Below are 64,279 nucleotides of genomic sequence, written 5' to 3' on the forward strand. Positions count from 1 at the left end.
TATTTTATTTATATAAATTTATATAAATAAATTTTATTTATATAATTTTATTATAAACCCATAACTTCACTAAAAGAAAAAAAAAATAAGTCAGGATGCCGAGGTGGCTCAAATGGTTGAGCATCTGCTTTTGGCTCAGGTCATGATATCCAGGTCCTGTGATGGAGACCTATGTCAGACTCAGCAGGGAGTCTGTTTCTATCTCTTCCTCTGCCTGCTGCTCCACCTGCTTGTTCTCTCTCTGTCTTTCAACTGAATTGAAATTAATATATATATATATATTTTAATTCATTTATTCATTAATTCATACCAAAAAAAGAAAGAAAAAAGAAAAAGAGAGAAACTGAGATAAGAGAGGAAGAAAAATATAAAAAATTTTCATTAATAAACACAAAATTCCCCAAAACACTTTCTAAAAATAAAATACACAAGCAACAGCAAATAAGCTAAAAATGAGCAGACAAAAATGAGAGAAAAAGAGATGACAACTTTGACAAAAGCCCATCACAAAACATCTCTACTAATCCCACATTAAGAATTTTTAAGGTATCAAGTCACTCCAAAGCAGCAAAATACTATTGAAAATGGCACTTTCACCAAACACAGGGTTAACATGGAAAGTGAAGTATTAACTCTGATACTTGGAACCTAGGAATTTGGAAAACTCACCACAAGAAAGAGAGGATGATTTGCTGGGTGGTAATCTCAAGCAAAATCAAGCTGGCAAAATGGAAAAGTCTTTAGATGTCCCAAGTTGCAGATGTAGGACCTCCCCACCTCCCCACCTCCTCCCAGTGTCAATCATATGTCACAAGGAGACTATAGGAGGCTAAAATGATGGGTACTCTAGGTCACTGAGGATCTCAGAAATATGCAGCACATATTTACTTCCAAAAGAATAGGGCTTCACCTTGAGGAATACATTGTTGAAAGTCAAAAGCCAGTGAATAGGGCAGAATCACTAGAAGGGAAAGTTAGAAATAAGATGTAGGTCTCAGAAAGTACTTTTATGGCAACATATAATGTGTGAAGTACAGAGTACTACTTTGGAAAATAGCTCCAGGTAGAAACATTCATGAATTAGGCTTAGCTCTGAGAATTAAAGTAGTTACACAGTAAGACAGTATTTTAAGACTGTAAAAACCTGCCCATGATCCCTTTACCACAAATTTGAAAGGTTACCTTGATATATTTTCAACCTCCATATATACCCCCTTATGATAATCAAAATGCCTCTCATACCTAAATATGAGGGTGAGGATGAATAAAAAAGTTAATGTAATATTATAGAGTTGACCCTTGAACAATGTGGAGATTAGGGTTGCCCCCTCCTAGTGGAAAATCTGTCTATAACTTTTGATTCTCCCCAAATTTAACTAATAACCTACTGTTGACTGGAAGCCTTACTGATAACAGAAATAGTTGATTAACACATATTTTGTATGTTATATGTATTATATAATGCATTCTTACAATAAAGTAAGCTAGAAAAACAGAAAATGTAATGAATAAAATAATAAAGAAAATACCTTTACAGTGTTGTACTGTATTTAACTAAAGAAATCCAAGGATAAGTGGACACACGTAGTCCAAACCTATGTTGTTCAAGTGTCGACTGTAGTATGAAAGAATAATCTGTGATGGAATAAAAATAAAGTGTTTCAAAGTTAGTTAAAGCAGAAAAAAATGTAAGGCCATAGGACAAGGAACTAAAATCATAATTTAGTATCAGATTAATGTTAAACAATTTTAAAAAATAATTAAAGCTTTATCAAAATAATAAATTATATTAGTACGGGAGACAGTCAATGAAACTAAAAGAAAACCTATGGAAATGGAGGAGATATTTGCAAATGACGTAACAAAGGGGTGGTATCCAAGATCTATAAAGAACTTCTCAAACTCAACACCCAAAAAAACAATAATCCAGTCAAGAAATGGGCAGAAGACATGAAAAGACACTTCTCCAAAGAAGACATCCATATGGCTAACAGACACATGGAAAAAATGCTCTACATCACTTGTCATCGGGGAAATACAAATCAAAACCACAAAGTCAGAATGGCTAAAATTAGCAAGTCAGATGTTGATGAGGTTGAGGAAAAAGGGGAACCCTCCCACACTGTTGATGGGAATGGAATCTGGTACAGCCACTCTGGGAAACAGTATGGAGGTCCTTCAGGAAATTAAAAATAGAGCTACCCTATGACCCAGCAATTGCACTATTGGGTACTTACCCTAAAGATGCAGAGGTAGTGAAAAGAAGGGGCTTCTGCATCCTAATGTTCATAGCAGCAATGTCCACAATAGCCAAACTGTGGAGAGAACTGAGATGTCCTTCAAAAGATGATTGGCTAAAGAAGATGTGGTTCATCTGTACAGTGGAATATTACTCAGCCATCAGAAAAGATGAATACCTACCATTTACATTGCATGGTTGGAACTGGTGGATAGTATGCTAAGTGAAAAAACTCAATCAGAGAAAGACAATTATCTTCTAGTTTCAACATATGGAATATAAGAAATAGTGCAGAGGAAAAGGGAAGAAAAACAGAATGGGAAGAAATCAGAGAAGGAGCCAAAGCATGAGAGACTGTTGTCTCCAGGAAACAAACTGAGGGTTGTGGAACAGGAAGTGGGGGATGGGGTACCTGGATGATGGGCATTAAGGAGGGCATGTGATGTGATGAGCACTGGGTGTCACATGCTAATGCATCATTGAACACTACGCCACAAACTAATGCTGTACTCTGCGTTGACTGGTTGAATTTAAATTAAAAAAAAAAAAGAGCAGTGCTTTGTGGGGTTATTATCTTTTACTTTTGTAAAAGTAAAATGTTTTTTAATTTTATAAATGTTAAATGATTTTGTTTTAATTTTTTATTAAAATATATAATGTGAAAATACACTAGTATATTACAAATGAGAAGTCTAGATATGGAAAGGATTTGAAAACATGAGTAAGAGAACACGGACATTAACTGAAAATTTTAAAAAACATAAATCAAGAATGACTTAGTAAAATACAATAATAAGTGCATTCTTATTATATTTTTATGCTTATTATGCTTTTTTCATGCTTTTTTAAAATTTTCCAAGCCCAACAGGGAACTTCAACGCACAACCCTGTGATCAAATTCATCCTCTACTTACTGAGCCAGTCGGGTTCTCCTAGGTGTTTTCATTTAAATCCCATTAAAACCTTACCAATTGGCCAAGAAGTATTACTTTCTGACATCCAAACACATGATATAGTATCAGTTATTATTATACTTTAAACTTGACTCATTCTGGAAGGTACATGGTATAGGACCACATTATTGTGTTAAATTGCATTTCTTGCCCTAACATCAAATTGTGTTTTACTTTTTCAAGGGCTTAATTACCACCTGTGTGTCTTCAGTGAGGAAATGTTTGTTCAAATATATTGCCCTTTTGCTGTTGTTTTTGTTTTGTTTCAGAGTTTTTCATATATCCTGAATACATAGTTTTTATTGGGTAACTGTTGAGCAAATATTTTGTATAATGTTGTGGTTTATTTATTTTTTCAGCATTGTCTGTCAGAGCAAAAGATTTTAATTGTGAAGAAATACAAGTTATCACCTTTTTCTTCCATGGTTCATGTAGTTTGAGATTTATCTAAAAATCTGTGACTAACTCATGGTCACACAGATGCCCAATTTTCCCTAGAAAATTATAGCAATAAGATTTATATTAAGGTACAAGTTTCACTTGGAGAAAAGTTTTCTATATGGTGCAAATGATGAGTTAATGTTTACTTGTGGCATAAAGTTATTCTACAAATTAAATATCATTAAAAAAGTACTATCCTTCCTCTGTTGCTTTTTCTTAGCAATTTTGTCAAAAACCAATTGAACATTTATGGGCAAATCTACTTCTTTACACTGTTCTGTTCCATTGACATTGATGTCTCTTTCCAGTAACTGATTATTTAGCTTGATGCGTATGAATCTTTCAATTTAATTCTTCTTTTCAAAATTCTTTCCTCTTTTTCTAAAAGATTTTAATTATTTTTGTTTTCTTAAATAATCCTTACACCCAATGTGGGGCTTCAACCCACAATCTTGAGATCGAGTTTCAGATTCTAAGTGAGCCAGCCAGGTATCCTAATGTTTATAGGATTTTGAGAGAAGGAAACAGTTTATATTTCCAGAAGAAGGAAACTGGATTTCAGAGAATTTAAGTCATCAACCTAGTGACATAGAGTTACTTAATATCAGAGCCAAGACTACATCTATTTCATTAGCTTTCTTTTCCACTGCAGAATCATTTTAAACCAGAGGCCAAAGTGGATTTGTGTAATCATATTCATCATGTAGTTCATTATCCAGAACTACTGACTTGCTTACGATGACAAAAAAATCATCTTCATACTTTTCTGTTGAAAAGAATTGTGCATATTCCTCTTGGGACGTCCCTGTGAACTTAGAGAACTCAAGAAGGTATAAGAGTCTAAATGCATTTATATTCATAGTGTACATGAACAGACGGTTCATTTCCACAGGTAAGAGGAAAGGATTTTTGTAACTTACAAAATATCTTAGTAACTGGACATATGAATTTCAAACTAGAATGCATGCTTTCATACTTGTACTTAAGAAAGAAGATTCTAGTTAATTAGTTAATTCAAAATTATGTTAACAATTGATCATTTGGCTTTCAGGGAATACAGCAAGGAAAGTAGAAAGGGCTTCCCACATATTTTGATCATTAGAGGTGTAATTGGAAATTTGCTTTAATGTTCTTGGTGTTAGATTATGGTCAGTTTAGAGATAATTGAATTAAAGTGTTCTATTTAAAACTTAAGGGAAGTATTAAATGGAGAAAAAAATATTAACCAGCTATTGTGCATTATTAACCAGCTATTGTGCATATACAACTTTGAAATCAATATATTTTTTCTGATGGAGGGATAGAAATTTTTAATTTATTTTATTAGTAAGCTAATTGATCTAGAAGCAAATTTATTTTTTTCATGGTTTATTCAAGCTTAATTGGTTTTAAAAAAAGAGAGTATTCCACTCTTAATCTCACAAAACAAACTGGGGGTTGCTGGGGGGAGGTGGGATTGGGAGAGGGGGAGCGGGCTATGGACATTGGGGAGGGGAGGCGAACCATAAGAGACTATGGACTCTGAAAAACAACCTGAGGGTTTTGAAGGGTCAGGGGTGGGAGGTTGGGGCAACCTGAGGGTTTTGAAGGGTCAAGGGTGGGAGGTTGGGGGAACAGGTGGTGGGTAATGGGGAGGGCACGTTTTGCATGGAGCACTGGGTGTTGTGCAAAAAGAATGAATACTGTTATGCTGAAAAAATAAATAAAAAAATAAAATAAAATAAAAAATAAGAAAAAAAAAGAGTATTCCAATGTACAAGGATGCCATCTCATTAATTTTAAATGGTAACATTTCCAGAATTATGGCATCTCTCAATGGGTTTGTAATATGGTCAAGTGGAAATAGTACAGAGTCTGAAATCAAAGAAATATAGGCTTGAATCCTGAATGTCTTAGAAATTATGACCTTGGTCAAGTGTTATGCCCAGATAGGCAATTTTCCATTCTATAAAATGACACTGAATTATTTAGTTTGTAGATTGCTATGTAGATTTTACTAGGAAATGGGCACAAAATTCCTAACTTCTAGTAAGCACTTAATGATACATGGTAGCTGCAATCATAGTCTTCCTCTTACTGACCTGAGCGCAATACTGTTTCCATGAGTGTTTGGTACTTTATATTTTTTGAACATGAGTGCTGGGGAACTGATTTTATTTCAGTCTTCCAGACTGATCATGTTTTGTTGAGAATTTAGGATCTATGTTTTCGTCTTCCTGACCTCTATCAAAGTGAAATAGCAAGATATAAACACAACTAGTTCTAATTTTCCTAAATACTGCTTAATGGAAATGCCTGTTTGAAAAGCAGTTTGTGGCGATTCACAGACCTGTACCCCTGGGGATAAAAATGCATTATATGTTTATAAAAAAAAATTGGAAGGGGAGGCGAACCATAAGAGACTATGGACTCTGAAAAACAACCTGAGGGTTTTGAAGGGTCGGGGGTGGGAGGTTGGGGGAACAGGTGATGGGTAATAGGGAGGGCATGTATTGCATGGAGCACTGGGTGTTGTGTAAAAACAATGAATACTGTTACGCTGAAAAAAAAATTAAAAATAAAATAAAATAAAATAAAATAAAATAAAATAAATTAAAAAAAAAGAAAAGCAGTTTGGATGCAGTAGCTATACTCATACATTTTCTCTATCGTGACCCCACTTTCCTATAGTAAAATAGCTAAATGCTCTAATGGACATGATTTGGAATAAAACATACCTTCATTCATAGAACACTTTCTTATTCTACAGGCAAGAGCAGAGACAGAAGGATTACTAGAATATCATAGTGAGAAGTGTATCAGAAGAATTTGAGTAAACAGATTATTATTTTAATGGCATGCCCACAAGCAGAATGTAGTGACAGACATGGATTTTAAAGTTTCTCATGGCACAGAGTATTGGGATTCACTGGGTTTAATCTCAATAGAACAGTATTTTAATATAGATTTAGTGTCATGTAACAAATAAATGTATAGGGGCACCTGGGTGGCTCAGAGGGTTAAAGCCTCTGCCTTCGGCTCAGGTCATGATCCCCGGGTCCCAGAATCGAGCCCCGCATCCGGCTCTCTCCTTGGTGAGGAGCCTACTTCCTCCTCTCTCTCTCTCTGCCTGCCTCTCTGCCTACTTGTGATCTCTCCCTGTCGAATAAATAAATAAAATATTAAAAAAAAAAACAAATAAATGTATAACTTAAAGAAGTACTTTGATTCTGCTTGGGACCCATTAACTTCAAAATGCTTTTACTTTTTAAAAAATGATTTTATAATCTTTATTCATTGTATTCAAACTAAATACAGTTTGGAGACCATATTTCATGTGTATGCATTTTCACATATAATTAACACTTCAAGTTAATACAAAAGATTTTAATGCATCAGATAAATAGGCACATTGCAACCATACCATTGCTGATGTAGTTGAACAAGGTATGCCTAAAAACTGGGGTCAATCTTAGTTATTCTTTGGAGTTACAAGGAGAAGTAACAAGGAATGGAGCGGAGGCAGGGTGACAAGCAGACTCCATGATGAGCTCGGAGCCTGACAAGAGGCTCAGGGTCCTGAGATCATGACTTGAGCCAAAATAAAGAGTCAGACACTTGACTGACTGAGCTTCCCAGGCACCCCTGCAATTTGAGGTTGTAGAGTCCAAATATAATGTTCTTAATCTTCTACAGTTTTTTTTTTCAGTGTAACAGTATTCATTTGTTTTTGCACAACACCCAGTGCTCCATGCAAAACGTGCCCTCCCCATTACCCACCACCTGTTCCCCCAACCTCCCACCCCTGACCCTTCAAAACCCTCAGGTTGTTTTCCAGAGTTCATAGTCTCTTATGGTTCGCCTCCCCTTCCAAAATTTTTTTTTTTAATAAACATATAATGTATTTTTATCCCCAGGGGTACAGGTCTGTGAATCGCCAGGTTTACACACTTCACAGCACTCACGATAGCACATACCCTCCCCAATGTCCATAGCCCCCTCCCCCTCTCCCAATCCCCCCTCCCCCCAGCAAGCCCCAGTTTGTTTTGTGAGATTAAGAGTCATTTACTTCTACAGTTTTCTTATCTTAGGCACATTAGTTACAGAAAGTTTAAAATTGTCATGTCACTAACCCTTCTCCAGGATATATCAGCCAACATGTGTTTTGTGGTGGATACCTTTGGCATACTGCCTATTGGTATATATTTCAAAATTTGCTTGCATGTTTTGTTTTTACTGCACTCATTCTTATCTGCTTAATTCCTGTTTTGTATCTGAGTCTCTTTAGTAAATATTTTTGTATGTATTCCATGGATTTGAAAGAAAGAGAGAGAGAGGAGAAGAAAAGTTTGGGAAAGAAAGAAAGAGAATAGAAGTTTTTTTAAAGAACAATCTATTTTTGATTATTCCCCAAAATGCATTAATCATATTTATACTATCCATGGATATCTTTATAAACTACTTTACTACTATAGCAATTCAAACTCAACTCTCCATTATTTTAAGGTATATGTGTGTGTTCTCATCAGAGTCATGCAAGCTATCTGGGTTTATAAAAAGATCAGATTTTAAAATAATTGTATTTTGTATTTGTTAACTAACACGTTTCCTAAGAATCAAATGAGCATTTTTAGGTTTTGTAGACTCATATTTATGAAACCACTCTATGCATTTGAAATCTCTTTCTTAAGAATCTCTGGAACCTTTCTAGGTAGATAAAGACATATGGTTTTCTTTTCTTCCTAACAGTAGCCTTATTTATTTATTACCTACTGATGTGTGAGTGTCTCAATATAACAAAACTGTAGCTTATTTCACTTCACGAATATAAATCATTAGTGAGTAAATTCAGCCTGGCCTTATGTAATGTGGATTTTTTTAAACTCTTTTTAAACACGTGTTGGTTATAAAAAGCCAAAGGAAAGACAAAAGTCAACATGCTGAAATCTGTCCCTTAAATATGATTGATCCAGTAATTAATTGTGTTTCAATAACAGATTTCAGTCCAGATACAGGTGCCTCTTTAACATTTTTAAATTTCCTTTATTCACACTCCACTTAATGAGAAACAGTATGATGACATCAAGAAAACAAAAAACAGAAATTATTTTGAGGCAAATAAGGTGATTTTACTCCCAGCAAAACATTCAGAAACAGTTTTATTATCTACAATTAGGTGATGTTAATTTCACAGTTTTCTGAGAAACTGTGAAATCTCTATTAAGTAACTCCATAAACAGCTATGATTTTTTTTTAATATCCAGGATTTCTATTTGTTAGAAAGATATCTCAAAAAAAAAAAAATAAAACCAAACAAACAAATTCAAGGATTTTGTAGGAATAACCCCATGAATTGAAAAACAGCTTACATTGTCATTAAGATAAAGTTTGAAAAAAAAATTAGTATGATAGGATGCAGAGGCCAAAATGAACAACTTAATGATATGTATTTTGAAGAAAAAGAAAAAAATCTGACGAAAAAGGCATTTTGTTTTTTATGTTTGCAAATAAGGTGCATCTCTCTCCAGAATATTCTCTGCTATTCTGTTCACCACTTCCGTAGATGGAAACTAATGGAACAGGATAAATGCTAGGAAAAAAATGATGTAAATGTTTTTGGTGGAAAAGGTAACCTTGTATGATAAGTTGAAATGTCTAACATCCCATTTCCTAGTCTTCTGGAAATACGATAAAGTTAAATAATTTCGACAGTATTTCTCATTTATTTTTTAAAGATTTATTTATTTTAGAGAGAGAGAGAGAGTGTGTGTGTGGGTGCGTGCACACACCTGTACAAGGCAGGGGAATGGCAGAAAGAGAACCTTCGATCTGACTTTTCCTTGAGCACAGAACCCCATGCAGGGTTCCTTCCCACTACCCATGAGATCAGGACCTGAGCCAAAGCCAAGAGTTGGTTTTTCAACCTACAGAACCATCTAGTTGCCCCTAGAATTTCTCATTAAAATCCAACACAAACTTGTCACAGAAGTGCACTTACTCCCATTTGAACAGTTGCAAATATTAAAGAAAGGACTATCATGTGCATTGTAGCCAATCCAGAACTAGTATTCAGATGTGTACTTTCCACCATAATATTTTAAGACTCAATATTCATGTTTCATCATCATTGTGAATTTTAAGATTATGTGATATGCAAAAAGACAATTAAGAATTGAACAGAAAATGATATAGACAATAAACTATTTAAATTTTTTCACCTGATAAATGTAATCAATGACTGAATAAAATCCTTTCTTCCTTTTATTTCACAGCAAAATACAGTGACTTGGGACCAACATCTTTATTGCTGCCTACTTTTCTCAGGGACAAGGAAATCATTATACCCTGCTAAGAAACAAATATGGGGATATAATTAGGTAAACTATTTTCATATTGCCTTTAGCACTTATAAATAAAAAAGGGAAATGCCAGGGTTTCCATCAGATTTAGATTTATATAGGATTCAGATGAAAAATGTGACTGAGGTCACGATGTTTATATTGATGGGCTTCACAGATGATTTTGAGGTGCAGGTCTTCCTGTTTTTTCTATTTCTAGCAATCTATCTTTTCACTCTGATAGGAAATTTGGGACTGATTATATTGGTCATTGGGGATTCTCGGCTCCACAATCCCATGTACTATTTTCTGAGCGTGTTATCCTTCCTGGATGCCTGCTATTCCTCAGTTGTCACCCCAAAAATGCTGGTCAATTTCTTAGCAGAGAATAAAACCATTTCCTACCTTGAATGTGCAGCCCAGATGCTTCTCTTTGTTACTTTTGGGACCACAGAATGCTTTCTCTTGGCTGCCATGGCTTATGATCGCTACGTGGCAATCTACAACCCTCTCCTCTATTCTGTGAGCATGTCGCCCAGAGTCTACGTGCCACTCATCGTTGCTTCCTACGTTGGTGGCATTTTGCATGCTTCTGTACACACGGTGGCCACATTCAGCCTCTCCTTCTGTGCATCCAATGAAATTAGACATGTCTTTTGTGACATCCCTCCACTACTTGCCATTTCTTGTTCTGACACCCACACCAACCAGCTGCTGCTCTTCTATTTTGTGGGCGCTATTGAGATAGTCACTATCCTGATTGTTCTGATCTCCTATGGTTTCATTCTGTTGGCCATTCTGAGGATGCATTCTGCTGAGGGGAGGCGGAAAGTCTTTTCTACCTGTGGTTCTCACCTAACTGGTGTGACAATTTATTATGGAACCATCCTTTTCATATATATGAGACCGAGTTCCAGCTATGCTTTGGACCACGACATGATAGTGTCAATATTTTACACAATTGTAATTCCCATGCTGAATCCCATCATCTACAGTTTAAGGAACAAAGAGGTAAAAGAGGCAATGAAGACATTATTTGTGAGAAATTGGTTTTTAAGTAAAACACATTATTAGCACTGAGTTAATCTGCAAGGAATGTTGCATATCAATTTATGTCTCTATGTTCAGAAAGTAAGGAAAACGTCTTGGTTTTAGTGACTCATACTGTCTGTATATCCTAGAATATTTCCAAATAAAGCATTTATTAGCCCTCCAACATAGTATTTTACAAATATGATCATTTGTATCATCTATATACTTAAATTTTTTAAAAAAATTTAATTAACATATAATTTATTATTAACCACAGGGATCCAGGTCTGTGACTCACCAGGTTTACACAGGTCCATAACTCTACCACCCTCTCCCTATGCCTCTCCCCCCAGCAACCCTCAGTTTGTTTTGTGAGATTAATAGTCTTTTATAGTTTGTCTCCCTCCCAATCCCATCTTGTTTCATTTATTCTTTTCCTACCTACCAAGCCCCCCACGTTGCCTCTCAACTTTCTCATATCAGGGAAATCATATGATAGTTTTCTTTCTCTGATTGACTTACTTCGTTAAGCATGATACCCTCTAGTTCCATCCATGTTGCAAATGGCAAGATTTCATTTCTTTTGATGGTTGTATAGTATTCCATCACATATATATACCACATCTTCTTTATCCATTCATCTTTCGATGGACATCTAGGTTCTTTCCATCTGTAGAAAGAACAAATAGCCATTTGGCTATTGTGGACATTGCTGGTATAAACATTTGGGTGCACGCAGCACTTCGGATCACTACATTTGTATCTTAGGGTAAATGCCCAGTAGTGCAATATCTGGGTTCATCTATATACTTTTACTGTGTTCAAATTGATTCATATTAAATATTTGTGGATGCAAGTGTATTGCTGTTGTCAGTCATTGTGGAATTTTCTTCACTCACTACTACTGTAGCTTATGTACTCAGGGTTCTACGGATTGGTGCATCATCACACTGTTTATAGAAAGTCATTCACACTCATTATGAGGTTACTTCTCCATCCTGAGTTCCCTCAGCAAGACCTCCTTAAAATTGTTTCCTTTGCTCTCCATGTACTTTCAGAGTAAGATCATCAAGGCTAATGGCCATGACTTTTTCACTATTTGGCCCAACACTATGTATTTTTATTCCATTATCAAAATCTTTCCTTATTACTGTTCAATCACAGAAATGATAAGATCCATTTATGAAACTCCAAAAGTTTTACTGGTAAGTGTTAGAATAGAGCATTTATTGATGTACTGAGGCTCAGGAAAAACAAATAAATGTAGAACTTAGAGAAAAGTAACAACTGGTTAACTATATAAATATATGTACATAAAATATATATGCACACTATATATACACACCATATTACCCTATATATAATACACATGTGCATTATATATACATATATACATATATATGTGTATATATATAAATACATGTGTGTGTGTGTGTGTTTGTGTGTATATATATATATATATATATATATATATATATATAGCTTGTGTGGGTGTCAGAACAAGAAATCCAAGTGGTTGAGAAATCTTGCAAAGGACGTGCCTAATTTCATTGGATGCACAGAAGGACAGACTGAACGTGGCCACTGTGTGTACGGGAGCATGCAAAATGCCTCCAACGTAGGAAGCAATGATGAGTGGCACATAGACTCTGGGCGATATGCTCACGGAATAGAGGAGAGGGTTGTAGATTGCCACGTAGTGCTCATAAGCCATTGCAGCCAAGAGAAAGCATTCTGTGGTCCCAAAAGTGACAGTAAGAAACATCCGTGTGGCACAACCAAGGAATGAAATTACTTTATTCTTTGACACAAAATCTACTAGCATATTTGGGGTAATTACTGAGGAATAGCAGGCATCCACAGATGATAACACTCTCAGAAAATAGCACATGGGATTCTGAAGCCAAGGATCCCAATGACCAATACAACCAGTCCTAAATTTCCCACCAGGGTAAGCAGGTAGATTGTTGGAAACGGAAGAATAAGGCGATCTGTAGTGCAGGTTTGTCTGTAAAGCCCTTCAGTACAAATGTGGTAACTTCAGTGACGTTTTTCTTGTTGATACTTCAGTGAACAGACTTGAAGATGTTCAGAAAATAATAATCTATTAACTAGAAAAAGATAAAAAAAAATGTGACTCAATATTTTAACTCAATGGAACATGCAGTGTATCCTTATATTTACTTTTTGGCAATGTAAAATTTCCCAGTTGTGAATCCACAGACAAGGACAAGATATTCAAGATATGCCACTTACTGCAAATTCAAGGGGAAAACACAGGTGTTCACTCACTGACTGAATTCCTTTCATTGCTAAAACTATCAGGTCAACTGATAAATTTGCTACTGCATTTTATTAGCTGTTTTCAAAGTCACTGTATGATTGGCTAAAAAAAAAAAAAATTTCTTTTGTCATCTATACAGATGCAACAGCATATCATCATACAGACCCTGGAATAAAATCTCAGCATTCTAGATCTTTTGGTCGTTGTGTAAAATAATCTGCTGCAAACTACTCACCTGTAGAATGGAAATGTTGATATTTATTTTACAATATTGGGGCAAATATTGAAAGACAAAATATGTTAGTAAGATTCAATATTTAAATTATATTAAATATAGGACTCTTAATTAGTTTGGTTCTACAGAATAGCAACCTTCTGAGTGGTAATATTTCCTGAGCTAATCTCTAAACATTTTCTAACTCTGGAACATCTTGAGTGTATCTGACAAAACCAATATTTTTTTCAGGATGATGCGATGTGATTGAATTACACAATTATATGACCACTTATATTTCACTCAGATCTATTTCTCAAATACTTAACATCCCATTGTCCTGTTTTGCTTGGATAGGTAGTCATACTTAACACTTCTGGATATCTATATTCCATATGATTTTTGCCTCCTTCAAAAACTGGGATGAGAAGGGAAAGAATTTTTCTGAAAATCTGTATGTTTTTTAAGTATTGTTCTTGCCTAGTTATTGTTTAATACCTAGTGAAAGAACAACTACATATTTATTATCTAAGTGTTACAAGTAAGCTGTTCATTTGAAAAAACAGTAAATAAAATATAACACCAGAAGTAAACAATGCTTACACAAAGATATAAAATATTCAAGAGCAAAAAGTAAGAAAAATATGTAAAAAGGAATAGTAGAAATCTTTCCTGGATAATCCAATTGTTAAAAATTTAGGAGTCAAATTTATATCCGAATCTAGAGTTTCAATTATTAGCCAATTATATTCACAAGTTAGAGGATAAGTTTTTTTTTTTTTAATTTAAATTCAGTTAGCCAACATACAGTATATCATTAGTTTCTGATGTAGAGTTCAGTAGTTCATCAGTTGTGTAGAACACCCTGGGCTCATAACACCACTTGCCCTCCTTAATGTGCATCATTCTGTTACCCCATCTCCCTACCCACCTCCCCTCCTGCAACCTTCAGTTTGTTTCCTACATTTGCCTAACTCTTTAGTTCCTTCCTTCCTTCCTTCCTTTCAGTTTTTTTAACATACCCATTCATATGAAATTTAAGTCAGTCTTGAGATCATATGCTCTACTGAAAATAAAAAATGTGTACTCTCTTTAAATCCATAATTTATGTCAAACTATTATTTCAATATATTGACATCAATCCCATCAATAAGAGAAAGTTCCATTTGGATTAGAAATAGTGATGGAAGCAGAGGAGGTACAACATCCTTCTGAAAAAGACAAATCAGGAATACCTAAAAAAATTGTCAGTGTCAGCACAAAACCTTTTCATAGAATTACTGGAAAGATTAAAGACAAAGAAAACAAAAAAATACTCAAAAAAACAAGAATACAGATTGTAGATGAAATCTTATGTATTAAAAATAAAAATACTGATAAAACAAGTTAGAACCCACAAGCTGCATGCTCTAACTGAATATTTTTGAGGGGCTCTAATATAAGATTCTTTTAAATGTGTACTTTCATTAAAATGTCAATAACTTGATTGGGAAAGCCATATATTTTTTATTCTTATTTTAAAAAGCCATAGAGAACAGCATGACGTGAGTATTAACTGAACAGACGTTGAGACAAGTGTTTATTTAGACAAGGGTTAAAAGAGTCTATGAGGTAAAAGCTACAAACAAAAGAAATGAAATAGAAACTTTGAAGAGTTTCAGCCCCAATAAATTTCTTGACATCAGTTCAATGATACGCCCTGTTCAAAACAACACAGGATTTAGAATCTGAAAATGTGTGTTCATCAGCCAGACTCATGATTAAAAGATATGTGTGATGTTAGGTTTTCTCTCTAAACTCTACTCCTCTTCAAAACAGTTGAGTGATGAAGCAGATAAAATAATGTAATAATATACAGCTGGGCAGGCTAATTAAACATATAAAACAATAAATACATAAAGCAAATATAAGATGGCCATATAATTGCATGCTTGTAATCAGATGGACTTATTTTAAAACATTAGCAAATATCGTGTCATGAAATTAATATTTTAAACCATCACTGAGAAATAAACATTTATAGAACCCTGAGCAAGCTATTTCATTCTTCAGCTACATATGGTATAGGCTTTTAGTTATTTTTAATACACATGAAAATATCATTCTCTCAGGATTAAATCCAATAACTCTCATTTTAATATTTTTTTCTTACTCTTTAAGTCTCTGGATTATGCTTTAGAGAGGAAAAAAGTTTTGGAATTGTAGGATCTGCTTATACCAAAACTGCACACACTTCACCACGATTCAATTAGCTACATGACTGTGGGCTTAAGTTTACTTGGGTAGATAAGACAGGGAAAGATCTTACTGTTAAGAACGTTAGCTAGATTTCTCTTGAAACAGGGATTTCCACTAGATGTTCAAATAAAATTCACACTGGATATATGTAAGTCAATATTAGAATATCTTGAAAGGACTCAGAGTTATCTAGAGAAAATGACTATGATTCTTGAAGAATTTAATACAATTTCAACTGTCAAAACTAAGGTAAAGTCACCTTTAATGATAAGACTGTAATAAGAGGGCAGAAAATTCCAAATTTATTTGGCTCAACATTGAAACACTGTTTGCAGAAGAGAGAAAAGTATCAGCTGGGTATTGAGCACATGTAGCAGGAATAGACTTTGGAGGTTGTTACATTATTTCAGGCTTATGGCAATTCTCACCATCAATAATTCTCAAAGCCTTGATCCATTCCCAGCTGCCACACAGCTTACATGCACTTTCATCATTCCCCACTCTCTCTGGTTACACCATCGCGACATTCTGTAACCGACCTCCTCACGTGCCACCTCCAGTAGAAGAAAATATGATTCTTGATAAATATTTAGATAATGTCTAAACATCAAGACTAGAGAAACATTATGAAATAGCAATAATTCGAGGTGGTTTTGACCTCACAAAGTTAGCAAAATAAAAAAGATAATTGATTGTCTTTCTCATTATAGCAAAATATAAGCCCTCAGGTAGTGACTAGGTCAAATGTTTTCTTGCCCTCCAGTGACACATTTTCTGACTCTTCTTACTTTAAACTGCTCTGTCTTCTGTGAGGAAAATGAAAACAGACTCAATTTGGAGCACTCTTGTTTAACTCTACAAACATAAATTCATTAGTTTCTATTTTCTTTGTTGTATTTACTCACCCATGTAATATACAACAACCTAAAGGGTTTAGTACTAGAGATTTCATAAGATGTTGGACAGAGATACTTTAGATCACACCTCTGAAAACATTCTGCAACTGACCTGAAATTTTCTCTTACCTGTGCAAAGCAAACTCAAGGTTACATGCACCATAAATATGATTAACTTGGATTGCTTGTATACACTAACTCAACTGTTGTTGAAACCACACGAGATGTCTGAAGTGGACTATGCCCCAATTATCTTCTCTTTCAAAATAGATACATGGTGATTTACTCACTAATAAAGAAGAAAATGAGTCTGGAATAATTAACTTCATATTATTATGTAGTGAATTGAGTACATAGAATTGAATACATATAATTCTTTGGTGTCTAATTTACAATAATGCTTTAGTTTTGTGTTATTGGATGATTAGTAAAATTCAATATTTTTTTCATGTTGGCCTGTTGGCCATTTGTATGTCTTTTTTGGAGAATGTCTGTTTAAGTGATGTGCAAATATTTTCTTCCATTATGTAAACTGTCCTTTCCCTCTTTGATTGTTTTCTTTGTTGTGCTGAAGATTTTTAATTTGATGTATTCCCACGTAACTGATTTTGTTTTTGTTGCCTGAGTTTATGGTGTCATATCCATGAAATCGTTACCACGCCCGATGTCAAGAAATATCAGCCTTCCATTTTCATTAAGGAGTTTGACTTTTGTGCATTGTGTAAGACAAGTGTTGGATTTTATTCTTTTGGATGTGGTTATCCTGTTTTCCCAACACAATTTGTGGAACTGACTGTTTCTCGTTGTGAAGTATCAATGCTTCTGTTGAAGATCAATTGAGTATATATGTGGGGTTTATTTCTGGATTGTTCATTCTGCTGCATTGCTTTCTATGTCTGTTTTTATAGCAATAAGATACAGATCAGTTACTTTAGCTTTGTAATGTATTTTGAAATAATTCAAGGGTGATCACTCCGGCTTTGTTCCTCTTGCTCAATATTTCTTTGCATTTTTGAGGTCCTTTTTTGGTACCTCATAAGTTTTACAAAATTTTTTCTACTTCTGTTGGTATTTTGGTATTTTGATAAGGACTGCACTGAATCTTTGGATTTCATCAGATAGTATGGATATTTTATAAAAAGCAAATCAAGACTACAAGTGGTTATAACCTCTGACCTGTTAGGGTGGTTATGATTTAAAAAAAAAAAAAAAAAGGATGTGAAGTAAGGGAACCTTGTGCACTGTTTATAGGAATGGAAATTGGTATGATCATCATGGAAACCAGTATAGAGATTCCTCAAAAAATTAAAAATAAAACTACCATTTGATCTAGCAATCATTTAATCACTTTGTGGTACTTATCCAAAGGAACTGAAATCAGGATCAGAGAGGAACACTCTCATGTTCACTGCAACATTAATCACAATACCCAAGGTATGGAAACAACCTTAAAATATCTATTGATGGAAAGATGAAAAAAGAAAATGTGGTATAAACATACAACAGAATATAATTCAAACTTCATAGTGACGGAAATCCTGTCATTTGTAAGCATATGAATGAACCTGAAAGTCAGACACAGAGGGACCAAGTATGATTTCACTTCTGTGATTTATTTAAAATAGAGAAACTCATAGAATCAGGGAGTATAATGGTGGTTTCTAGAGGTTGAAGGATGGGAGAAATGGAGCGCTCATGGTCAAAGGATACAATGTTTTAACTACTCAAGTTAAGTAAGTGCTGGCATATAATTAGCAGCATTGTGTTAGATACTTAAAATCTGCCAAGAGGGTAAAGGTTATGCTGTTTTTACTATAAAATGAGAGCAGCAAAGGGGCCTGAGGCAATTTGGAGATGTGAGGATATGTTTATGACTTTGATCTTGGTGGTGTTTTCACAGAAGTATACTTATCCCCAAGCTCTTCAAGTAGTGAACATTAAATACATACATATAATATATTACATGTCAGTTATACCTCAATAAAGTACTACGCATATACATGTAGTAATCACACTCATATATATGTGTGTTTTAATACTACCTGAGAACTCTTGAGACATGAGACATAATTTTTATAATATCTCTGATACTGAGTTAGTATTTAATCTTCTCTGAGGCTCGGTTTCCTCATCTTGGCAATGCAACTTATTTATATTGAAAGAAATCAGTAAGTATGGTAAACTATAAAGTGTAAAATTATACTACATTTTTTGCAAGATGTAGCACATGGACTTGGTGGAATCCAAATTCATTCCATTCATCATAATTCTACTCTGTTCATATCATTAAGTGCTGTGTATAAAGAGAAAAAGATGAATTTTGGACTTATTGAAATGGTATTTATTTAAGAGATAAGAAAAATACAAAATGCCATAAGCGTGCAGAATAGGAGGCATAGACATTTAAAGCTCAGTACGACTCCAGAAGTCATACAATATTATGATTCCGGAATACTAATCTATGGCATATTTGGATGGCATGGTAATATATGTATATCTATCTCTACACACACACACACACACACACACACACACACACATTTCCTGGAACCTAACTACAGAATTTAACATTGATAGACAAAGGAGACTTATCAAAAATTTTATTTTTCTTCAATTCTCAGGATGCTCCTGATGAGCAGTTTTATTGGAAACAAAAAGATCTAGTGAATATTTTCTCACTTATAGATGAACTCTGGGGTAGTAAAATGATCATCTGTTCATCTGTTTAAGAATACTTCTGAGGGCTTAGTAAGTTGGGGAGAAGCAAAAAAAAAATGATGTTGGGGATGTCTAAACAGAAAAGCAAAACAAAACTAAGAAGGTAAAGTGGGATGGTGCAGGATGGATTGGGAATGTTTTAGAGTTTGTGTAGTATGTCCCCATGTTGATGTTGGAAATGAATTTGGATGAAGTGATAAACATGACATTAAGAGTTCCATTTAGTGACTTTCCTGTAACAACAGACAGGCAGCATAAGTTATCAGACATCTGACTAAATCCTCTACTGTGGAAGAGAACAAAAGAAATAAATAACAAACAGAATTGGAAACTTTGGGTTTCTAGCTCCATTGGTGAGAAGACTGGAAGATGCCACTCTGTCTCATCGACAAGTAAAAGAGCTGGACACACACACACACACACACACAAACACTCAGAAACTCTTGTCAGATCCTTAAAGAGAAGGAAGCACAGGGCAAGCAGCAGCCTCCGAGATTGAAATATACAGGCAAAGACAGGGAGTCAAAGCTTATTGAGCGGAAAGCACCATGGGGATGAGCACCTAGAGAAGAACACCTGAACCATAACTGAAAAATTGTTGAAGGCGGAGTGTGATCAATTCTGGGAGTTAAAAATTTCTGGGGTATCCAGACAAGGTCTCCCCACTCCAATATTGTGAGATTTACCTTCAGGACGAGGTTCCCACAATAAATATTGAAGAAAATATTCTTTTGCTTCCGGAAGGAGAAGAGAGAAGGAACTGTTTTCAAATAATGCCAAAGCCTGCCCTCAGGAGAAATTAGTAACCTAGTGCGTAGCCTGCTGGGGTATTATCAGAACCTATGTAACAAGAAGGGAAAGAAATACCCAACTCCAGCTTACTCTAGCCATCCAGACCCACCTAAAGGGGAAGAACAAGACCAAGGAACAATTGTGAAGTTGACAGTCTGTTGCCACACCCTACAAACAGACTGAGACCCAATCTTGAGACTATAGAGCATGTCCTCAACTCCCATACCTCACCACATCATTACTGACGGTCCAATTACAACAGCTCCTTTGACCCAGTACATTATGCCTGACTATCCGGAGAACTAGAATGTTTCATACTAAAAGGCAAAATAAAGCACTTTGAAGGCACAAAGCAGAACCAAGCTTGGCAGGGACATTGGATTAAATATCAGATTAGGACTTTAAAACAGCTATGATTGGGGAGGGGAGGCGAACCATAAGAGACTATGGACTCTGAAAAAAACCTGAGGGTTTTGAAGGGTCAGGGGTGGGAGGTTGGGGCAACCTGAGGGTTTTGAAGGGTCAAGGGTGGGAGGTTGGGGGAACAGGTGGTGGGTAATGGGGAGGGCATGTTTTGCATGGAGCACTGGGTGTTGTGCAAAAAGAATGAATACTGTTACGCTGAAAAAATAAATAAAATGGAAAAAAAAATAAAAAAAATAAAACAGCTATGATTAACATGCTAAATATTCTAATGGATCAAGTAGAATTCATGAAGGCACAGATGAGCAACATAAGTAGAGAAATGGCAATCCTAAGAAAGAATCAAAAAGAAATACTATAAGGGCAAAACACTGTAAGTGAAATGAAGAATTCCTTTAATGGGCCTCCTAGAGGACTAGACATAGCAGAGGAGAGAGCCTCTGAACTTGAGGATATCTCAATAGAAACTTCAAAAATTGAAAAACAAAGAGAACATAGACTGAAAACAAACAAACCAAAAAAAAAAAAAAACCAGATTATTCAAAGGTTGTACAAGAGGAAAGAAGAAATATTTGAAACCATAATAATCAAATATTTCCTCAAATTAATTTCAGGTACAAAACCACAAATTCAGGTCTAGAAGTTCAGAGGACATCAAGGAGATAAATGCCATAAAAATTACGTAGTGACATATCATTTTCAAACTACAGAAAATCAAGGATACAAATAAAAAATAAAAACAAAAAATTTCTGAAAGAAGCTATGGAAAAACACAATTCACCTATGAGGAACACAGATAGAAATCCTATCCAACTTCTCAGAAAACATCCAAACAAGAAGAGAATGTCATGAAATGATAATAGGAACAATGTACTCGATCATATATGCTTGTGCATGCCACTTATATGTAAACATGCTTATGTATGATTACATATAAGGGAAATGTATGACCAGCAGTAACAGAGAAAGGAGGAAGGAATTAAAAAGCTAAACATGTTCTTACCATGTGATTCAGCAATCACATTCCTTGGTATTTAACCCAAAGAGTCAAAAACTTAGGTTCACACAGAAACTTGCACACAGATGCTCATAGCAGCATTATTTGTAATTGTCTGAATTATATCTAGAAGCAGCCAGATGTCTTGCAGTAGGTGAATGGATAAATAAACTGTGGTGCTGCAGACAATGAATGATTGCACAGTGCTAAAAAGAAAGAAAGAAGAAAGAAAGAAAGAAAGAAAGAAAGAAAGAAAGAAAGAAAGAAAGAAAAGCAAGACAGAAAGACTATCAAGCCAGGAAAAGATGGGAAGGAAACAAATGTGTTTTACTAAGTGAAAGAAGCCAATCTGAAATGCTACATGCAATATGATTCCAAAAATATGATATTGCGGAGAAGGCAAAACTCTGCCAACAGTAAAATGATCAGTGATTGCCAGTGGTTTGGAAAGGGAAGATGAAGAGGCATGGCACAGAGGAATTTTGGGGTACTAAAAACACTCTGTATGAGACTCTAATGATGGATTTGTGTTATTATGCATTGTTTTCAAATTCATAGATTATACAACATCAGGATTGAACCTTAAGGTGAATGGCAGACTGCAATGAGTTATGATGTGTCCATGCATCCATGCATGGGAACAAAGGGTATTTGGGAAATCTCCGTATTTATCTAAAGAAATCCAAGCACAAGTGGACCCACATAGTCCAAACCTATGTTGTTCAAGGGTTGACTGTAGTATGAAAGAATAATTTGTGAAGAAATAAAAACAAAGTGTTTCACAGTTAATTAAATCAGGTAATAAAGTAAGGCTATAGAACAGGAAACTAATATAATAATTTAGTTTCTTAGAATAATGTTAAACAATTTTTTTAAATAATTAAAGCTTTATCAAGTAATAAATTATATTAGTGGTGGAGACAGTCAATGAAACTAAAAGGCACACTATGGAAATGGAGAAAATATTTGCAAATGACATAACAGACAAAGGGGTGGTATTCAAGATCTGTAAAGAACTTCCAAACTCAACACCCACAAAACAAATAATCCAGTCAAGAAATGGGCAGAAGGCATGAAAAGACACTTCTGTAAAGAAGACATCCAAATGGCTAACAGACACATGGAAAAAATGCTCTACATCACTTGTCATCGGGGAAATACAAATCAAAACCACAAAGTCAAATGGCTAAAATTAGCAAGTCAGATGTTGATGAGGTTGTGGAAAAAGGGGAACCCTCCCACACTGTTGATGGGGATGGAAGCTGGTACAGTCACTCTGAGAAACAGTATGGAAGTCCTTCAGGAAATTAAAAATAGAGCTACCCTATGACCCAGCAATTGCACTAGTGGGTACTTACCCTAAAGATGCAGAGGTAGTGAAAAGAAGGAGCTTCTGCATCCTAATGTTCATAGCAGCAATGTCCACAATAGCCAAACTGTGGAGAGAACTGAGATGTCCTTCAAAAGATGATTGGGTAAAGAAGATGTGGTTCATCTGTACAGTGGAATATTACTCAGCCATCAGAAAAGATGAATACCTACCATTTACATTGCATGGATGGAACTGGTGGATAGTATGCTAAGTGAAAAAACCCAGTCAGAGAAAGACAATTATCTTCTAGTTTCAACATATGGACTATCAGAAATAGTGCACAGGATCCTAGGGAAAGGGAAGAAAAACGGAATGGGAAGAAATCAGAGAAGGAGCCAAAGCATGAGAGACTGTTGACTCCAGGAAACAAACTGAGGGTTGTGGAACAGGAAGTGGGGGATGGGGTACCTGGGTGACGGGCATTAAGGAGGGCATGTGATGTGATGAGCACTGGGTGTCACATGCTAATGCATCACTGAACACTACGCCACAAACTAATGCTGTACTCTGCGTTGACTGGTTGAATTTAAATTAAAAAAAAAAAAAAGCAGTGCTTTGTGGGGTTATTATTTTTTTTTTACTTTTGTAAAAGTAAAATGTTTTTTAATTTTATAAATGTTAAATGATTTTGTTTTAATATTTTATTAAAAATATATAATGCGAAAATATACGAGTATATTACAAATGAGAAGTCTAGATATGGGAAGGATTTGAAAACATGAGTAAAAGAACACAGAAATTGGGGCGCCTGGGTGGCTCAGTGGGTTAAAGCCTCTGCCCTCAACTCGGGTCATGATCTCAGGGTCTTGGGATCGAGCCCCTAATTGGGCTCTCTGCTCAGAGAGGAGCCTGCTTCTCCCTCTCTCTCTGCCTGCCTCTCTGCCTGCTTGTGATCTCTGTCTGTCAAATAAATAAATAAAATCTTTAAAAAAAAAAAAAAAGGAGAACACAGAAATTAACTGGAAATTTAAAAAATACATAAATCAAGAAAGACTTAGTAAAATACAATAATAAGTGCATTCTTATTATATTTTTATGCTTATTATGCTTTTTTCATGCTTTTTTAAATTTTTCCAAGCCCAACAGGGAACTTCAACGCACAACCCTGTGATCAAATTCATCCTCTACTTACTGAGCCAGTCGGGTTCTCCTAGGTGTTTTCATTTAAATCCCATTAAAACCTTACCAATTGGCCAAGAAGTATTACTTTCTGACATCCAAACACATGATATAGTATCAGGTGTTATTATACTTTAAACTTGACTCATTCTGGAAGGTACATAGTATAGGACCACATTATTGTGTTAAATTGCATTTCTTTCCCTAACATCAAATTGTGTTTTACATTTTCAAGGGCTTAATTACCACCTGTGTGTCTTCAGTGGTGAAATGTTTGTTCAGATATATTGCCCTTTTTCTGTTGTTTTTGTTTTGTTTCAGAGTTTTTCATATATCCTGATTACATACTTTTTATTCGGTGATTGTTGAGCAAATATTTTGTATAAAGTTGTGGTTTATTTATTTTTTCAGCATTGTCTGTCAGAGCAAAAGATTTTAATTGTGATGAAATACAAGTTATCACCTTTTTCTTCCATGGCTCATGTAGTTTGAGATTTATCTAAAAATCTGTGACTAACTCATGGTCACACAGATGCCCAATTTTCCCTAGAAAATTATAGCAATAAGATTTATATTAAGGTACAAGTTTCACTTGGAGAAAAGTTTTCTATATGGTGCAAATGATGACTTAATGTTTACTTGTGGCATAAAGCTATTCTACAAATTAAATATCATTAAAAAAGTACTATCCTTCCTCCACGGCTTTTTCTTAGCAATTTTGACAGAAACCAATTGAACATTTTTGGGCAAATCTATTTCTTTACACTGTTCTGTTCCATTGACATTGATGTCTCTTTCCAGTAACTCTGATTATTTAGCTTGATGTGTATGAATCTTCCAATTTAATTCTTCTTTTTAAAATTCTTTCCTCTTTTCTAAAAGATTTTATTTATTTTTGTTTTCTTAAATAATCCTTAAACCCAATGTGGTGCTCCAACACACAATCTTGATATCGAGTTTCAGATTCTAAGCGAGCCAGCCAGGTATCCTAATGTTTATAGGATTTCGAGAGAAGGAAACAGTTTATATTTCCAGAAGGAGGAAACTGGATTTCAGAGAATTTAAGTCATCAACCTAGTGACATAGAGTTACTTAATACCAGAGCCCAGACTACATCTATTTCATTAGCTTTCTTTTCCACTGTGGAATCATTTTAAACCAGAGGCCAAAGTGGATTTGTGTAATCATATTCATCATGTAGTTCATTATCCAGAACTACTGACTTGCTTACGATGACAAAAAAATCCTCTTCATACTTTTCTGTTGAAAAGAATTGTGCATATTCCTCTTGGGACGTCCCTGTGAACTTAGAGAACTCAAGAAGGTATAAGAGTCTAAATGCATTTATATTCATAGTGTACATGAACAGACAGTTCATTTCCACAGGTAAGAGGAAAGGATTTTTGTAACTTACAAAATATCTTAGTAACTGGACATATGAATTTCAAACTAGAATGCATGCTTTCATACTTGTATTTAAGAAAGAAGATTCTAGTTAATTAGTTAATTCAAAATTATGTTAACAGTTGATCATTTGGCTTTCAGGGAATACAGCAGGGAAAGTAGAAAGGGCTTCCCACATATTTTGATCATTAGAAGTGTAATTGGAAATTTGCTTCAATGTTCTTGGTGAAAGCTGATGGTCAATTTAGAGATAATTGAATTAAAGGGTTCTAATTAAAACTTAAGGGAAGTATCAAATGGAGAAAAATTATTAACCAGCTATTGTGTATATACAACTTTGAAATCAATATTTTTTTTTCTGATGGAGTGATAGAAATTTTAATTTATTTTATTAGCAAGCTAATTGATCTAGAAGCAAATTTATTTTTTTCATGGTTTATTCAAGCTTAATTAATTGAAAAAAAGAATTCCAATGTGCAAGGATGCCATCTCATTGATTCTAAGTGATAACATATCCAGAAACATTGCATATCACAATGGGTTTGTAATATGGAGAAGTAGTAGTACAGAGTCCGAAATCAGAGAAATCTAGGCTTGAATCCTGAATGTCTTAGAAATTATAACCTTGGTCAAGTCATATGCCTAGATATGCAATTTTCTCATTTATAAAATGACAGTTTGTAGTAGTTTGTAGATTGCTATGTAGTTTGTAGATTGCTATGTAGATTGTACTAGAAATGTGCACAAAATTCCTAACTTCTAGTAACCAGTTAATGATACATGGTAGCTGCAATCATAGTCTTTCTCCTTACTGACCTGAGCGTAATACTGTTTCCATGAGTGTTTGGTACTTTATATTTTTGATCACGAGTTCTGGGGAACTGATTTTATTTCAGTCTTCCAGACTGATCATATTTTGTTAAGAATTTAGGATCTATATTTTTGTCTTGCTGACCTCTATCAAAGTGAAATAGCAAGATATAAACACAACTAGTTCTAATTTTCCTAAATACTGCTTAATGGAAATGCCTGTTTGAAAAGCAGTTTGGATGCAGTAGCTACACTCATAGTTTTTCTCTATCGTGACCCCAGTTTCCTATAGTAAAATAGGTAAATGCTCTAATGGACATGATTTGGAATAAAACATACCTTATTCATAGAACACTTTCTTATTCTACAGGCAAGAGCAGAGACATCAAGGATTACTAGAATATCATATTGAGAAGTGTATCAGAAGAATTTGAGTAAACAGATTATTCCTTTAATGGCATGCCCACAAGCAGAATGTAGTGACAGACATGGATTTTAAAGTTTCTCATGGCACAGAATATTGGGATTCACTGGGTTTAATCTCAATAGAACAGTATTTTAATATAGATTTAGTGTCATGTAACAAATAAATGTATAACTTAAAGAAGTACTTTGATTCTGCTTGGGACCCATTAATTGCAAAATGCTTTTACTTTTTAAAAAATGATTTTATAATCTCTATTCATTGTATTCAAACTAAATACAGTTTGGAGGCCATATTTCATGTGTATGCATTTTCACATATAATTAACACTTCAAGTTAATACAAAAGATTTTAATGCATCAGATAGATAAACACATTGCAACCATATCATTGCTGATGTACTTGAACTAGGTATACCTAAAAATTTGGGTCAATCTTAGTTATTCTTCGGAGTTACAAGGAGAAGTAACTTTTCCAAGTTTACATTCTTACCGGGTGCTAGATCTGAGGTTGTCATATGAGGTTTTATTAATTTTTTAAAATTTTGCTCCCATTTTTTAAAAAAGATTTAAAAGGAGTGGAGCAGAGGGAGGGGGACAAGTACACTCCATGATGAGCTCAGAGCCTGACTAGGGGCCCAGGGTCTTGATATCACGACTTGAGCCAAAATAGTCAGACCCTTGACTGACTGAGCCTCCCAGGCACTATTGTAATATGAGGTTTTAGAGTCCAAATATAATGTTCTTAATCTTCTACAGTTGTCTTATCTTAGGCACATTAGTTACGGAAAGGTTAAAATTGTCATGTCACTAACCCTTCTCCAGTATATATCAGCCAACATGTGTTTTGTGGTGGATACCTTTGGCATATTGCTTATTGGTACATATTTCAAAATTTGCTTGCATGTTCTGTTTTTACTGCACTTATTCTTATCTGCTTAATTCCTGTTTTGTATCTGAGTCTCTTTAGTAAATATTGTTGTATGTATTCCACGTATTTGAAAGGAGAGGAGAAGAAAAGTTTGGGAAACAAAGAGAGAATAGGAGGACTTTTTCTTGAGGGGGGGATTTTTTTTTTTTTTGTTTTGTTTTTTGTTGTTTTTACATTTTTATTTATTTATTTACTTATTTGACAGACAGAGAGATTACAAGTAGGCAGAGAGGCAGGCAGAGAGAGAGGGGGAAGCAGGCCCTTGCTGAGCAGACACCCAATGCTGGGCTCAATCCCAGGATCCTGGGATCATGATGGCAGGTGAAGGCAGAGGCTTTAAACCACTGAGCCACCAGGCACCCTAGGAGAAAAAGAGTTTTTTAAAGAGCAATTGGTTATACTCCAAAATGCATTAAGCATATTTATACTATTCATTGATGTCTTTATAAACTACATTACTACTATAGCAATTCAAACTTAACTATCCATTATTTTAAGGTATATGTGTGTATTCTCATCAGAGTTATGCAAGCTATCTGGGTTTATAAAAAAATCAGATTTTAAAATAATTGCATTTTGCATTTGTTAAATAACAAGTTTCCTAGGAATCAAATGAGCATTTTTAGGTTTTGTACACTCACATTTATGAAACTACTCTATATATTAGAATCCCATAGGAATCTCTGGAACATTTCTGGGAATATAAAGACATACGGTTTTCTTTTCTTCCTAACAGTAGCCTTATTTATTTATTATCTACTGATGTGTGGGTGTCTCAGTATAACAAAACTGTAGCTTATTTCACTTTGTGAATATAAATCATTTGTGAGTAAATTCAGCTTGGTCTTATGTACTGTCGATTTTTTTAAACTCTTTTTTAAACACTTCTTAGTTATAAAATGCCAAAGAAAAAACAAAAGTCACATGCTGAAATCTGCTCCTTAAATATGATTGATCCAGTTATTAATTGTGTTTAGTAACTGAGATTTCAGTTCAGGTACAGGTGCCTCTTTAACACTTCTAAAATTTCCTTTATTCACACTCCACTTAATGAGAAACAGTATGATGACATCAAGAAAACAAAAAACAGAAATTATTTTGAGACAAATATAGTGATATTACTCTCAGCAAAAACTTCAGAAACAATTTTATTATCTACTATGAGGTGATGTTAATTTCACAGTTTTTTGAGAAACTGTGAAATTTCTATCAAGAAACTCTATAAGCAGCTATAATGTTTTTTTTTAATATGCAGGATTTCTATTTGAGAGAATTATATCTCAAAAAATAATGCAAGGATTTTGTAGGAGCAATCACATAAATTGAAAAATACCTCACATTGTCATTAAGATAAAATTTGAAAAAAAAAGTATGATAGGATGTATAGGCCAAAATGAACAACTTAATGATATCTATTTAGAAGAAAAAGAAAAAAATCTGAAGAAAAACGCATTTTGTTTTTTATGTTTGCAAACAAGGTGCATCTCTCCCCAGAATATTCTCTGCTATTCTGTTCACCACTTCTGTAGATGGAAACTAATGGAACAGGATAAATGCTAGGAAAAAAATAATGTAAAAGGTTTTGGTGGAAAAGGTAGCCTTGTATGATAAGATAAGATATCTCACTTATCCCATTTACTAGTCTTCTGGAAACACATTAAAATTAAATAATTTCCATAGTATTTCTCATTTATTTTTTAAAGATTTATTGATTTTAGAGAGAGAGAGAGTGTGTGTGTGTTTGCGCGTGCACATGTGCAAGGCAGGGGAAGGGCAGAAAGAGAACCTTTGAGCAGACTTTCCATTGAGCACAGAACCCCTTGCAGGGATCCATCCCACTACCCATAAGATCATGACCTGAGCCAAAATCAAGAGTTGGTTGTTCAACCTACAGAGCCACCTTGTCGCCCCTAGAATTTCTCATTAAAATCCAACACAAACTTGTCACAGAAGTGTGCTTACTCCCGTTTGAACAGTTGCAAAATATTAAAGAAAGTACATTCATGTGCATTGTAGCCAATCCAGAACTAGTATTCAGATATGTGCTTTCCACCATAATATTTTAAGACTCAAATATTCATGTTTATTCATCATTGTGAATTTTAAGATTATGTGATATGCAAAAAGACAATAAAGAATTGAACAGAAAATGATATAGACAATAAACTATTTAAATCAACAGGATATTTTTCAACCTGATAAATGTAATCAATGACTGAATAAAATCCTTTCTTCCTTTTATTTAACAGCAAAATGCAATGACTTGAGACCAACATCTTTATTGCTGCCTACTTTTCTCAGTGCCAAGGAAATCATTATACCCTGCTAAGAAACAAACATGGGGATGTAATTAGGTAAACTATTTTCATATTGCCTTTAGCACTTATAAATAAAAAGGGAAATGCCAGGGTTTCCATTAGATTTAGATTCACACAGAATTCAGATGAAAAATGTGACTGAGGTCACGATGTTCATATTGATGGGCTTCACAGATGATTTTGAGATGCAGGTCTTCCTGTTTTTTCTATTTCTAGCAATCTATCTTTTCACTCTGATAGGAAATTTGGGACTGGTTATATTGGTCATTGGGGCTTCTCGGCTCCACAATCCCATGTACTATTTTCTGAGTGTGTTATCCTTCCTGGATGCCTGCTATTCCTCAGTTGTCACCCCCAAAATGTTGGTCAATTTCCTAGCAGAGAATAAAACCATTTCCTACCTTGGATGTGCAGCCCAGATGCTTCTCTTTGTTACTTTTGGGACCACAGAATGCTTTCTCTTGGCCGCCATGGCTTATGATCGCTACGTGGCAATCTACAACCCTCTCCTCTATTCCGTGAGCATGTCGCCCAGAGTCTACATGCCACTCATCATTGCTTCCTACATTGGTGGCATTTTGCATGCTTCTGTACACACGGTGGCCACATTCAGCCTCTCCTTCTGTGCATCCAATGAAATTAGGCATGTGTTTTGTGACATTCCTCCACTACTTGCCATTTCTTGTTCTGACACCCACACCAACCAGCTGCTGCTCTTCTACTTTGTGGGCGCTATTGAGATAGTCACTATCATGATTGTTCTGGTCTCCTATGGTTTCATTCTGTTGGCCATTCTGAGGATGCATTCTGCTGAGGGGAGGCGGAAAGTCTTTTCTACATGTGGTTCTCACCTAACTGGAGTGACAATTTATCATGGAACCATCCTTTTCATATATATGAGACCGAGTTCCAGCTATGCTTTGGACCATGACATGATAGTGTCAATATTTTACACAATTGTGATTCCCATGCTGAATCCCATCATCTACAGTTTAAGGAACAAAGATGTAAAAGAGGCGATGGAGAAATTGTTTGTGAGAAATTGGTTCCTAAGTAAAACACATTATTAGCACTGAGTTAATCTGCAAGGAATGTTGCATATCAATGTCTCTATGTTCAGAAAGTAAGGAAAACGTCTTGGTTTTAGTAACTCATACTGTCTGTATATCCTAGAATATTTCCAAATAAAGCATTTATTAGCCCTCCAACATAGTATTTTACAAATATGATCATTTGTATCATCTATCAACTTTTTAAAAATTTTTTAAATTTTTTATTAACATATAATTTATTATTAACAGCAGGAGTACAGGTCTGTGAATTGCCAGGTTTACACACTTCATAGCACATACCTTCCCCAATGTCCGTAATCTCACCATCCTCTCCCTAAGCCTCTCCCCCCCAGCAATCCTTAGTTTGTTTTGTGAGATTGAGAGTCTCTTACAGTTTTTCTCCCTCCCGATCCCATGTTGTTTCATTTATTCTTTTCCTATCCACCAACCCCCCCACGTTGCTTCTCAACTTCTTCATATCAGGGAGATCATATGATAATTGTCTTTCTCTGATTGACTTATTTCGTTAAGCATGATACCCTCTAGTTCCATCCATGTTGCAAATGGCAAGATTTCATTTCTTTTGATGGCTGTATAGTATTCCATCACATATATATACCACATCTTCTTTATCCATTCATTTGTTGATGGACTTCTAGGTTCTTTCCATTTGTGGAAAGAACAAATACCTATTTGGCTATTGTGGACATTGCTGGTATAAACACCAGGGTGCACGTGGCCCTTCGGGTCACTACATTTGTATCTTAGGGTAAATGCCCAGTAGTGCATTATCTGGGTTCATTATATACTTTTACTGTGTTCAAATTGATTCATATTAAATATTTGTGGATGCAAGTGTATAGCTGTTGTCAGTCATTGTGGAATTTTCTTCACTCACTACTACTGTAGCTTATGTATTCAGGGTTCTACGGATTGCTGCCTCATCACACTGTTTACAGAAAGTCATTCACACTCATGATGAAGTTACCTCTCCACCCTGAGTTCCCTCAGCAAGACCTCCTTAAAAATGTTTCCTTTGCTCTCCATGTACTTTCAGAGTAAGATCCATCAAGGCTAATGACCATGATTTTTTCACTATTTGGCCCAACACTATATATTTTTATTTCATTATCAAAATCTTTCCTTATTACTGTTGAATCACAGAAATGATAATATCCATTTATGAAACTCCAAAAGTTTTACTGCTAAGTATTAGGTAGAGCATTCATTGATGTACTTAAGCTCAGGAAAAACAAATAAAAGTTGAACTTAGAGAAAAGCAGTAACTGGATAATAACATAAATATGCATAAAATATATATGTACACTTTATATACACACCATATTACCCTATATATAATACACATATGCATCATACACACAGACACAGACACACATACACACACATATATGTAGTTTGTGTGGGTATCAGAGCAAGAAATCTAAGTAATGGAGGGATCTTGCAAAGGACATGCCTAATTTCATTGGATGCGCAGAAGGACAGACTGAACGTGGCCACAGTATGAATGATATCTATAGAATGAGTCCTCCTATCTACTTGATTATGAAAATCCTTCTCTGCTGAGGCCAACCTTTGGTGGGCATTGACAAGAGACTCAAATATCCTCGCTGTTTTACACAGAGTGAGAGGTCTAGCCACATATCTCTTGACCAGCCTTCTTGACACCAATTTTTCCCTTATGTATCTTCCAGGTCCCTAACTGTCCAACCAAATGACTGGCCATAGAACATCAATCAAAATGTAGTTTCACATCTGGTTGTTTCTCGTTACAAGCAGAATAAACATCTGGATGTACAGCTCAAGGTTCTTCCCACTGGGAAGATATCTTTTCACTACAGTCGTTCTGGGATGTCACAAAAAGAGGCTATCTTGGTGCAGCTGTCTACTTCTAGGTGGTGTTTGCATGTCATGCAGAACCATTTGTAAGCCAGGCCTAAGTCTTCTCTACCTCTGTCAAATAATCATGGGGAACTCCATGGAAGCCATAGATTCAGGCTATAAGAGAGAAGAATTGTGGAGCCTTCATGTTTAGGCTACTTCTCCACATAACTTACTTGGACCTTCAAGGCCTGCTCAGGCACAACTTCATATATAATCATTTCATGATGGAGGGCTGCTGTGTATGTCTGAATTTATGACTTTTGGGGTCAGAAAACACCCAGATTTGAATGCAGAAACTCAGCTTTTGTGGTAATTTGGTGGCTATGGTAAAGTGTTCAATCTCTACTAAGACCTAGTGGCAGGTTAAAAGCTGTTTTACAAAATAAAAGTAGTTTTCTATGGAGGCTGGGAGGGCTTTGCCCCACAATACTAAGGGTCTACATTGTGATTTCCTCATAAGGGGTGACCAAAAGCTCCAAACAGCATCCTTGTCTGCCACTGCCACTCCAAGCACCAGTGGACCTGCTGGATCATATGCTCGACCCGGAAGAGAAGGTTCACAGAAGATTGAACCGATGGCAGAGCCTTCCTCTGATCATGAACCCTTCAAAACTATCAACTTTTGAGGTCAGTTAGGACATGGCTGGAGTAACACAAATAAATGAAGAATATACTGCCTTCAAAGAAGAGGCCCACTAGTGTGACTTTTTTTTTTTTTAAGATTTTATTTATTTGACAGGCAGAGATCACAAGTAGGCAGAGAGACAGGCAGAGAGAGAGGAGGAAGCAGGCTCCCCGCTGAGCAGAGAGCCCGATGTAGGGCTCGATCCCAGGATTCTGGGATCATGACCTGAGCCAAAGGCAGAGGCTTTAACCCACTGAGCCATCCAGGTGCCCCATAGTGTGACATTTTTCGTTGTGAAAGTGACCAGATGCAACAAATTTCCCTTGACCTTAACATGCCTTATACCACTGAAATGCAGAAAGCCCCTGAATTTTCATCAAATTAATTTTCCACTCATGTCACACGAATGTCTACACACACACACACAATAAGTCTAGAGTAGTTGCTACTTCTTGCTCATTAGGTCTACTTAATGGAATGCCATCAAAATCGTGGATCCAGGTGATATCTTGTGGAAGGAAAAAGCGCACAAAGATCTATGAATCAAATTATGACATAGGCTCTAGAACTGTTGCACTCTGAGGTAGGACAGTGAAGTTTGTTGGTTTCACTAGCTCAGAGAAAACTATTTTTTGGGTAAGCCTTATGAAAATATATTAAAGAAACAACAGTTGACAGATCACTAGCTGCACACCAAGTACCAGGGTATGTGTTAATTTGCTCAGGCAATGAAGCCCCATCTGGTCCAAGAGCAACAATGGGAATAGTCAGGTAGTTAAGCTTATGGTAATTCTCTGTCATTCTCAAAGACCCATCAGTTTTCTGCACAGGCTAAATAGGAGATTTAAGTGGGTATGTAATAGAATCATCCCTCCTGCATCCTTCAAGTGTTTGATGGTGAAACTAATCTCTCATTACCCTTCAAAATGCCGTATTGATTCTGGCTTACTATTTTTCTTGGGAGAGGCAGATATGACTGCTCTTACTTGGGATTTTTCCATCATGATAACACTTACTCCACAGGTCAGGGAACCAATGTGGAGATTCTGCCAAGGACTGAGTTGTTCTGCTCCAAGTAGACATTCTGGAACTGGAGGAATAATTCAGGATGGTGCAGGGACATGCAGCATTCACTGTGAGATGGGCCAGAAGTAAAACTCCATTGGCCACCTGACCTCTCCAAGCCCCCACCCTGTTGGGCCACAAACACACAAACACACAGCAATGTCTTGGGTCTTCATCAGTTCAGAACTAGTGCCCAGCAGTTCTCAAAGATCTGTTTATTTCCTTTTCACAAGTGCATAGTTACCCTGGTAAAAGTCCCCAAGCCTCTGGGGAAGACTCGGAGGAAGATTAATAGTTTAAATTCTTGGTAGTTTACCTTGGTCCTTCTTTAGAGGTACTGGCCTCCCTTAATTAAGGGGTTCTAGAACACTAAGCTGCCTCAGTTCACAGATTGACTGAGGGACAATGACTCTGATTTTATGATTCAAGTTAGATTTTGTGACAAGTTAGAGTAGTCACTTAACCTAGAACTTTTCTGCTTATAAGGATCAAGTCAGAATGCAGCATTTCTCATCTATTTCACTTCTGGAAATACCACGATCAACTTGCCACTGCCATTCCTTTAAATCAGTAAGGTTACTCTGCCGCTTTGAGTCTACCATCCTACGGGGCAACCTAGGGTGAGGTGAACGCCTCCACTGGGGCTCTGCCACTCCAGAGTGAATGTTACCTATGCAAATAGAAATGTAGCAACACATATCCCAAACAGGAAACTTCTCATACAGGAGATGCAAAGAAGCCAGCTAACTTTAGGAAATTTAATACACCTGTATTAAATATTTTCAGTTAAAAAAACATTACTTAGGACATAAAGGCTTAAACTAAACAATCAATAAGATTGTTTTTGTAGGTGAGTATGTTTAAAGATTTGACTTTGATTTTTTTTTTTTTTTTTTTTTTTTTTTAGTCTCTGTCTTTACAAACAGCATTTATGAGAACTTCCATTTATTAATGAAAAGTAAGATCTGAATAAAGAATTTTTTTTAAATTGCATTCTATTTGGAAATGACTAACAGATTTTTAAAAACTCTCAAACTATTCCATTAAATTATTTTTAGATGTTACTAAGCTACTCCTAAGTTAAAAAAATGGGAAAAAAACAGAAATATTGATGATGAAAATATGAAATACTAAAATATGTGTGATTCCACTCACACACTATTCATTGGAAAATTGTACCCAAATGAGACAGCTATGAAAGAATAGCAAAGTAGACTAATAAAAAGAGGAAATATTTTATTTCTTTTTTTTTCCACATTTTTATTTAAATTCTAGCTAGTTAACATATATGTAAAACTAGTTTCAGGAGTAGAATTTAGTGATGTATAACTTACATATAACACCCAGTGCTCATTACAAGTGCCCTCCTTAATACCCATCCCCCATCTAGCTCATCCCCCTCCCCACCTCCCACCCTTACACCTTGAGTTGGGTTCTTTATAGTTAGTTAGTTATAGTTCTGGTTTACTTTCTTCCCTCTTTCTCTCTCTTCTTTCCTTCCCCTATACTCTTCTGCTTTGTTTCTTAAATTACACATGGGAATGAAATCATATGGTATTTGTTTTTCTCTAACTGACTTAATTCATTTGCTACTATACTCTAGCTCCATTCATATTGTTACAAATGGCAAGATTTCATTGTTTTTTATGGCTGAATAATATTTCAGAGTGTGTGTGTGTGTGTGTCTGCGTGTGTGTTTGTGCCACGTGTTCTTTATCCATTGATCAGTGGATGGAGATTTGGGTTCTTTCGATAGTTTGGCTACTACAGATAATGCTGCTACGTACATGAGGGTACATGTGCCCTTTGAATCTACATTTTTGTATTCTTAGGCTGAATATCTAGTAGTACAATTGTTGGGTCATAGGGTAGTTCTATTTTTTTTTTTTTTTTTTTTACTTTTTGAGGAACCTATTTTAAAGGAAAAATAAACTAGAAAATTTAAAACAGTAACTAATATTTAAATAGAACATTCTATCTTGTTTCCCATGCATCTTTTAATTGAGTTAAAAAATGCTTTTGACCATTTCTTATGTAAAATATTTATTCACTTAGGGAATATTTATTAACAATTTATTTCAGACAATATTTCAAATATATGTCTCTGGAAAATAGATAAGATGATAAATAAAATATAAATTAAGTGTATATTATATGAAATAATGACAAGTGCAATGGTTATATTCAAGAAAGAATATGAGGATAGTCAATGGAAATAAATTGTAATTATCATAATGTAGTCAATGAAATCCTCACTAAGAAAAGGCATTTTTAAAAAAGAGTCGTGAATGGCAGCCAGGTAAACCGTCCAAATAGAAGGAAAGAAATGAAGAAAAATTGGGGGTGGTGGAGTATATAATATTTTAGGATTATCTGTATTTGTATAGTTAAGGTATTTTTTAAACCCAACAGTCCCATTTTAGGGAAATATCCTTACTTTGTGTTCTATGTTTTAAGGAGATCATCCTACTGGAACCAAAGGGATTTAACATTTAAAAATATAACACATAAAAATAATAATAATGATGGGGCACCTGGGTGGCTCAGTCAGTTAAGCATCTGACTTCCATTTAGTTCATGATCCCAGGGTCCTGAGACTGAGCTCCACGCTTCTCCTTCGCCTTCCTACTTGTGATCTCTCTTGCTATCTCTGTTTCTCTCTTTCAAATAAATAAATAAAATCTTTAAAATAAAATCTTTAAAAAATGGTGATAATGAAAGGAAGGAAGGAGGGATGGAAAACCAAAACCATTTACAATTAATAAACTTGGAAGGACATATGTCCTTGCAATGACAATGAGGTATGTTGGAAGCAGGACTGAACAATGGTATAATCAGGATGCTTCTCTATATCTTGGTTCTTGGGTCTGGGCACTGAGGAGTGGTGGCATCTCTAATTGCATCTCAAGGTGGTAATAGTCAAAAGAAAGCAGAGCGAAAGCTGAGTCTGTAACGGGTTAGCAGAAAAACTCCCCAAAATGGGCTGAGGTTTAGCTTAGCTTCTGCCAGCTGGCTGTATCTTACTGTCTGAATTCTGTCTATCATTCTTGAGTTTAAGTATAAACTTGATAGATGTTAATGCTCAGTATCTGTATTTTGGGAGGAAGGAAAAATGGATTCAATGTCCATGTTCTCAATGAAATAAGAAAAAGGGGAGAGATGCACCCTCACAAGCAGGGTGGTAATGACACCAGAGATTTAAATATATTATGTGTGGCCCCTGCTGCCACTGCACAGATTTAAGGATAGAGCAGAATGCTTTTATCAGGAGATAGATGTCAGAGACTCCAGGAAGTGGATTGAGATTATGTGAGGTGGAGTTTTGCTATCAGTTGGGTGGTATTTGCTCAAGCTAGTCAGATATAATGATAAAATTATTAAGAGCTGCAACTATGGAAGATAATCAATTTTGACGCATAATGAGGGTGAAAGTTAATACTATACATTTTAAAGTAAAGATCACGTGCTTATGTGACTCTGCATGTATAAATATACTTACATATGATAAATATGGGTGTATATGTAAATATATTCATATATAGATATATATAGTATGTCTATCTATCTATCTACAAGTGTCCACATTATACGGATATTCAGAACACAGAGGCACAGAGAGGAATGGCCACTTGGATATAGAAAGAAAAGACAGGAACTGAAAAAAAAAAAAAAAAAAAAGACTTCCCCCTGCAAGTGAAGGGGAGAGGCCTTGGAAGAAATTCACCCTGTCTTCACCTTCAGAATTAAAGATTCTATAACAATGAGAAATAAATTTCTATTGTTGAGCCACCACTCTGTGGCACTTTGTTATGGCAGTCTGAGCAAAATAATAAATAACTATCATTTTAATATTAAGAAAATAAATATTATTCTTAACTTTTCTTAATTTTGTGGTCAATGTGAACAATATACTTTATTTACATAACCAAATTTTACCAAACATTTTTTTCATTGCCTTTTTTACATCTTTGTTCCTTAAACTATAGATGATGGGATTCAGCATGGGAATCACAATTGTGTAAAATATTGACACTATCATGTCATGGTCCAGAGCGTAGCTGGAACTTGGTCTCACATACATGAAGAGGATGGTTCCATGGTATACTGAAACTGCAGTTAGGTGAGAACCACATGTAGAAAAGACTTTCCGCCTCCCCTCAGCAGAATGCATCCTCAGAATGGCCAACAGAATGAAACCATAGGAGATCAGAACAATCAGGATAGTGACTATCTCAATAGCGCCCACAAAGTAGAAGAGCAGCAGCTGGTTGGTGTGGGTGTCAGAACAAGAAATGGCAAGTAGTGGAGGAATGTCACAAAACACATGCCTAATTTCATTGGAGGCACAGAAGGAGAGGCTGAACGTGGCCACCGTGTGTACAGAAGCATGCAAAATGCCTCCAACGTAGGAAGCAACGATGAGTGGCACATAGACTCTGGGCGACATGCTCACGGAATAGAGGAGAGGGTTGTAGATTGCCACGTAGCGATCATAAGCCATGGCGGCCAAGAGGAAGCATTCTGTGGTCCCAAAAGTAACAAAGAGAAGCATCTGGGCTGCACATCCAAGGTAGGAAATGGCTTTATTCTCTGCTAGGAAATTGACCAACATTTTTGGGGTGACAACTGAGGAATAGCAGGCATCCAAGAATGATAACACACTCAGAAAATAGTACATGGGATTGTGGAGCTGAGAATCCCCAATGACCAATATAACCAGTCCCAAATTTCCTATCAGAGTGAAAAGATAGATTGCTAGAAATAGAAAAAACAGGAAGACCTGCATCTCAATATCATCTGTGAAGCCCATCAATATGAACATGGTGACTTCAGTTCCGTTTTTCATCTGAATTTTGTGTGAATCTAAATCTCTTGGAAACCCTGGCATTTTGATGATTGTAGGTTTTAAAGGTAGATTTTTTTGTTTCTTTGTTTTAGTTTTAGTTTTTGTTTTTTTTAATAGAATACACCCTATGTATCCTTGTGTTTGTTTCTTAGAAAGAAATGTTGAAATCCTTGGCAGTGAAGGAATATGTAGTGATCAGCTTGGAAGTTGTGTTCAAATGAATGCATTACCCTGTTTAAATAAATTAAAGAAATAAATAAATTAAAGAAATTACGTTATTAATTTTTTGCTTAAATTCGTCATGTTAAAGGTCATGCCAATAAGTGATTTGATTTCCAGTGAGTTTCTGTTAAAATTCTCCCTCCTGGTTTCACATTGTATCATCTCAAAATCCTCAAAGATGAATGATTATAGGAATTAAAAAATCTGAAAGTAGTATAATAAAAATTACATATCTGTGTACTAGCCCTAGATTTTGTACAATGCATGTGAGATTCCTTTTGTGTGTATGGGAGCAACCATATCTATATCACAAAATTGGGATGCATTTAAATCAGAAAAATAAGGTGAAACTATTTAATTTTTAAATATTCCCAAATGAGTACAATATGGGATGCCAGACTTAATTTCAGCTTGTCATAGGGGGTGGTCCTTTCTGACCATCCTAATACCCTCTGGTATCAGGCACCTTAAAAATACATCCATGTCATTGTATTGTACTTCGGGCATGTCAGTAAAGTGACAGTATGTTTATTTACATCCCCCCTGATGTTTTTGTCCTTAATAATTTTCTTATAATTTTTAATTTTTCTGATTTTATCTGTAGTGCAAGAAGGTAGCTTGTAGATGAAGGCATTAAAGGTAATCGAAATCATGTCCCAACAGAGCAATTATCTACTTCACTCTAGGGAACTAGAGGGATGAAAGACAAAAAACATGGAGTTTATTTCTTCCAAAACACTTCAAACAGGATTTGGCCAACTAATATTTAAGGAACTTAAACTTGATCGTGTTTTTATCTAACCAATTTCAGTTTAAGAAATAGGGCCTAGGGGCACCTGGGTGGCTCAGTGGATTAAAGCCTCTGACTTTGGCTCAGGTCATGATCTCAAGGTCCTGGGATCAAGCCCTGCATTGGGCTCTCTGCTCAGCAGGGACCTTGCTTCCTCCTCTCTCTCTACCTCCCTCTCTGTCTACTTGTGATCTCTCTCTGTCAAATAAATAAATAAAATCTTAAAAAAAAAAAAGAACTAGGGCCTGTATAGACAAAAATACAAACCGTCACTGTTAACAAAATAGACTGATCTGGAAGATTAAAATTGTCAATTTTTCATCTGTAATGCAGTTAGAAAACATAAAGTAAGGTACATGCATGAGAACAATGTTATAAATGCTAAGCTTGAGAAGGGAAGACACGATAGCAACAAGAACATTTGATATTAACCATGTAATACTAAAGGTTAGAAATTTTGTGTACTTTATCTAGATAAGCTGCATAGCTACCTGCACAGTAAATAATTCAGCATCCTTTTATAGATGAGAAAACTGAGAGACATCCCAACCTGTAACCTGCCCAAGGTCATAGAGTCAGGAGCAAAGCCAGGATGCAAGACCAGGTTCTTCTGTCCCATATGTTAAGCTATTTCCCCTTGACCATGTTGCAAATTCATTGTGATAGTCCATAAATATGGAAGTGTTATCTCCTAGAAATGATACAAAATGACATCTTCATGTCTTTGAATTATTTTATAAAGCCATCACATTAAGCAGACAATGATGAAAAAAAAAAGGAAAAAAACTGAAGTGGCTTCTTGTTCAAGCAGCTGAACAGCAAAACAAATTAAAAATCAACATATATATGGGGCACCTGGGTGGCTCAGTGGGTTAAAGTCTCTGATTTCGGCCCAAGTCATGATCTCAGGGTCCTGGGATTGAGCCCCGCATGGGGTTCTCTGCTCAGCAGGGAGCCTGCTTCCTCCTCTCCCTCTGCCTGCTTCTCTGACTACTTGTGATCTCTCTCTGTCAAATAAATAAATAAAAATCTAAAAAAATAAAATCAACGCATATCCTTCCGTTTGAAAACAAAAACAAAAACAAAAAAATATTATGATCCCAAAATGGTATGTATCCATTGGTTGGTTGATAGGTGATTTTCTCTATATTTAACAATTTTCCTAAATTTGCAATATAATCCCTTATTTCTACTACCTTTATTCCAACTATTATTTTTCATCAAGAAAATGACATGCCATGTCTAAATTACATGCTATTGACCTAAATATGTAGGTAGTCTTTCTTATTATCCTGGCTATGTTACCTGGAATTCATTTATTCAATTTTTTTTTATTCGTTTATTTGTTTATTTACAGCATAACAGTGTTCATTGTTTTGGCATCACACCCAGTGCTCCATGCAGTATGTGCCCTCCCTATTACCCACCACCTGGTTCCTCAACCTTCCACCCCCCCCCCCCAGCCCCTTCAAAACCCTCTGGTTGTTTTTCAGAGTCCATAGTCTCTCATGGTTCATCTCCCCTTCCAGTTTCCCTCAACTCCCTCTCCTCTCCATCTCCCCATGTCCTCCATGTTATTTGTTATGCTCCACAAATAAGTGATTATTCAATTTTAATTCAACTCTAAATTAATTAGAAATTTCTGCCTCAGATTTAAATATTAAAACATAAGAACTAGTCAAAGATTCAAGGTTATGACTTCTGAAATATTTTGTAAGTCATAAGAAACTCCTCTTACCTGCTTACTCAGTTAAGTTGCCTGTGAACACTAAGCATTTGGACTTTTATACCACGTTCTCAAGCTCTTCTTGAAGTCCACAGGGATGCTCCAAGGAGAAAATACACTAATTATCTTCCAGAACAGAAAAGTCAGATAATTTCATGTTTGTTTGTTTGTTTTAAAATAGTAAATTAATGGTTCTAGACAATGAACTACAAGATAAAATGATTACATGAATACCCTTTGACCTCTGTTATAAAATAATCCTTAATTCAGAAAGAATAGCATGGAGATGGAAAAGAAATCTAATGCTACAGGACATAATCTTGACTCTGACACTAAATAGCTATGTGCCATGGGATTTATGACTTAAATTCTCTAAAACCCACTTCTTTTTTCCTGGGAATATAACCCATTTACTTGTCTCAAAATAAGGTATAACAGACTTCATAATAATTTAATAAAGACAACCATATTTATTTAACTTTTAAAGTACTATATTTCTTAGTGGCATGAGAGATATATTTAAGCTCAGTGAGAGTTTACTAGGGAGAAAGAATATGCATACATAACAGGAAGTATTGAAAGCAGAAAGCTTACTTTTGGGACAGTAGACAGATAACTTTAATATTCTATGTGTTAAAACAGAATATTAGAGATCTGGCAGAGATAAAGGTCAAACTTTCTGTGGTTGATCAGGATCTTGGGAACCTTATATACTCATCTATAAACTAGTTCCTTGTTATGTGCTTAAATAAATTATTCAAAAATTTGTTGAAAATACATGAATGCCTAAGCTCAACACCTATGGAGTCTAAGTTAATAGATAGGGAATGTTGGTCATGGAATTTGAATTTATGAAAGAAAGAAAGAAAGAAAGAAAGAAAGAAAGAAAGAAAGAAAGAAAAGAAAAGAAAGAAGAAAGTTAGCTGATACAGATAGAACTGGATTATAAAGGATCTATTAATTAAATGTAATCCTAAGTGATCTATATATAAGTGCAGTCCTAGTTAAAACTAAAAAAAAATTGCAGAAATTAACAAAGGAATTCTACAATTCTACAATAGGGAATATTTTATCACCTGTAACATGATTGTTGTTACACAGATGTATGTGTTTATTGACATTCATGTAACTGACACATATAAATGGTAGATATTCTGTATTTACATCAAAAAAAGCAATAACCCCAACTTTAAAAAAATGAACTATTATCATAAATTAACCTTTGTTTCATCCTATGGTTTATCCTTGCTGGGAAAATAGTGACTGAAAGATATGAGAGTCTCCTTGGGTTCTGGCCATGTTCTACTTCCTGGGCTTGTTTACTGGGGTATGTTTAATTTAAAAATTCATCAAGCTGGGATGCTTGGGTGGTTCAGTAAGTTGGGTGTCTGATTCTTGATTTTGGCCCAGATCATGATCCCATGATCCTTCCCTTATTGAAACTTTCCTTCCTGGTGTATTTGCTCTATCCAGTTGACAAGGTTCTCAGCATTTTCTTTTTCTAGGTGAAGGCCTATCCTTTTCAAAGGGAGTATATGCTGCATGTTTCTGAGATCTTTTTCACTCTTTCATGGATCCTTCCTGACAGTGATGAAGCTTGGGTAAAAGCAGGGACTATCCAAAAAATTTAAAGAAAAATAAAAATTCTACTTGGCATCCCAGTAGGTATAGGTCTACAAATGTTAAATATTTCTATTTTGGTCCTAGTTCTGTGTGTGTGAATTGCATATGTATATATTTGTTTTTCAACCAATCAATATATATTTTTATTTAATCTGATTAAATGCTAGATTAGCATTTAGGATTCACAAAGCTACATGATTTACCAAGTCCCAGAGAGCTTTAAACTTTTAATGTCTCCTCCATATTTCATGGGATTTTTGGACTTTTCCTATTACCTTGAATAATAATCTTCCAATAAGCTCAAAAATGTATACCTTTAGATGGATATATTAAAACCACATACTTTATAATTTGAACAGAGTAAAAGTGTAATACATTTGATTGATTCTAATAAAATGGCTCCTATTGCCAAAAGGAGGAAATCAGTTCTCAGAGAAGTTAGTTCTAACCAAGTATCAGAGCTATTATATAAAAATATGTCTCCGAGCTAAAGATTTCTTATCTAGTGTCAATATATACATATTTAAGTCATTATTTTAAACCAGGAATCAAAAAACTATTTATTTTATAAAACATTAACATGTGGTACACTATTCCAGACCGCTTACTTTTTCATTACTGAGTAAATTCTTATGTAGTTATTTTGCAGCAAAGATAATTGGGGCATATTCCTGTATGGGCATCTCCTGTGGGGTTTATAAACAGCTGAGTACGTGGATATAAGCGATCTAAATGAACCATATTCATAATGTTCCTAAACCTGCCTTTGCTATTCTGTGGGTAAGAGAAACTTTCAGATTGCTGCATATTTAGAATGCGAAACCTAAAACAACAAAGTTAAATATACTATGAAATCCCCCATACTAAAGTCTTGTTGCCTATTCTATACGCGAATAGAATGCATTCATTACAAACTAGATTTATGCAGCGTCTGTCTAAGAACTGGAAAACAGTATTTCCTGGAATAAAATAAAGGTAACAGAAAATAATGAATTTCTGTTTGTAAAAGCAATAAGAAGGCTCCAAGTAGATGTATGTGTTCATTTTCCTCATATCAGAAGACAGACCAGTTCAAAATAAAAATGAGATAAAATTTATCGAGAGAGAGCCTGAAAACATTTGACTTATTCACTTCTCAGGGGGCTTATATGTTGATATAATAAGGAAAATAATAATTCTTTTAAGATTATTTTGCTAGTCATGTATTGTAGAAGCCACTTCCGATTACTCCTGAGTTCATGTTTCTCTAGTCTTAATGACTTCAAATACATAAAAAATACATAAAAAACTTCAAATACATAAAAAAAATCATGTTTTGTTTTATTTCAATAGAGGTGCTGGGGAGGGAAGACAATTGCAGAATGAAGCTACAGTATAATAAGAATCAATGAAAAAAAGTGAAAAGTGCGTGCTCTCTGAGGGAGACTTGGGATTGAATTTTACCATAATTCTGTAGATGTGTAGCTTGTAGCAATTTTACAGAATTTCTGAAAGGTTTAGAATTCTGGTGTGAATTCCAGTGTTGTGTTCACTGATATACTATCTTGTGTTTATATGTTTTAAGAAAAACATACTTATCTGTTCATTTTGTGTTTTAATGTGATTTAAAAGGAAAATAGCTAATAGAATTCAGTGGTAAATTAAACATTTGATCTCATAGTTTTAAAAATGACATAAGTTGAGCCACTGAGTAAGAACTCAAATCTTCCATTTAATTCTGCAGTGAGTGGCATCAACCTTTGACCCACTATCTTGTCACTGTCTTCTGATCCGCTGCTGGGAAAGTATGCACTGTCATAAAATAAATACGAGACAGAGTTCACTTTCCTTAACTTACACAACTGCTCACTTTTATCATATTAATATGAATTACAAATTTATTATTATCTTCAAGTTTGTTCCATGAGGTACCAACATGAAGAATGTCACTGAAGTCACCATATTTGTACTGAAGGGTTTCACAGAGAAGCCTGAGCTGCAGATAACCTTGTTCTTCCTGTTTCTAGCAATCTATCTCTTTACTATGATGGGAAACTTGCTTTTAGTTTTATTGGTCATTAGGGATTCCCGGCTCCACAACCCCATGTACTATTTTCTGAGTGTGTTATCGTCTGTGGATGCCTGCTTTTCCTCAGTAATTACCCCAAATATGTTAATAGATTTTATGTCAAAGAATAAAGTCATTTCAGTCCCTGGATGTGCAGCCCAGATGCTTCTTGCTGTTACTTTTGGGACCACAGAATGCTTCCTCTTGGCTGCCATGGCTTATGATCGCTACGTGGCAATCTACAACCCTCTCCTCTATTCCATGAGCATGTCACCCAGAGTTTACTTGCCACTCATTGTTGCTTCCTATGTTGGTGGCATTTTGCATGCTTCTATACACACGGTGGCCACGTTCAGCCTCTCCTTCTGTGCATCCAATGAAATTAGACATGTCTTTTGTGACATCCCTCCACTACTTGCCATTTCTTGTTCTGACACCCACACCAACCAGCTGTTGCTCTTCTACTTTGTGGGCGCTATTGAGATAGTCACTATCCTGATTGTTCTGATCTCCTATGGTTTCATTCTGTTGGCCATCCTGAGGATGCATTCTGCTGAGGGGAGGCGGAAAGTCTTTTCTACATGTGGTTCTCACTTAACCGGAGTGTCAGTATACCATGGAACCATCCTCTTCATGTATGTGAGACCGAGTTCCAGCTATGCTCTGGACCATGACATGATAGTGTCGATATTTTACAGCATTGTGATTCCCATGCTGAATCCCATCATCTACAGTTTAAGGAACAAAGATGTAAAAGAGGCAATGAAAAGGGTGTTTCAAAAAAATTTGGTTGATTACTTATATTTTCAAACTAAACATTAAATTGAATCAATGAAGTTTGAAGTACATTGTCTCCAGTTGAAGAAGTTAAAAATATTTTGACATTTAGAAGAATATTTATAATATTTAGAAAAATATTTAGAAAAATATTTTGATATTTAGAAGATAGAAATATTTTGTTTCTGCTTATTAGTGTATTTCTAGTCTTCTTAAATTTGAAAAATAAAGATAATAAATAGTCTATATATGTTATGTATGTTCTATATATGTAATAGCACCATGCGTCTACTACATGGTGCTATTTCTTCTGTAGACAAGATTCATAGGTCCAGGATTCAAAAGGTTCTAATGGGAGTGGTAACACTCACTGTATCACCTCGTGACCCACACACATGATTTTGCTTCCTGTTCCTATAATCTTACAGCTTCAGGAACGAAGATTAAAAGAGGCAATGAAAACTAATTTAAAGAGAAATTATTTCATAAAGAAAGGACATTTTTAGCATTAAGTAAAACCAAAAAGTTTGTCCCTGCTTTTAAGAGTCTTGGTACATGAAATGATTTTTTTTTCACTTTGCCAACTGCATCATTTGACTTCCAGAGTATAATTTGTGGAGTACTGAAAATCTTCTTTAAGTCATTAACAGAAATAAGAGAGAGAGAATACATTTAAAATGGTTTCCACCAGATTTGATAATTTATTCCTTTTACTGAAACACACAGAGTTGTCAGGTTTTGAGCATAGATGGTAAATAAGATGAAGACAAAATAAAAAGGAAAAAAAAAGAGAGGGGGAGAGAGAGAGGAAGGAAGGAAGGAAGGAAGGAAGGAAGGATATTAGTTTTACCAGTTATAGCTATGCTGATTCTGAGATTTCATTACGTTTTCAAGATGCAGGACTAGAATCTCAATAAATGTTGTGCTAATACATGTGATGTTATCTAGAAAGGAGATATTTGAAATTACAGCACTGGATGGGACTTAAAACTGTGTATAAATAGGTGAAGGGTTTAAGAGTACACTTATCTTGGGGCACCTGGGTGACTCAGTGGGTTAAGCCTCTGCCTTCAGCTCAGGTCATGATCTCAGCGTCCTGGGATCTGGTCCTGCATTGGGCTTTCTGGTCAGCAGGGAGCCTACACCCCTCTCCCCACCTGCACCCACTCCCTCGGTGCCTGCCTCTCTGCCTACTTGTGATCTCTCTCTGTCAAATAAATAAATAAAATCTTAAAAAAAAGATTCACATTAAAAAAAAGAGTACACTTATCTTGACAAGCACTGAGTAATATATGTAATTGCTGAATCACTGTATGGTACATCTAAAGTTAAAATAACACTATGTTAACTGCACTATAATTAAAATTTTAAATAAATAAATAAATGTATAAAATTTTCACTTTCATTTAAGATGTAGAGAGCTGCAAATAATGTTTTAAAAAATTCCAGATAATCTACAAATTTTAACTTTTCATGACTCTGTCAAACAGCAGAGTTTGAACACATCCAAGTAATCTGAATTACAAGGGAAGATACGCTCCTCCAGGGAGAAAGGAGATAAATGAAGTGTTTCACCTTCAGCAAGAGGTGGGAGAAAGATGTGGCCACTGTGCCAGAAGGTAGAAACAAATTAGCTAAATTAAATATACTTTCATATATATATAAATATTCAACAAATACACACATATATGCTACATATATACACACAACATATATACACACATGTTACACATATAACTTACATAACATATATAACCTGCATACACACACGTGCTCACACACACACACATTCATATATATATATATGTTAAAGCCAGCTTGGTGCTATTAGGAAAAGCAGAGAAGCCTAGAAAGAGGACTTAGCTTCACTCTAAGTCTGTTCCCAACCAGGAATAGTAAGACTAGCTCATAAGAATAGTAATAAAAGCAACTTAGGTAATCCTAGGGGTCCTGATTAAGTATTTAAATTACTAGGTCAAAAGGTCTAGTGGTCAGGGCACCTGGGTGGCTCTGTTGGTTAATGATCTGACTCTTGATTTCGGCTCAGGTCACAGTCTCAGGGTTGTGAGAACCAGCCCACATCCAGTTCCACGCTCAGCACCAAGCTGCCTGAGATCCTCTCCCTCTCCTTCTGCTTCTCCCCATGCTCATCTCTCTTCTTTCTAAAATAAATAATCTTAAAAAATAAGATCTTTGGGGCACCTGGGTGGCTCAGTGGGTTAAGCCTCTGCCTTCAGCTCAGGTCATGATCTCAGGGTCCTGGGATCGAGCCCCACATCAGGCTCTCTGCTCAATGGGGAGCCTGCTTCCTCCTCTCTCTCTGCCTGCCCCTCTGCTTACTCGTGGTCTCTCTCACTGTCAAATAAATAAATAAATAAATCTTTAAAAAAAAATAAGATCTTTGGAGACAGTAAACAACATATATGTGAATATATATTTCGTCAACAGACAGAAACCACAAATAAGTTTCCGATGCTGGACAGTCAACACATACCCACACACTCTCATTATTAGAGACAAACAATTCCTTCAACAGGGTCATCAGTAGATCAAAAAAAAATGAGGGAAAAATCAGAAAACTTGAAGACAAACAATAGGAATTAAGCAAACAATACAAGCTAGAAAAAAATGAGAATAAATGTATCTAACAATTGTGACATAATATCAGTCTAATATACAGAATAAAAATAGAGAATGAATGAATCAGAAGAAATATTTGAAAATATAAATGGGTAAGACTTCTAAAATTAAGGAAACATCAAACCATGAGTCTGAAAATAGATCCTAGAAAGAAAAAGTACAAGAAGTGAATGAACCAACCAATGAAACACACCTAGACTCATTAGTATCACTGATTAATAATAAAGATAATAGAAAATTATGAAAGCACTCAGAAGAACATGCATATCGCATACAGAAGAGAAAATATAAGGATATAGCAGATGCCATAAGTAATGACTCACACCAGATATAATGAAAAAATACTTAAAGTAGTGAAATATAGTCACCCTCCATCTCAAATTTAATATCAATAGAAGTGTTTAGAATCTCTTAGAAATATAAAAACAAGGGGCACCTGGCTGGTTCATTTGGTTAAGAGTCTGCCTTCTTTGGCTCAGGTCATGATCCCAGGCTCTTGGGATGAAGCCCTGCTCAGCGGGGAGGCTGCTTCTCCACTTTCCTACTTGTGCTCTCTCTCTACCTCTCTGTCAACTAAAAAAAAAATAACATCTTTAAAAAAATGTATAAACAAAATAGACTTTTTCAGGAAATAAATATACACACACTGAAATAATTTATATCCAGCAAACTTGTGCTTCAACAATTATCCAGCCAAAAGAAGTGTAACAGAAGAAAATATGTATCTACACAAAGAAATGAATACTACTAAAAATATCTAAAATGAAAAATATAACAAATATTGGATATTTAATTATAATTTCTCTAAAGAGTAAATGAAGTAAAACTGTGTTAATGCATTCATTATTGGTTTAAACTATGAGTAAAAGTATATATGACAAAAATAGAATGAAAAATAGAGAAAAATTGGCTCTAAGTTTCTGACATTAAAAGTTATATTGTATGTTATTCTAGGTTAAGTGTGTTGTATTAAATATACATATTATAATTCCCATGGTCACTAATGAAAAGAGAGAAGATACACATTACCAATTTCAGGAATGAAAAAAGGGCTGTCGCTTGGTCCCCATAAATATTAAAAGGATAATAATAGAATATCACAAAGAATTCTTTCTTAACAATTTTGAAAATTAAATGCAATGTGCAATTGTTTAAAGATGTTCTTATCAGAGGAAATGGGTGACCTGAATAGTCCTGTATCTATTAAATAAATTGAATTACTCCTTAGAAGCTTGTATGAAAAAAAAAATCAGGGAATTGTTTCCCCAATGTGAAAACCTCCCCTTTCTCTCCGACTGCAATGTGCAGAGTACTGGGTGACCCCTCTTCAATGATGCTCAAGAGGACCAGATCTGGGGGACACCAATGCAACAAAATAGAAGAAATCTTGGAGCCATCCAGAGACTCTAGTCAGCTAAACTCTGCAACATTGTTACAACAGAGGGTACTTGTTTCTTCTTTGCTGAGACACTGTTTCTGAATCCCTTTGTTAGACCACCATACTCTGTGTCTTGACTATTATAGGTACCCTCTCCAGAACAATACCATCATCAGATAAATTGTTCTTTCTTCTTTCAGAATCACTCTTTCTGTAAGTAGGACTGTGCCTGCGTGTTTGAGAAAATTTAGCTAGTCAAAATCACACTGTCTTCCATCAGCAATTTTAGCGTACCAGAAACATGCGTGTTTTAACAGTCCTGGTGTTTTATTTAATGCTCTTTTACTATGATAATGAATTCTCTGTTTTCACCTCTGATAGTAGTAGTATTCTCAGCCAGTGTGATGTTGAAGAATGTTGAGTTCCAACATGAGTTTGTTCTTTAACATGGACTGGCCATGAACCAGTTATGTAATCTCTTTGTATTCCAGGTTTATTGTCTGCCAAAATCTTCCTTCAGAAACATTTCTTAAGGCAGTGTCCTGGGTGATGCGGTACAACACTATACACAGTAAGTAAAAATCCTGGCTTATGATATAGGGGTAGTAGGGGAGTAATACAAGTAACAAAAGATACAAGCTAAATATATAAAATGGTGGTTGGGGGTGCCTGAGTGGCTCAGTTGGTTAAGAATCCGACTCTTAAACTCAGCTCAGGTCTTGATCTCAGAGTCGTGAGTTCAAGTCCTACATTGGACTCCATGCTAGTTATGGTGCCTACTTAAAAAAAAAAAAAATCACATTTTATATAAATAAATAAATATTAAAATAAGTCAAATATGTATATTTATTAGCTGGAGAGAAACTGTTATGGGAAACAAATGAAGCACAGAAAAGGGAAAGAAGCAGGTACAATTCTAAATCAGGTGGTAAGGGATATTCTTATTAAGAAAAAAATCTTGCATTTGCATTTGAAAAGGAAGTTTAAATACACATTTGTGTATGAAAAGGAAGTTTCAGGGTGAAGAGATGAAAAGGGATAATTCTAGGCACTGTTGAGACTAATGTGCTCAGGGAGAGCTAGGAGTGCATACATTTTTTTTTTTTTTTTTAAGATTTTAAAGATTTATTTATTTATTTATTTTAGAGAGAGAGCAAGCACAAGCAGGGTGGGGGAGGAGAGGGAAAGGGGTAGAGAGAGATAGAGAGAGAAGAAGTAGACTCTTTGTTGAGCACAGAGCCTGATGTGGGGCTCCATCCCACAAACTGGAGATCATGACCTGAGGTGAAATTAAGAGTTGGATGCTTAAAGGTGCCCCAGGAGGACATGTCATTGAAACAAAGTAAATATGATGAATAGAGTGACAAGGAGTGAGTTATTAGATGTAAGGAGTGGAGACAACATCATTTTGGATCAGTGGGTTCCTGTAAAAGTTTTGCTTTTCATTCTTAGTGGGATGAGAACCCTGGTTGGATTTATAGCAGTGATATGATCCAATCTACTGTTTTACCACTCTGGCTTTTACACTGAGATTAGATTCAAGAGAGCTAAGGTCAAGGGGCTGCAGCAGTGCTTCTGAGACTGTGGTCCTTTGGGCCAACGTGGTGACAGAGAACGTGCTGAGAGATAGACTCTGGATATATTTTGTATTCAGGGTCCACATAGGATACCGTTGGAGTGGATGTCAGGAGTGTGACATAGCAAGACAATTATGGATTATTCTTAAATCTTTGCCTGAAGGAAGAGAAAGATTGCTTTCCACTAGGTGAGATTAACATTTGGATATTGCTAGTATCTATCTTGTGAAGATAAATTATGTTAACATATACATGTATATATGCCTCTGAGTATTGTCTAGCATACAGTAAATGCTGAAAAATACATTATTGATATCATATCTGTCAATTATTTGGAAGCAGACAGATTTTCATACTTTTTTCATGCTCTAGTCTACTCTTATTTTCTTTTTCATATTTGTATTAAATAACATTTTTGCATGGCAAGAAGAATATATCTTAAATTATGTCTGGCCACATCCTATGTAAAATATGGTATGCACTAATATAACAATTTCATAGGCCAAACACAAATAGTCTAAATCTTCTATATCATGCATTGATTATATTACATATATGTAATAACATACACACTTCCTAAATTACATTATAAAGAAGATGTGATAAACCCTACTTTAATTTCAATTTATTTTAATTTAATTAGCATCTGTTCAGCATAAGTGCTATCTACAAAATCATAGAATCTCTTAGCCATTTTTGCCAACTCAAACCAACAGGATACATTTCCTAATCATAAAAGTATATATCAACAGAAATAAGGTGAAAACATAGTTTATAGAAAAGAAAAATGAAAAGACCTAAAATATATTAAATGACATAGTGAAGATGCAAAATGAATGGCCAACTATAGAAGCATATTAATAAGTAATAAATATTTATCATATACTTATTACTAATTACAAACAAAAACAAGTAACAATGACAATAAAGAGTCTAGACCACATGGATACCAAAGCAAACATTTGTCATGATAATTTTAAGTGGAATGATATATGAGAATAGTAATTTTAAAATAAACTAAATGGAGGAACATAATGCATATTTAAAAATTTGAAAAATTTTGTTGACATTTTGAGTTAGTGAAAAATTTTTAAACTTATAACTTATAAAAGAGAAATTGTACTTTTGCATTTTATTTTAAACCTTTAAAAAGTATTTAGGAAAAATAGTAAACTATAGTTACATTTCAGAAATAAAAATTCTATATTATTGGTTGAAATGAAAACTAATTACAAGAGTTTAAGCAAAAAAACATCAAATTCTTGGAAAATGGAGGAATACACTCTTAACATCTACACAGCAGAGAAAATGAAAACTAGCTTGGATTATGTAGAGGGAAAAAGGAAAAATAAAGGAAATTTCAGCAGTATGACTACAGTTTATGGGTTACTACAAATTCTGAATTCATTGTCATTTCCTGGTTTTGCAATTTGTCTCTGTTAAAAAGATTAGAACAAATGAGTCAAACATTTAATTCAACATTTATTTTTAGTGGCCATAGCAAACCTATAAAAATTAGGAGAAACCTATAATATAAACACACACATACCCACACAGAGAAAAGCAATAGTTACCTGAAGTTTATTAACAAGTTACAGAAAGGTAAGGTTTTCAAATATTCATCAGGTAGACACCAAAGAGATACCACTGCATACAGATTTTTTTTTATTTGTTTATTTTCAGCGTAACAGTATTCATTGTTTTTGCACCACACCCAGTGCTCCATGCAGTAGGTGCCCTCCCTATTACCCACCACCTTGTTCCTCAATCTCCCACCCCCTCCCCTGCCCCTTCAAAACCCTCTGGTTGTTTTTCAGGGTCCATAGTCTCTCATGGTTCATCTCCCCTTCCAGTTTCCCTCAACTCCCTCTCCTCTCCATCTCCCCATGTCCCCATGTCATACAGATTTTTAAGTTGATTCATTTACATTTCAGATTCAAAGCCTTGCAAGATGAGAGTTCTTGATTTTTTTCCCCAAATACCCATACACATTCACCTCATATTTCAGTGACAAAGACATTACCAAAGGTTAAACTTGTAAGTGTATACAGAAAGCTGCTGAAAAGCACATAAAAAATGACAGAAATTTTGCTTATATAAGTAACGTATGCACATGTGTTCATAACTGTAGGTCCAGAGGAACACACACAAAGTTGTTGATGACTGCTAAGGCATTTCTATTCCCTTGTCTTCTTGTCCATGGTATCCATGGTTAGCATGTTCTCCAATGTTAACAGACACCATTTTAAATTCAAAATTGTGAAGTGTTGAGTTTTTCCTCAGTTGTTTGTCAATTAAATTTGCCAAAGTAATTTATAAAACAAAGGAATATTCTCTTTTTAAAAGGTTATTTATTTATGTATTTATGTATTTATTTATTTCGGGAGCGGGGAGAGCTGAGGGAGAGGGAGAGAGACAATTTAAAGCAGACTCCACAGTGAATGTGGAACCCAATGCAGGGCTCCATCCCATGACCCTGAGATCATGACCTGAGCTGAAATCAAGACTGTGCACTTAAACAACTAAGCCACCCAGGTGCCCCACTGCTGAATATATATTTTTTTAAAGATTGTATTTATTTATTTGTCAGAGAGAGAGAAAGAGAGAGAGAGAGAGAGAGCACAGGCAGGCAGAGTAGCAGGCAGAATCAGAGGGAAAAGCAGGCTCCCTGCTGAGCAGGGAGTCCAATGTGGGACTCGATCCCAGGACGCTGGAATCATGACCGAGTCAAACGCAGTGGCTTAACCAACTGAGCCACCCAGACGTCCCTGAATATATTTTTTTTTAAGGAAAAGTCATTATGCATTAAAAATATTACAGGAAGGACAATGGGTGGCTCAGTTGAGTAAGCATCTGTCTTCAGTTCAGGTCATGATCTCAGTGACTTGGGATCAAGCCTTGCACTGGGATTCCTGCTTAGCTGGGAATCTGCTTCTTCCAGTCCCTCTGCCTCTCCTCTGCTTATGTGCTTTCTCTCTCTCTCTCTTTCTGTCTGTCAAAAAATAATAAAATCTTGGGACGCCTGGGTGGCTAAGTTGGTTAAACGACTGCCTTCGGCTCAGGTCATGATCCCAGCGTCCTTGGGATCGAGTCCCACATCGGACTACTTGCTCGGCAGGGAGCCCGCTTCTCCCTCTGCCTCTGCCTGCCACTCTGTCTGCCTGCTCTTGCTCGCTCTCTCTCCCTCCCTCTCTGACAAATAAATAAATACAATTTTAAAAATAATAAAATAAATAAATAAATAAAATCTTTAAAAAAAATATATTGCAGGAAAGTAAGCCTTCTAATGATACTGACCAGCATCTAATACAACTCCCTTGAATGGTTTACATCCATTATCTCATTTTGCATATCAGTTGCTCTTAAAAACATATGTATTATTTTTAAAGATTTATTATTTATTTATTTATTTGGGGGGGGCAGAAGGAGAGGGAGAAAGAGAATTTCAGGCATACTCTACACTGAGCATGGAGCCCAAGGAGGGGCTGGATCGCATGACCTTGAGATCATGACCTGATGGAGCCAAAACCAAGAGTCCGAGGCTTAGCCCACTGAGCTAGCCAGGTGCCCCCAAACACATATATTTAGATCATAGATTTAAAACATACCTAATGGCTTTCTATTATAACTTGGAATTTCTAAAAACATCTTCCTGGAAATATCCAAGATCATATTTGGTGAAGTAAAGAATGGTTCGATGGAAATGCAAACAAATTAAAAGGATTCAGGTGGTTTTGGAGACGAAGGAAATACACTGTAGAGAGCATGATGCAGGATGAGCTGAAAAGTTTAGCATTGTTTATTTCAAGTGCCCAGAGCCCTCTCCCTTTTTCATGACTCTAATGAAAGCATTTTTCACTTCTTTGTTCCTAAGGCTATAGATGAGTGGATTCAGCATGGGGATCACAATAGTGTAAAAAACAGAAGCCACTTGATCCTTTCCCAAGGAGTAAGAGCTACTTGGCTTTAAATAAGTAAAAATCATAGTGCCGTAAAAGATGGTGACTCCCAGGAGATGAGAGGCACACGTAGAGAAGGCTTTTTGCTTTCCTGAAGTGGAAGTAATTTTCAGGATAGTCGACAGAATGGACACATAGGACACAGATATCGTGATAAGAGACACCATTAAAGTGGAGCCAGCAACAATAAATATCATGATCTCAATGTCATTTGTATCCGTGCAAGACAGGGCTAAAACTGGGGATGTGTCACAGAAAAAGTGATGGATTACATTGGAGTCACAGAAATGCAATCTGCTCATGCAAAGCACATTGACAAAGGAGTCCGCAAAGCCAATCAAATAGGATGCAAAGACCAGGGAACAGCAGAATCTTGTGGACATAACCACTGGGTAGTGCAGAGGATTGCAGATAGCAATGTAGCGATCATAGGCCATGGAGGAGAGAAGGAAACATTCCGTGGCCCCCAAGAAAACAAAAAAGTACATCTGGGTGAAGCAGCTCACGTAGGAAATATACTTGGTGGAGGTCAGTAAGTTCTCTAAGGTTTTAGGTAGGGTGACAGTTGAGTAACTGAGGTCCAGAAATGAGAGGTGACTGAGGAAAAAGTACATGGGGGTGTGCAGCTGGAGATCCAGGCAGATTATCAGTACCATTCCTGCATTGCCCAGCACAGTAGCCAGGTATATGAGCAGAAACAGCACGAAGAGGACCAGCTGGACCTCCTCAGAATCTGTCAACCCCAGAAGGATGAAGTCAGGCACCTGTGTGTTATTCCTTCTAACCATAGTGTCAGCTGCTGTGCACTGTGAAGAAATCAAATTTGATATTTAGCAGGAATGACTTCAAAAAGGTTTGTGTTTATAGGAACCACATGCCATATTTATAACTGTGTTTCTCGAAACTCATGATGAGTGGTTTAAAGACCATGACTGAGAAGCAATCTTAACTGGATTGCCAACTATAAAAGTAGGCATAAATTGACATTTGAACACAATAGAATTAAAGATACTATATCGAATAACTAAAATGAGACTGATCAGTTCTAAATACTTCTTAATGCATTTAGTTCCCGTGAGACTCTTTTAACATAGGTGTCACTGTTAGCCACAATTTTTAATACAAGAAAAAGGGCACAGTTTGAGTAACTTATCCAGAGTCAGCGCTATACAGTGTTAGCTCTCTGATTCTACTGAGATAGACTGTCTCCAGAGAACATGCATATAATACTATATTCCTGCTTACAATAAATTTCAGCAAACCTGGAAAAAAAGTTAGGTATACAACAAATGGTGATATAAAAACAGTTTTAATTATTGTGTCTTTTTTTCAATATTGTTTAATACAAATTACAAATTTCAAATTTAGGGGACTTTAGTAAGATATATTAAAATTATAGACCACATGTTAGTTTTAATTTTCAAAAGATATGATATTTTCCTAACCTGATTATTCAAAATTAACTTTCTAAAATATGTTCTTTATTTATAGACCCTGATTCCATTAACTCTATATTTCTGATTTCACAAATCCTGGCATTATTTGGGATAAGGTCTAAATGAGAGGTATATGCATACTGTTCTGATAATGTCCTCCTTAAATTTGATCCTAACTAAAGACCTCTAACTCTGAGAGAATAATATTTACTGTGAACTGAATACTTACCATGAACCGAATTTGGAGGAAAAAAAACCTTCTAATATTATCTGCTTAGAAGTTAGTCAACCTCAAGTTTTGCTCACAAATCAAATTTGATAACCATTTGAGTCGAAAATTTCTGTGATATAATACTTGTTTTTTCTTAAATAACTTCTTTTTAAATTTTAGTGTATTCATTTTGTTTTGTTATGAGACAAAAATTAATCAACCTAGAAATCTTGTTCAGGTCCTGGTCAAATGGAAAATTTGCCAGAAAATTATTTCTAAAAAGAATACCAGGAAGCTGGAGTGAACATAAGCAGAGCAGAGTATGTCTTGCCTGTTACCCTGATAATTCCAGGCCATCTCATATACTGGGGACTGAACATAATCTGATGCCTGGTCATCCCTGTGGACCAATTTCCAAGAAAGATTGCTTGGCATGTTTCCAAGAACAAAAGTTCAAGGACTAAATGCGGCTATGTTTGGTTTGAGAAAATAGTTGCCTTTTCCCTTAGAAGCCACACAGTGAAGGGCCTGATGGTTTGATTTTCCTTCGTGATGCTCTAAATTTTTGACTGGGGTAGTGAAGAAGCTATTTCTGTTTTTCTTGCTTTCAAATTCATCAACTGTTATCTAATCATCATTTTATTCCCTCTGGTCCTTTTGTGGGGAAGGAAAAATAATCTTTACTTTTCTAGATTCTTGTTTTAGGCATCCCTCTTCTCCAAAATAAATGCCATATTAACAAAAGAAAAACAAAAGTTTAATAACCTGTATGATTCTTGTTTACATGGGAGATTGCAAGCAGAAAGGGTTAGGGGTCCCCAGAAAAAGAGACAGGACAAAATGTTTCTTATTAAACATAAGAAAAATCATTTTAGGTCCTGGCCATCTTGTGATATATGACTGATCAGCACTTCTTAACCAAAGCATATTCTTGGGTTATTTTTGCAGAATTTAAACCTCTTTGAGCACTCAAATATGGACCAATTGGAGCCAGAGAATTGATGATACTAACCTTTGCCTACCCTTCCCAGACTTTGATCAGTCAGGACCTGGACTCTATCACCTTAAGATGAATTTCCCCCAATTCTATGCTGAATTCCCTACTGTGCAAGTCCCTTCCTGAACAAGCACACACCTTTAGCTTCGAATGTCTCTGGTTTTGTTGTTTAAGGAAGCATTGTTTTGGGAAATATTATTATATTTATAGATTCTTAGCTGGGGGAAACAAAAAAAAATACAAAAAATTGTGATACAACATGTTAGGAGGGGAAAGTACTATAAAAAACTAAAATGGGGAGGGACGCCTGGGTGGCTCAGTTGGTTAAGCATCTGCCTTCGGCTCAGGTCATGATCCCAGCGTCCTGGGATCGAGTCCCACATCAGGCTCCTTGCTCGGCAAGGAGCCTGCTTCTCCCTCTGCCTTTGCCTGCCACTCTGTCTGCCTGTGCTTGCTCTCTCTCTCTCTCTGACAAATAAATAAATAAAATCTTAAAAAAAAAAAAAAACTAAAATGGGGAACAGCTTAGAGGATGGAGAGTCCTGGAGTAGGGACATGAGGAAGCACAGAAATGTGCTTAAGGTAGTCTTCAATGAAAAATTGGCATTTGGGTAAAGATTTGAAGGAAGGAAGAGTTTGTCATATTGATACATGGGAGAACAGTGTTTCAGACAAAGGGAACATCCGTGCAAAGGCTCCATGCATTGGATGGACCTTGCAGTTGGAGGAACATCAAGGACTACGTGGTAAGTATCATTCTATGCTGGGGGCTGGGGTGAGCAGAGAAATGCCAGTGAAGTATCTGTATGTCAATGATGACAAGTGCTGTGGAGAAAAGAAAGGGAAGAGAGTGCTTGGAGACAGTTGGACTTACTCTCTTAAAACAATCATTTTTTTTTTTTTTTTTTTTTTTTTCGGGCAGAGGGTCACACTGAAAGAAGTGAAGTAGACACAAAAATATCTATAGAAGTGAGGTTAAGGCAAATGGAATAGTAAAAATAATGTACTGCAAAATTCATTCCTTCTTCCAGAGCTGGGGTCCATCTTGTCAGTTCAGATGGAGGAATAAACACAGGAGGTTCTATGAACCCCAAGCATAGGACCAGTCAAGGAACATGTAAGCCTAAGCTCAAAGGATAAGGATACTTATCCTTCAAAGGAACCTGGAGGACAAGGAGTGAGCCAGCATTACCCTAGAGATAGAATCATCAAATGTACATAATGATTCCAAGTCTCTTGAAATGGAAGAGACCTCCAGAGGACCCGAGGGAGTGACACCAGGACAGTTGCTAGGACGACCTCATGGGCTTCCAGTCAATGCCTTCACCTACTCAGGAGACTTCCCCAGATTTTGCCCTTAAAAATCCTCACTTGCAAGGCATCAGGTGTTCAGGACTTCAGAGCATTAGCTCGCCATTCTCCTTGGTTTCACCCCTCCAATAAATAGCCTATCTTTCTCTACTGCAAAGGCTTAGTGTCTGTTTTTATTGGTTTGCTGTGCATTAATTGAACAAACTCTCCCTTGGTTTAGTCACATTCCTAATGTTTTACATCACTTTATTTTGGTAATAATTGTGTAAAAAATACACTGGAGTTTGTATTTTTTTTTCTCCAAATTTTTATTTAAATTTCAGTTGGTTAACACACAGTGTAATCTTGGTTTCTGGTATAGAATTTAGTGAATTTAGTGATTCACCATTTATATACAACACCCAGTACTCATCACAAGTGCCCTCCTTAATCCCCTTCACCTATTTAGCCCATCCCCCCCCATCTCCCCTCCAGTAACCCTCAGTTTGTTCTCTATAGTTAAGAGTCTATTTCTTGGTTTTGCTCTCTCTCAATCTCTCTCTCCTCTTTTTTTTTTTTTTAACCCCATGTTCATTTGTTTTGTTTCCTAAATTCCACATGAGTGAAATCATGTGGTCTTTGTCTTTCTCTGACTCATTTTGCTTAGCACAATACTCTCTAGCTTCATCCATGTCATTTTAAATAGTAAAAGTTCATTCTTTTTTATGGCTGAGTAATATTCCTCCGTGTGTGTGTGTGTGTGTGTGTGTAAACATACCACATTCTTATCCATTCATTAGTTGATGGACATTTGGGCTCTTTCCATAATTTGCCTATTACTGATAATACTTCCATAAACATCGGGGAGTTTGCACTTTGACTCACCCTGATAGTCTTCGTCTTTTTAGAATGTATTACACTTAATAAATATAAAATCAGTTATATTTTCTCTAGTATTTTATATTTCATAATATCTAGTTTTATTTCCTGAAATGAATTTTCCTTTCTTATTTGTTGCCTTTTAGTCATTTTCAGACAGCTTATCTACCCATTTTGAAAGGGAAAGATCCAGTGCAAAATCCTGACTTATTCTACACTACTTTCTCCAATTATCAGATGATATTCTGACATTTCTTTCTGAATAAGCCTCCAATCTTTGTATGAGCACAAGTGTGAGTCTAACTCTACCAGATATCAAGAAGTCAGTTTTAATCAATATGTTTTATTTTCATTGAGCAATTTGTTGTTTCTTCAGGAATTTCTGCAAGACTTCTTAAAATAAAACAAGTTAAGAATAATAATCTTATGATTTTTTGTTTTGCTATAAAAGGTATGTTAAAGGTGATGAAATAGAATGTATGGTTAAGGAATACACAGCTTAACAGGTATATGACAAAAGCACCACAGGTTTAACAGCCTGGAAAAAAAAAAAGAATACTCTGTAATACTCTGTAACACTCTGTATCACTCTTTATATTGGGGCCTGATGCATCAAACATATTTTAAAATGAATAATTTTTCCAACATATTTTTTAAGAAGAAGATAACTGGCAAATTAAACATACTATGATCATTTCTGTGACATAGTTCCAGAGATTATGGAGTTGGTTTTCTGGATTGGTCAATGGCAAAAGTTCTGGGAGAGTCTGGCAGAAGGAGGGACTGAAGAAAAGACAAAGATAGGCATGACCCTTGTGAAAATATTTGTATTACAGGGTCCAGAAGGAAGGTACAAAAAGCATCTGGAGGAAAAAAAATGATGGGAGGTAGACCAGAAAGAATCATGAAGAACATATTGAAAAACAGAAATGGGCATTTAATCATAATTTTGGACAAATAAAATATATTTCTACTTCTTACAATGAGCAAGATAAGTGTGTTCTGTTTTTGCTCCTAGGCAGAGATCACCAAGAAAACATTAATAATATAGCAAAGCAATTAGATACATAGCTTTTTTCATGTTAAACAAATATTAAATCTTGAAATTATTTACAGAGGAATACACATGCAATGTAAGATAAAAATAACATACAATTAGATTATATGTTCTAATATAAATCATGTGCAAAAGTCACAAAATTATAAAAAATTGAGCATTGTATTTAGAATGCATGTATGAAAATCTTTGGTGGAAAAAGGAAGAAGGGAAATATAATCAGTTTAATAGTTTTCAATGATGATGAAAAATCTTCAGAAGAGCCAATCTGAATCTGATACTATGCTTAAAAGGAAAAAAAAAATTCTCACATAGGCTTAATAAAAGGTGATTTTAATGAGATAGACCTCAGTAGGTCCATATTTAAGCATAGTATGCTTCATAAGTTGTTAATTATAATAGTTTGTAGGGTAAAATGTTGCATTGTAAAATGAAGTTTGAGTAAGACCCAGTTACATAGATCAAAGAAGAAAATTAAAAATTCCAAAGCAAATATATGCATATACAGACATATAGATCCTTTCACATCCATTACCATCAGCCACTCCCAAGACTGAAAACTGATTATCTTTTCTTTCTTCATTTACTTCTCTCTTTCTTTCTTTTCTCTCTCTCTATTTCTTTCTTTCTTTCTTTCTTTCTTTCTTTCTTTCTTTCTAGGCTTTATATATTTGACAAAGAAAGAGACAGTGAGAGAAGGAAAACAAGTAGGGGGAGTGGGAGAGGGAGAAGCAGGCTTCCGGGTGAGCAGGGAGCCCGATGTGGGGCTTGATCCCAGGACCCTTAAAGACCTGAGCTGAAGGCAGATGCTTAACGACTGAGCCACCCAGGTACCCTGAAAACTGATTTTCTTAATAGGAGGTTTGTTTGTGGTGTATGATATATGAGGGTACTCCAATTTTTAAAAATTGTATATATCAAGTATAATTCTGTGTATACTTATTTCCATATCCCAACCATTGAGGGAAAAAAATCATTTGAAAAGAAATACATTTGTTAATTACTATGCCGATTTTAACATATAAATAAGAAATATTTTTCAAAGAATTCTAGAGATAAGAATTTTCAATTAAGCTAATAATTTTTTGAATGCCAATATGCACATGACTATCCAGATTCTACTCAAGAAAGATATAAGTGGAGAAAGGCAGAATGTTTCACCTTTATGGACTGATCACTGTGCTTCCACCAGCAAAAAGACAACAAAGAAAGTATTTACCTCCATATTACATTTCCTAAATATGGAGAGCACAATTATGAATAAGCAAACTCTTCTCTGAAAGAGCTTACATTCTTGTTGGACAGAAAAAATAAAAATCACACTCATTTTCTTGTATAAGCGCTTCATCAAATTTATCTGCGGTTCCTTTCATCATACGTTTTAAACTGATTTCCAGTTCCTTGGTTTACTGCTCAGTGATTTATGCATGGTAAAGGCAGTACAGAAGGACACGTCTTTTCCAGTGGTAACATTTTGTAACAATGCCTGGAGGAGTCCAGTAATTGCGGTCTCTTTTTAAGGAAAAACAATATAAAAACCCAGTTTCTCCTTTTAATACTATAGACTTCACCAAGCATTTCTGCCTGATTTGGAACAGCAAGAATCTCTGTAATATACTTCCAAATGCCTTAGGAATTGTTGCATAGCTAGTGCTTTATTTACACACACACACACACACACACAGGCACACACTGAAATGCTTTCCAAATGTTTGAACTTTGGGAAGCACATTATGTTTTTTTAGAAATTAAACTCTGCTGCATTTGATAGAGATCATACTCCATAAACATCATTTTCTGTGTCAGCAAAGCTCACATTTCACAGATAAATGATCCAAATTTTAACTGTGTGGTAAAACTAATCCACATGACCAGGAGATTTCCGTATTAACCAGTGCCTGTTGTCATGGTGCTTGGTATATATAATCTACATGCTGAAATGAACTCCTAATATGCCAGTTTAGTATTCAATATAAACAAATAAAATACTAATTCATCACCCAAATTTCAAGTCTCTAAGTTATCATTTAGTTTACATTAAGCCTTTTGAGTTTACGCCATGATTTTCCTGACTGTTGGAGCAATTGAATGCCTGAAGCCATCCAAGTGTATTTTCATGGTAATGTGCACAGTTGTGTCATGACAAAAGTTTTCTATGTATGACTCTCAGGACAGCATTTTTCACATCTTTGTTCCTCAGACTATAGATCAGTGGATTCAGCATTGGAATGACAATGGTATAGAAGACAGAGGCTACCT

The 64,279-nt window shown here is 35.5% G+C and overlaps 6 protein-coding genes and 1 pseudogene across 6 annotated transcripts in view; 3 read left to right on the top strand and 4 right to left on the bottom strand.

The window, feature by feature from the left end:
- Positions 1 to 8,977: 8,977 nt before the first annotated feature.
- On the bottom strand, positions 8,978 to 16,237 carry LOC123948594 (annotated as a pseudogene).
- LOC123949356 (olfactory receptor 5T1-like) lies at positions 10,038 to 11,024 on the top strand. The gene has a single exon (XM_046016769.1). The coding sequence runs from the start codon at positions 10,038 to 10,040 to the stop codon at positions 11,022 to 11,024; it is 987 nt and encodes a 328-aa protein (XP_045872725.1).
- Positions 16,238 to 30,004: 13,767 nt separating the features above from the next.
- LOC123949546 (olfactory receptor 5T1-like) lies at positions 30,005 to 30,991 on the top strand. Its single transcript, XM_046017069.1, has one exon. The coding sequence runs from the start codon at positions 30,005 to 30,007 to the stop codon at positions 30,989 to 30,991; it is 987 nt and encodes a 328-aa protein (XP_045873025.1).
- A 7,487-nt stretch (positions 30,992 to 38,478) lies between these two features.
- Positions 38,479 to 39,514, bottom strand: LOC123948595 (olfactory receptor 5T1-like). Its single transcript, XM_046015798.1, has one exon. It carries the CDS (start codon positions 39,451 to 39,453, stop codon positions 38,479 to 38,481), a length of 975 nt encoding a protein of 324 aa, XP_045871754.1. The 5' UTR covers positions 39,454 to 39,514.
- Positions 39,515 to 45,639: 6,125 nt separating this feature from the next.
- On the top strand, positions 45,640 to 46,641 carry LOC123948596 (olfactory receptor 5T2-like). The gene has a single exon (XM_046015800.1). The coding sequence runs from the start codon at positions 45,688 to 45,690 to the stop codon at positions 46,639 to 46,641; it is 954 nt and encodes a 317-aa protein (XP_045871756.1). The 5' UTR covers positions 45,640 to 45,687.
- A 9,349-nt stretch (positions 46,642 to 55,990) lies between these two features.
- LOC123948597 (olfactory receptor 8H1-like) lies at positions 55,991 to 56,938 on the bottom strand. Its single transcript, XM_046015801.1, has one exon. The coding sequence runs from the start codon at positions 56,936 to 56,938 to the stop codon at positions 55,991 to 55,993; it is 948 nt and encodes a 315-aa protein (XP_045871757.1).
- Positions 56,939 to 64,157: 7,219 nt separating this feature from the next.
- LOC123948598 (olfactory receptor 8I2) overlaps positions 64,158 to 64,279 on the bottom strand; it is a 933-nt gene continuing 811 nt past the window's right edge. The window contains exon 1 of the mRNA XM_046015802.1: positions 64,158 to 64,279. This exon is cut by the window's right edge and continues 811 nt beyond it. Within this exon, the coding sequence (XP_045871758.1) occupies positions 64,158 to 64,279 (122 nt within the window).

Source organism: Meles meles, chromosome 8, assembly GCF_922984935.1.
Source record: "Meles meles chromosome 8, mMelMel3.1 paternal haplotype, whole genome shotgun sequence".
Taxonomy (NCBI): domain Eukaryota; kingdom Metazoa; phylum Chordata; class Mammalia; order Carnivora; family Mustelidae; genus Meles; species Meles meles.

Excerpts from the sequence above, each read along its gene's own strand:
- LOC123949356 (XM_046016769.1), top strand. The coding sequence starts at position 10,038 with ATGCCAGGGTTTCCATCAGATTTAGATTTATATAGGATTCAGATGAAA.
- LOC123949546 (XM_046017069.1), top strand. The coding sequence starts at position 30,005 with ATGCCAGGGTTTCCATTAGATTTAGATTCACACAGAATTCAGATGAAA.
- LOC123948595 (XM_046015798.1), bottom strand. The coding sequence starts at position 39,453 with ATGCCAGGGTTTCCAAGAGATTTAGATTCACACAAAATTCAGATGAAA.
- LOC123948596 (XM_046015800.1), top strand. The coding sequence starts at position 45,688 with ATGAAGAATGTCACTGAAGTCACCATATTTGTACTGAAGGGTTTCACA.
- LOC123948597 (XM_046015801.1), bottom strand. The coding sequence starts at position 56,938 with ATGGTTAGAAGGAATAACACACAGGTGCCTGACTTCATCCTTCTGGGG.